This window comes from Centropristis striata, chromosome 23 (genome assembly GCF_030273125.1).
Source record: "Centropristis striata isolate RG_2023a ecotype Rhode Island chromosome 23, C.striata_1.0, whole genome shotgun sequence".
NCBI classification, from domain to species: domain Eukaryota; kingdom Metazoa; phylum Chordata; class Actinopteri; order Perciformes; family Serranidae; genus Centropristis; species Centropristis striata.
Genome location: NC_081539.1, coordinates 18,916,590 through 18,988,678, shown reverse-complemented (window position 1 = coordinate 18,988,678; position 72,089 = coordinate 18,916,590). Strand labels below are relative to the sequence as shown.

General features: G+C 39.7%; 2 protein-coding genes across 2 annotated transcripts; one reads left to right on the top strand and one right to left on the bottom strand.

Moving 5' to 3' along the window:
• Positions 1-24,740: 24,740 nt before the first annotated feature.
• fbxo15 (F-box protein 15) lies at positions 24,741-35,236 on the bottom strand. The gene is made up of 9 exons (XM_059327088.1): positions 34,862-35,236; positions 32,821-32,925; positions 31,246-31,485; positions 28,983-29,186; positions 28,758-28,887; positions 28,566-28,648; positions 26,754-26,899; positions 25,760-25,884; positions 24,741-25,097 (listed from the first exon to the last, which is right to left on the bottom strand). The coding sequence occupies exons 1-9, from the start codon at positions 34,960-34,962 to the stop codon at positions 24,831-24,833; spliced, it is 1,401 nt and encodes a 466-aa protein (XP_059183071.1). The 5' UTR covers positions 34,963-35,236; the 3' UTR covers positions 24,741-24,830.
• Positions 35,237-39,689: 4,453 nt separating this feature from the next.
• Positions 39,690-42,842, top strand: cbln2b (cerebellin 2b precursor). The gene is made up of 4 exons (XM_059326999.1): positions 39,690-40,016; positions 40,413-40,955; positions 41,574-41,693; positions 41,785-42,842. The coding sequence occupies exons 2-4, from the start codon at positions 40,668-40,670 to the stop codon at positions 41,980-41,982; spliced, it is 606 nt and encodes a 201-aa protein (XP_059182982.1). The 5' UTR covers positions 39,690-40,016; positions 40,413-40,667; the 3' UTR covers positions 41,983-42,842.
• Positions 42,843-72,089: the final 29,247 nt, after the last annotated feature.

Below are 72,089 nucleotides of genomic sequence, written 5' to 3'. Positions count from 1 at the left end.
TAACTCCTGTGTTAATTCCCTAAGATCTCCTCAGTTTTACTTTAACATATACAGTATGTCCAAAATTATCTTTGATGCCACAGTCTCTGTGTGGCAGAAATTATTTTCCTTTCTTCGTGTTGGTCTGACTAGCTCAGAGTGACAGCACTGCATGTTGTAAGATTGACTCCCTCATTCTTAGAGGCAATAAGCGATACCAGGGGTCCACATGCCCAGATACCCGCCTAAGGCATTGGGGCCTGGCTCACACTGCACCAGACCCCAATGCCTAACCGTGTGTTTGCATCACTGTGTGGGGCAGGAGCTGCACTGACTGCAACAAAACCGCCCTTCAGCGCATAGTGAACACAGCTGGAAGGATCATTTGTGCCCCCCTCCCCTCCCTGCAAGACATATACACCACCCACCTCACCCGCAAAGCAACCACAATTGTGAGCGATGCAAGCCACCCCGTACACAATCTGTTCAGCCTCCTGCCCTTTGGGAGAAGGTATAGGAGCCTCCGTGCACGCACCACCAGACTCACCAACAGCTTCATCCACCAGGCTGTTAGGATGCTAAACTCTCTCCCCGCTCTACCCCCGGCTCCATCTACCAGGCTGTCAGGAAGCTTAAAAAAAAAAAAAAAAAAAAAAAACTGCCCCCCCCATACTGACTGTCTTTGCACACCATGCCATTTGCACACTATGACATGTGCACACTATGACATGTGCACACTTATGTAAAAAAAAATGCTGCTAATATTGACTGTCTTGCACTATTACAACTTAAAAACTTGTATATAACTTTGCTGCTACTTCTACACTGTGACCTCCGATTCTCTTCTCTTTCTCTCTCTTCCTGTCTTGTGTTCACCGTAGGATGGTAGGAATAATTTTCAATTCCTTTGACAATAAACAGGGTTCGTACACTTTAGCAGTGGTCAAATTCAAGCAGTTTTCAAGGACTTTCAAGGTCAATTGTCAAGCTTTTCCAGTGTCTTACACCTGTTGTAAATTGCATGTTTTAGATGAGTACTTACATACTAAAAAGGGGAGATTTCACTTAACCACACCAACAGCGATGGTATTACACTTTTAGGAGGAACGGTCTTCATTTGAACATGTGATTATCTATAGTCTATAGATGGATATAGTCAGATTGCAAGAGAAATACAGTAAGAATTTCACGCATTTACGAGCACTTTATGCAAAATCCAAGCACTTTTTAAACCTAGAAAATACAACATTTAAATTCAAACTTCAAACACCCGTACGAACCCTGAATAAAGCTGACTATGTGGGCCCACCACTCACAAAGTTCGAAGTACGTTGCTGTCCCACACGAAGGAGTTTAAGTATCTCAAGGTCTTGTTCACAAGTACAATGCAGCGTGAGATGGAAAGGTGGTTTGGTGCGACATCAGCAGTGATGCAGGCACTGAATGGGGCCATCATGGTGAAGAAGGAGCTCTCTTTTTACTGGTCAACCCCTCATCAATGGTCATGACCATTGACTGAAAAATGTGATCGCAGATGCAAACAGCTGAAATGAGGTACCTCAAAATAGGGTGAGGAGCTCAGATATACAAAAGGAGCTCGGAGTAGAGCTGCTGTCCTTCACATCGAAAGAAGCCAGATTAGGTATGTAAAATCAAAATTACTTTATTTGTCCCTGAGGGGAAAATTCAGCTAGTCTGTTAGCTCTTGAATAATGAGTGAAGAATCTTTTGAAACTCTCTGTCCTGCAACGGAGGGAGAGGAGCCGTCCACTGCTGTTTTTTTGGTCCAAAAAGTGTTGTGTTGCGTATGATCTTGGTATTTCAAGATGGCCTCAAACATCTTGACAGTGCATCTGTCCACCACCTCCTCCAGTGTGTCCAACCTGGCTCCAACCACAGAACCAGCTCTTTAGACCAGTCTGTCCAACCGCCTTGCATCTCTGTGGGTGATGCTGCCTCCCCAGCAGACTGCAGCATAAAACAACACACTACCACCACAGAGTGATAAAACATCTGCAGCATCGCACTACAGATCTCCAGAGATCTGAGCTTCCTTAAGAAAAAGAGGCAGCTCTTTGTAGAGAGCGTCTGTGTTTAGGGACCCGTCCAACTTATTATCCAGGTATACACCTAGATACTTTGGGGACCAGGCAGATGAGTGGATAGTTAGTGTCTTCTGTAGTTTGGGTTAGTTAGTGGTAATATGCTATACATGTTTTGTCTCTCTCTCTTTCAGTCTGAAATCTGATGAAAGCCAATTTGAAACTTCGAAACAATACCTCTGACAACTATTGCAGCAGTCGTCTAGTGTTAACATGCAAGTCATATAGACAAATAGTATGTCACCTATTCTCAAAGCCGGTTTCTTTTGTCTTTGTGCCATTTTCCTTAGAGTTATTATGACATGCATCCATCATTGGAGGCAAAACAAATGCACTGGACTGATGCTCTTCAAGAAGGTTAAAACTCTTTATCATATAATCCTGCTCTGTGGGCCCTCACAGGGAGAGTAATAGCCTCCCTTTCAGCACAGCCTATTCATAATACTCCCCGAACAGGAAAAAAATAGACTTCCACTAAATCTTGTTAATAACTTAACTTTGGGGGAAAGCTGAGGCACTATGTGATCTACATTTTAAAGTGAAATATTTCTATTGATATTATTCCAACAACAGGTTAAAATAATGTACCTTTGTAGAATCAGCAGATAAGAGAAGAAGCATCTGTAAGGTGTCATGTAAAATGACAAAGTGTGCTTTTGCAATATCAGAGGCTGTTTGTCAAGTCTGTGCCATCATTTACTGAGAGCTGAGAAGCTGACGGAAGAGAACAAATGATGAAGCATCAAAGAGGAAAGTGGGGTGCCAAGAGATGATTTAAGCCCAAAATATATTGTCTAAACAAGGTCTTGCTGTTGAAAGCTGCATCTTTTGGCTACATATGTAATACACTCAAAAAAGGTCAACAACTGTATTTGAATTATGGCCAGTGATAAAGCACAGGAGTATAACTCTTGTGTTAATTCCCTAAGATCTCCTCAGTTTTATTGGCTATAATTTAGAGACAAAATAATTTGGAAAGTTGCCCATTTAGTCTGTCTGCTGTCTTCCACAGCATAAACTTTGCAGGTCTTTTATTTTGAAATAATCTCTGCTTGACATTGTGCCATCCGTTTAGTTAAGCAGCTGTTAAGTTTCTCATGTTTCAGCCACCTGTTCACAATACTGTGGACTGTAGCACTGTTGGGATGTGATTCATTTTTCTGGATGTTTGAGCGTTACATTTGTCCTCATCAACAATGCTGCCATCTCATGCATCCTTAGTTGGCACTCTGTTCACAGTATCATCAAACACCTGGCTTTTGCACTCAGAAAACCCTCAGCTGTAAATTCAATTGTTCAGCTATCTCTGTCACCACTTCCCTGTGCCAGGATCAAATATATTTAGCATCACGCTTAAAAAGATTTCCTAAGGTTTGTGGTTGATTTTGTGCGACATTTGTGGTTACCAAGTGCAGTTTAAAGTGTTCCTTGAAAAGCTACTAGATAGAAATAGAACAAGAGGAACACTGGAACACACAACTTTACTGGGTAGCTAAAAACACTCATATGGTTTTAAAAAAAAGAAGACAATTAAAATCTGTTTTCAAGCTGCACATGATGCAAGTAGTTTTCCACACAACAGCAGGGAACAGTAAGTTTGCTTACCTTGATGAGGAGTTGGAGGAGTGCAGTTTCATGAAACTCTTTATTTAACAGCTCACAGTGACTTCTCCTTTTATTCCATGACTCCCTACAATGTTTACTGATACTGATCTGATGTGGGGAAAAAGCAAAAATTGCCATGTATTGTAAACATAATTTTAATGACAGCAGTCTGCACTAACCTCATTAGTGGAAAGTTAGGAAAACATTATATTTCCTGTGACTGCTTCACAATAAAAGCCTCCCCTTGTTTTGGCAATTTGGCACTTTTAATGTGAAGCAGCATTAGCAGCAGCTATTAGCAATTAGCTATTAGGAGAGAAAACACTGAGGACGATATAAATTGGATATTAATACAAACAGGAAGATTGGATCACATGCACAAATATAATTTTCTATGAATACTTTAGAAGGCAGTTTGAACCCATCCCAGCATGGGAATGGCGGACCCCGCTACCAACAATAACAATGTAGAGAGGTGATTACTTACTGTAAATTAATTTAGTATTATTTAATATGTATTATTGATTAAAAATCGGATTTTATTGCACAGAAACCCTAAGGGTTATAACTTTAGTATAATTTAACATGATAATTGTCAGAGATTCTCAGAAAACAACTAAATATTTCATAAAAAATAAGGCTAATAAAAAATACTACCAGATAATGAAATAAAAAATATTTATTTTAAAACAATCTTGTTTTTTAAAATAAAATAGTATTTATTTCTTAAAATAGTATTTGGGCGTAATATCTAAACAAAAATTAGCTTGTTGTATGACCAATATGGGTGATTTCCTTGTGGTTTTCTCTCTCATTGTGTTTCCGTGTTACCCTCCTTTGTAATCCCTCACCTCCTTCCCTGCATGTTTTTCGGTCCAAGGACATTGTATTACACCAAGCCTGTCAACTTCCTAAATTCCAATTATGGTTTCGACCTCTGCTCTAAGCGTGTTGTGAGGAGTCCTTGACAGGCCCAACACAATCAACCATGGAGTCATTATCGTATATCAAACACATTGCAGCATTAAGACAGTGTCAGTGCCTGGGGTGAAACCTTCATTTTATGAATGGTCGCCTTGACATGTGTCACATTATTGTGGATACAAATTTAGTCATATCTACCAAATGAATAGGTGTTTGCAAATGGGTTGTAATAGAATAATGGGACGACAATAAGGAAAACATAACCGGGTTATGTGTTCTTATAATGAAATTTGCCGTGCAAATGATGCTCACATGACATAAATGAATGATCCAATTTCCCAGAAATGTGCACACTAAAAAAACACTGCTATGAATGCCTTCAGCAGTCAATGGGCCATGACATCTTCATATTTCTATATTATAGTTAGTAACCTGTAAAATTGAGTTGTGAATGGAGGCTGCATGGAGGGTTTACTGAGTTCTGAATGGACGTCATTACATGGGCGTTTCCTTCTTATTTCCTTTACACCTCTGGTCATTCATCTCACAGTCGAGCTTTTATAGGTAAGTTGTTACTGTCAGCCTATTCAGTTTAGTGTTTTCAATAGTCACTGCATTCAGACCTTGAAAAGCTGTGCAAGTGTTGCGTGATGTGTAAATGAATCTAGAGTGAATGAAATATCACCATGATGTATTTTCAAACTGATATTTTAGTCAAAATGACATCATGCTTTGAGCAAGGTTAAGTTTCAGCATGTGATGAGTGTTTGGGATGCCAAGGGTGCTCTGGTAGTGTGTGTGACAGGAGGAGCTGGCCTGTCGGATGCAGAGCTTGATTTATGCTTGATGCATCTATGAGGGGGGTGAGTGTTCGCACCATGGATGTATAAAGAAAAATGGATATAGAATTGGAGGCTGGGCCCCGTTCATTCCAATGAAAGTTGTTGCGTGGCACATCAAGCCAAAATAGTTTGACTTCTGTGTATAAAATAACCCAGATATTCCACATTTGTGAGACCATAAAGACAAGCTCACTAGCATTTCCTTTAAGGCCCTCACGTAAATGGAGGCGGGAAAATAACTGGATTGGACTATTAGTGAGGTTTATAACTTTGAGGACATTTTAATCCAAATAAAGATGAAATTGTTGCACCTAAAAACAAACTATCTGCTTATTTACAGACGTCTCTTTCACAATGTAAGTGTAGGTTCAGATGTGAATTCCACAAAAAAAATATTTTCGTCCATTATATTTTGTTTTAATTAGTGGATGTGTGCGGGGTCTGTCTGCGCAATGACGTAAGATGTGACTTATGTGTGCGTGCCGGTCAACTCTGTCTTCTGTTTGACAGGAGGTAAGCGCGAAACTACTGTTCTCTTCCATTAAAAGCTCATATAAACATCATATACGGTTGAAATAATGTCAGATTAACATATATAATGGATGATGATGTCATGGATGTTGTCTGTTAGTTTCGCCGTAGTCTGTATAGTTTATGTTGAGTTTTTTTGTGTGTAATTAAATGTGCTAGCATTGCTTAGCTCTGTTACTAACGACATCCATTTTGCTTCCATCAGAGCTGAGAGAACACACCACGCTACTTATCACACTGTATGCTGTTTGTATGGCCTCATATTTGAGTCAAAAGTCGCGCGAGCGATAACACATCTTATTTCATGTCATGTGCGCAGATCTCAACTGCCGCGCGCACTTGTTTGATCTTCGCCCACATATAGGCGTGAGTGAGTAAAAAACAACAGCAGAATGCACAACACTCTCTCTCTCCCCCGTGCTCGCTCGTGGTGGAGCTCTGCTCGCTGGAACCAAGGACTTTTGACACATTGGGGGCGGAGACCAAGGCTGACCCCGGGCCTCTTATGATTGGTCATTTTCCAGCCCTCCACGTGGGTGCCTTTTCAGTTTTCTGCTGACAGCTCAGTGGTAGCGGCGGCATCATGTTAACAACAACAACTTGTTGGTTGTTTCATGACGATCACAACCACAACTCTTTGCGCGCGTGCAGATGTGTTATCGCCTGCGCGAATTTTGACTCAAATATTACGCCATACGTTTGTTTTGTTTCTTGTGCCACTGCAGTAAAGTGCCGTGTGTGGAAATCCTGGGTCTCCTAATTCCTCATTTATTGAACACAATGAAGAGAATATACAGACCAGTTACATAAGTCTATGGGTAAGGTCTCTAATGGTAAGTCTTTTTGGGTCCCATAGCATCAGAAGTTGTAATTGCACTGTTTGGCCACTATGTCAAATTGGCTTCAAACCCTAGTCCTGGAGTCTTGTTACCTACAGCTGAAGTGGCAACCTTCATGGGGGCCCGGTGCGGCAGGATTTTTCACCTGTACGTGCACATACAACATTTTCAAACTACGCAAACATGCATGGGCGGAGAAAATGGAAACCTACTGGCTGTATATGTAAGCTTTCAATACACTGCCCCTTACAGTTTTGGAGAATATCGTCTTGCCGCGAGGACAAATCTGCACGGAATATAAAAGATAGAAACGTTTCCTCCACATGATTCCACACCAGCTCATGTCTGTGTGGGAAGCATAACTGAGGTTTAGTCAGACATTGTTAATGCCAAGCCATGAATACAAGCAGCCTAGGTCTTTATATATACCTTCTGATTACATTTTGATATAAAAAGCTTTAACTTAGAAGAAAAAAAATTATAAAACCTGGCCTTGATACCACCTATATTACCATTAATATGCATCAGAGTTTGCCGTTTGTTGATGTTGAGCTCGAAAAAATAAATCACATCCTGATGCATTACACCTTGACACCATGTACCTAATTTTTTCAAGGACAGAACAAGTTGAAGAAGTAAAAACTATATTTACAAACTTGGTAAATATAAGTCACTCACACAAAGACACAAGCACTCCCTGACATACCGTATAAGCACATACCCATGTGACTACAGATTGTATCTTACTTCTTTTTACCGTTTACTTGACACTGCTTCTGTTGTTGAAGAGTTTCTTGATAAGCCTTAAAGTAACACACATGAACAAACGGAATATTAAATAACAAGGCAATACAGTAGAATAAACCCATTTCACAGATTACCCTCCATTTTTCAGCCATTGTACTGTGTGGCACATACAAGCCATGACCATGTGTATGTAGCTCATTATATCATTGTGCATATTCTATTGAGGTTACGCTCCGCTCCTGAGTTTACTTCAGTCTAGAGTCAACAGCATGAAAAATTAAAGAGCCATCAGGTGGCATTCGGTTTGTTGCTGTGTCTGGTGTGCTCCTGAGAAAATCACCAGGAAGGAACACAAGCAGTTTTTGCCAACTTGGCCTCAGGATGGATGATTTAGTAGACTCTCCTCTCTCAGTCATTATCTCCAATACCAAATCTCATAAAAAATGCTGTAAGTGTCATGGAGGGATGCATCCTGACAATCGTCTCCAGGGCTTCATAAAAACCTGCAAACACTCCCCGTCTTACACTTCCAATAACCGTATGAGGCACAACAAGTCCTTAGGGCAACAGGTTAGAGGAGTACAAATGCGTGTGCAATTTGTAGAGTGTTGAGCATGTTGTTGAGTGTTTACAAAATCTTATGCAAGCAAGCTGGACAGGTATGTATACTGTGATTATCCCAGGCTTTGGGAAGTGCCCTCGGCAGCGACAGTACTCCATTGATTTCTGTAATCACTTTGAGGTAATTATGCAGGAATACGCTGAATGAGCTCCTCCGGGGACAGTGTAGAATGCTTTCTGTAGTGCGACTGTGTGATCGCAGCTCCCCAGTGACACACGCCATGCTCTGCAGCAACCCTCTGCCACAGAAAAGCTCCGACTCGACACATTAAATATGGGCATTGAGGGATGGATCTTAATGCAACAGAGCAGCATCAAATACAGAGGGACCCGCATACATTACTGCACGCTTTAAAGTTTACTTTGTGCTTGTCTAGCTAACCCTCTTCTTTTAAGTCAGGGGAATGACTTCAATACAGATAGTACAAATTCAGCCTGGGGTTTGGTGGGGTGCTGTCAGGATCCAATTACATTGACAACTTTTATTTTAATGATCCCAGAACGCAGAAATTAAATAAGGAGGGAAAGCATCATGGAAAATGTTGTCAAGCTTTTGTGGAGGAGGTGAAGCTCATGAATACAGTTGGCATCCATCTAAGAAAGGCAAAGGCACAAAAATACAACAAGCCAATTACTATTAAGCTGATTCACTACTTTATTACATTATGACATTTGCTAAATCTTTCCTTCTAAGCAACAATTGTCCAATTATAGCTTAGCTACATAAGCTAGGCACAGTATGTTTCTACACATGTTGAAGTGGTGTGCACAGAAATACTCTCCATTTAAAACACAAGAGCAAAAGTCTAACGACCTTAAACGTGTGTTTGCTGTGCAACTATTTGCATGTTCATCTAAGCTGCCTACGACAGTCACCCAAGTGCTACCTCCAAGGGTAAGGAGTTTGTCAGGTTATGGGATACGTTAAAATAGCACATGAGCAACGCATCCACTATGTAGTAATTTCTCCATTGTTTGGATGCCTTCAGTTAACAGGAACATCAGTGGCTCTGCCCTATTCTTTGAGGGTTTATACCGGCAACCCCAGGATCATTACCAGAGTTAGACTAACATTTACGCAACTCATTCTAAAAGCCTTCCTGTATTAAAGCCAGAGATACACTTGCTTCCGAGTAAGTTTTAATGTGTGCATGACTCATGGCTGCTTGCCGTATCCTGTTTGCATTTGGAGACATTGTGCATTTGTTCAGAAGTTATGTTTTCCCCATGATGCAATACGTACATGAACAGTAGAGGCAGTGTAGGGGCAGTACTTGTCACACCTAAAATAAACCTGAGAGGACAGTGATCGGTCCAAACTGCAGTGGTTTGGACACAACTCATTACTTAAAGCCTAACAAGATGAATTTAAATGTGATCTTGTGATAATTCCGAGAATCCAGCTGCCATGCAAGGTAAAAGTTAGTGGGTCGTTCTCAAAGTCACCGCAAGACAGCATTTTCACCCACTTTGTAGACCTAAAGTTAGCTTAATTAGCTAACTAGGTTCAGCTAGTAAAAACTGTCAGTAACTGTATTTTAGCTACAAAGTTGCAGGTTGGCAGAAGCGTGCTTTGTCTGCTTACTCTAATAGACCTACCATTTTTAATTACTATGAATTTTCCAGAGGAAAATTTGCCACTGCCATGACCGTTAGCTGGAAATTTGTCACATATGCCACTGTAAGTCATACTTAGGAAAAAAATGTTTGAAAACTCTGCCTTCAGATGATTTTTTTTTATGTTTCCAGATGATTTTAAAATGAGAACCCTGGTAAATACTCACATATGCACATGATAGCTATACACATTAAAATAGGTCAAAAGTAGTGTGGTAACTCTAAAGCAAAAATCTAAATCCTGAAAAACCACTGAAAGATACAGACAGGAAATTATAGAATAAATGATGGAAAGTAATGGTAGCAGGACTTACCAGAAGATAAATTACAGAGGAACATGCACATGGTGTTGTATAGTAATAAAAATGTAAATAATAACCATGATATGATAATAATAGTAATAGATATGTGCTGACAGGGCTTGACAGAGCATCTCAGGCGTATGTGACGAACGGTTTCCGCTCAGTAAGCAGAGGTGATTTTTGAGATGAGGACTGAGGCTGTTCCCCTCAAGCTGTCACAGGAAGCTGGCAGCATCAGTTCCACTGACACATCTGAAATTGGCTTTGGTCTACCTGTGTGTATACACCGGGATCCACATCGACCTTTTCCTGCACTGATCAGCGAGAAGAAAGGGCAAAGTAGTAAAGGACAAACGGGGAGATGAGTTGTGGTGGGAAAACAACATGCTTTGTCACGGTGGTTCACGATAACTTTTAGTTGTGTGTCATGCGTATAAAGCGTACATTAATGTCGTAAATAAGATGAACAGAGGGAAGCATAATCCACATGCAACTTGTTATTATAGTTGCTTTGTTTATTCTTATATATATATATATATATATATATATATATATTATAATCTCCTATCTGCATCTTTCATGTGCTTCTTTCAAAAAAATCCCCATGTAACTCATTTGCATAGGCCGTGAGCCTTTCCTGAATATCTTAGTCATACTTAAGCTCCCTCCGTTTATCATGCTCCCAACACTGTCTTTTCCTTTTGTTCAAAACACTTAGATTAAAGATTTACACCTACACTGTTCAAAATGCCAAGGACAAAGCTCACTAGTTAAATTCCAAACAATAAATCAGATGCCATGATTTAGCACACGCGTGCCGTCGTCCTCGACAGGGCTTACGTGTTTGTACTTCTTAAATCAAAAGGCTTTCTAGTCGCTAATGTGATTTTCCCTGCATTTGTGTGTTGGCTGTAGCTCTAACGTGACTCTCTCAGATAGGGGAATCATTGTAAATTCCCGAGGGTGTGTTTGGACGACTGTTGTTCTTAAGAGGCTCTAAATAACGTAAAGCCCCCTGAGCTGTGCTTATGCCATGCCTGCCTATGTGCTGATATTGTAAGTGATGCAATCCTCGTAAAGTAAGTGGACTTGCCACTCAAAATTATGGTGATGTTACAGTACATCTGCTCATGAAAGTTTAATGTGTAAACTGCTTTAAGGCATGTTGGTGTTGTGCTATGCATACGGCTATTGCGAGACTAGTGTGTATGTTGCAAAGAAAAGCTTTGGGAAAAACTGACAAGGTGTGTTTGATGCAGGTTTTCCATCTGGAAGGAGGCGATAGCTTCACCCCGGTCTGTTTATAGGAAGGACCTCCGAACGTTTCAAACATATGTTGCTGAGCTTTGGTGGACAGGGTGTCCTTAGGGACCGTTTCACTTCATAGATTTTAGGATCTGGGGCTAATCGCATGCAGGTTTTTATGGATTTTGGATTGTGTTCAGAACTATTTTGCTTTATTTACATGCTGATCCAGTCCATCAACTGCATGGCTGAACCACATTCAGGTGGTTCACTCAGGACAGGAAACAAATTATACAAATAAATGTTATCTGTTAGAGGAGCCTGCGGTTCACCAGGTTAAAAAAACCTATTTGCCTTGGTGGAGGTTTGTGCAAGAAAACTAAGTGCACTGTGCACTTCATTACATTGGTCCAAAAGCGCAGATAAAGCTGACAGCATCAAGCAGCAACTTCCTGATCTGAAAAGTGAAGCAAATTGAAAGTGCCTTAAATCGGCGTTCTTTCAAATGGCCAGCAGGAGGCGACTCCACTGGTTGCAAAAAAATGTATTGAAGTCTATGAGAAAATTACGCTGTTTCTCACTCAATTATTACACCAGTAAACATTTTCTTTCCTAATGAGTTTATAATCGCTAGCATAATGTTCATTTTGTAAATTATGGTCCCATTTAGTAAAATAGTCAATAAATTAGGGTATGCTTTAGGGTTTGGCTAACTTGTGATTGATGGGTTGCTACTATGGTGGTTTTTTATGGTGGTTCATCAAATTAACTGTAACATTTTCATCCAAAAATGTTTAATTCAGTGTCTGGTTGTTCTAAAAGACACTCAAAGGCTGTTTACTTTGAATAACTTTGAATTACTAAGATAGCTAGCTAGCACTAGCATTAGCAAATAACTTAGCATCCACCCCCTCGGCTTTACCCTCTCGTTCAAATATGGTCACTTCTGGTTCCAAAAAAATTAAATAATCTGGAATACCTTCAAATTGTCTTTTTGCATCGTTCAACGTTACTACTGTAGTCAAATCTAACAATTATATTTAATGCAGAAGCCAATGGAAACCATCCATGGCTACACAGTGAGAGAACATTAGCCAAGTACAACTGATAGCAGGACAGACATAAATTCTGAGATATAAAATATAGTTCATATTAGCAGAAACTTAAGACTGAAGAACCTTGAAAGAGATACTGCGTGTGCACTGCTGAAGTGGCACAGGTCACACAAGGTACCCTGCGGTGTTGCTGGAACAACTGAAATGGACTTGGGGCACCCACAGAAAGAAATGCACTGTTGGCAAAAGCTCTGTGACGTTGATGAATGTTGTCCTCCGAGTGTTAGGTAATATTCTCTGATGAGATGCAGCGTGTGCTCCGGCCCACAAGGTTGTGAGTACAGCACAAAAGTGATGACGTGAGGGTGTGGGAGCCAGTACAGCAAGGCCACGGGACGAAGGTGGAGGAGTCACGAGAGCAATGATAGAAAAGATTTATGCCATCACACCTGGACATGAAATACAGCCACCTAGAGTGGTTCTTATTCCTTGGGCAGATCCATTTGGATGTTTCTCCTCTAATGAACTTCATGCTCCGCCCATTGGAACATATTTTGGATGAGTAAACAAAAGAATACATACAGTATACAAGCGCACTATTATTGTGGTACATTTCCTCACACTTACAATGACATTATCTAACTACACACTATAAGATAAACTCTACTTATGCTCTACAGCGTTGCATTCCCCTATGAATTCTTACAGCAGTGTTTCTGTCTTAATTCCTTGTTCTGCTTTCTTGTGCAAGCAAAATCTGACAAATCCATTGTGTAAGGTGTTATGGACTGATTAATTGGTAATAAATTAACCAGTGTTATTTCCCAAATCTGCATTTTGCCACACAGAATGTCAAAACAACAGCCCGCCTCTTCAATTGATGTCTGCTAGAAAGAATATTTAGATAATATTAGATTAGAATATTTGGCTGATGTCTTAATGAAAGCATATTATTTTGACATTTATTTGCAAATAACAATGAGTACAATCATTGTGAATCATTATTGTCTTGCTCTGGACTAAAGTTGCCAAAGCAGTTTTGCCAAAGACAGGGCTGCTGTTTGAACGGTCATATAAAGCACTTGTTCAATATTAGGGTGGTTTTATTGAGCGTAGCCAGCAAATCACTCAAAGCAGGCTTTGAGGGAAAACAACAAAACCGATTATCAAGCAAACTTCTATAGACCTAGAAAAATGTATTGTCTGCATATCTGCCAGAAGAGTTGGGTTATGACCTGTACAATCCCCAAAAATGAATAACTATTGGATTAAGGCGGATGATTATTTTCTATGTAGTATTTTATGAAGAAAATGCACAGTGGAAATACTATAAATACAAAAACACCAGACCAGATATAGAAATCTCTCTTGCCATGGCTGTTCTCTTTAAGATAGTAAAGGGTGAGAGATTCACGAGGCGCTTCAGTGCCTTCTTGTGGCCAGACTTTATTTCTTCCTTTCTCTGCTCACTAGTGTATCACTTCCAGTCCAAAGCCACAAGCCAATGGCAATTACAGATCTGAAGAAATGTAAAACACTGCTAGAGTGTATTTTTTAAAGGAAATTATTTCTTTTTTTTGCTGGAGTGAACATGATTTACTCTATGATTAAAGACAAAGCCTCTCGTTAATGCAAAGTCTCCACACAGCTTTGTGAGCTATAGGGGATGTTTAAAGCAAACATGAAAAATGATCCCTACCATTCTCAGCAATCACTATTAAGCCGTGCTTCCTCTGTGTCATATTTTTCCCCCTACAATTGCTTTCACGTGAGCATAAGAGAAAATTACCTCTCCGGTTCCAGACAAGGAAAGACCATTCATCTTACTAATACCAGAGGTGAGTGATCACAAAGTGTGGAGACTCCAGCGGAAAAGTTGGGACCTAATAGTATCAATCTTCATCATGCCTGCAAATGGAGATCTCTCATCACACACGGCACAAAGTGAGAGAGACAAACGGAAAGCTCTCACCTCGACTGCTAACTGCACTCATTAGTCAGACGCGTTGGTCATTATTTAACACAGCACATCGTGGATTGTTGCTGCAGGAAAATAACATTCATCAATCCTGTGACGCATTCACTTGTGGGTTGGGTGAGTGAGTAAAGAAATTTCATTTGATTAAGATGACGGCTTAATGAAGCGAGGTGTACCATCCTTGACCTTTTACATTCATGGCACATTGGTGGAGTGTGTGTTAGGACTGTATTAATCTGGTCCCCATGTAAGATGCTACAGCTACTCACTGCTGACTTTGCTTCCTCACATGTTCATCCTTCTGTTCACATAAATCTACAGCCATGATAGTTGCTCTGTGAGGCTGTATCTTGGCAATGTGGTGCTTTGAGCTTAAGGCTAATGTTAATGTAAAGCATGCTAACATAGATACAACAATGTGATGTTGAGTCCATACGTGTACTATAGTTCAACATACCTAGGTGAATAAACTAGGTAAATAAAATCTTTTTATATGCACAGAGCTGTAATTACCACATCACTTCCTGGGCTCTACCTGCATTTGCCATATAGATAAGATATATTAGGCCTACCAAAGTGAAATCTTATACCTTCACCTAAGCTTTATTGATATTACAGAGCTGCCACAGTTGCTGTCCCCATTGAGGGCTGGGCGATATATCGATATTAAAAATATATCGATATATTTTTAAATATGATATGGAATTAGACCATGTCACATATATCAATATAGTCCCCCCCCCCCCCCCCCCCCTTCTTTATATATAAATGCTGCCCTTACTAGGGTTTGTCATATTTAGTTCTTTTGTAATGCTTGTTATTGTTTTCTCATATAAATATATTTATTTCAGAAAAAGATTGGCCTATTATGTTTCATAGGCTATTTTTATTTTTATTTTTTATTTATTTAAATGTGCACTTTATGGAGCCTTGATTTAAAAAAAAAAGATGCTCCTGTTATACAGTATTTATGTTCACTTACTACTTGTGAGATGTCATATTATGCTTTGACTTTGACTGAACATTTGCTCTCACTTTGCGATAAAAATATTGGGATATATATATCTATATTCAGCCTAAATATATCGGGATATGAATTTTGGTCCATATCGCCCAGCCCTATAGCATTGTCTTGTTACAGACTTTGACATTGATACCTTGTCATAGCGTCCAGTGTTTGCATACTGTTATAGTTCACCAGAAATAGTATAGTAGCAAATCAAAGACAATTGATTTCAAACCAAGGTTTTGAACATACTAAAAAAATCTGACATACTGTTTTAGTCTACTAAATAGCATGTTAGTAGGGAACATTGGCTCAAGCCATGGTGTTTACCAGGTTAAAAATTTTAGTTTAGCACAAAATTCAAAGTATGACTGAGGACATAAATATCATTAGGCTTGAAGGTATTTGGTCATAAACCAAACCTAATTAAAATCTTGAATCTTGAATCCTGAAGCCGACAGTAATAAACAAATAGTGAAGGTCCAAATGTCATGCCCATTCAGCCAACAGCTTAGATATTTCACCCAAAATCACAAGGTTTGCAGCTCCATCCCCCGGGAACTATGAATGTCTGTAGAAAATTTTACCACCAAAGCTGTGAGGTTTTAACATGTAGGCACCAAGGATACCTGCAATGAATTTAATTGGAATCCATCTAATAGTTGTTGACATACTTCACTTAACTAAAAATGTCAAACTGATAGGGGCACAGAGGACCAAAGTCAGTATGCTTTATCCTCTAAGGACCATGAACAGTACAGCACTGCATGGCAATCCATCCCATTGCTGAGATTCTTCCTATTTGGACCAAAGTGGTGGATCAATTGATCATTGCCGCCTCACTATCATAGCTAAAAAGCAACTGCACATCTTTCTCCTCAACAGCACTTTATTCCCTGGGATGTTTTTGTAAGAGAACAGCAGATGTGCTTCACATTTTCCCCTCCACAAAAAAAGGTCAGCGTTCTTGTGCAACAGCCAATGGCCAGTGAGGTCAGAAACAGTCAGTCAAGGGTCATTGCCATAGTAACAGCAGAGGTGAATCTCATCAATTTAATATGCTTCATAAAACCACATCCTGGCAGCAACATAAAACATGAGGACAGATGCTGAGAGAGTCAGTAAAAAAAAAAAAAAACAGTAGTCCTAAAAGAAAATAAGCATATAATGGTACCATGCGAGACAATGGAGATTTTATACTGTATAAAGAACAAAGATTAAAGCCTAAAGCCTGCGGAATACTGTAGTTAAATTGAATCAAAATATTATGACTCAGCGACATTCGGATGATTTGGCAGGTTTCCGAGGAAAGGCCCAAGTATCAGTGTGGCAGACTGCCCACACATCCGTCTTAATTTGCTTTTGCGACAGGTGCAAGTATGTGGAAATGTTATCCCAGTTACAGTGACTGCCATCATCTTTAATGGATGTCACACACAGGTGGCCTCACAACAGAGATGTGATTAAAAGGCAATCATACCCTACCAAAAGCAGACTCTGTTGAATGAGTGTGTAATTGTAAAAGTAGTGGCAGCAACTTTAATGTCCATATGGGTCAATCTGGATAGCGGTATGCAAAGAAGACAGTGAGCATACCGTCTGTGTGTGTGTGTGTGTTTATATGTATTTTTGAATGTGGTTTTCCAATGTGACAATGATGCTTCTCTGCTTTCCCAAACATAACTGCAGCCACACAGATCTTCAGCTGTGACCTCTTATGAGCCCAAACAGTCTCTGTTTAATTTTTCATGTCGGACGGAGCTGAAAGCTGGCAATGAAGAACTCAATGTGGCACTTCACAGTAACAAGACAGACACAAGCGATGACTAATGGTCTTCTGGGAGTCTTCCAGTGTCAAAAGTCTAAACAACACACAACTATGACAAAGATATAACCAACCACTGGGTTCATACATAAATGAAGAATCACAACACTATATCTGCCATCAAAACACACAACTGTAGATGTTTGTATCCCTGAGAACATCAGTGTGCCAGTTTGCACATAATAAGGAAGGCTTTCTTTGTGTCTCAAAATCCTGCCTGTGTTTCTCTCTTTTTGCCCCCCCCCCCCCCCCCCCCTCTCCCTCGCTCTCTCTCTCTCTCTCTCTCTCTGTCTATCCCTCTTAATGGTGGTTCAGATCAATAGAGTTAGCCTCAGGCACAGACCTTTGCACTAAAACCAATTGTTCCAGGAACTTTGTACAAGCAAAGCCTGGGCTGTTTTCTGTGAAGCAAGCCTGATTTTTGCATCCCAGCCACAAAATGCGCAGGATTTGACATTTGCTTTAGTTAAAAAGAAAACATGTTTATTCTGCTTAATGCCACAGTGTTGTCATGGATCCAGGGTATCTACAATCAACAGCAAGCTACAGTAGTGAGATAGCAGGTAGATAAATGAAAAAGGTTTGAATTTTGGGGAAATGTTTTGCCTCAGCTTTGTGGTGAGAGTTAGATGAGTTATTACATCACGGTGAAATACATTTTATATGTATTTTATTGGATGTCATACACAGAATTCACTACAACAGCTGTACTTTATTATCCTGTATTATCCTGTAACATTGAAAATCCAAGCCCACGGAAATCTTAAGAGTAAAATGAAATATTTCAAAACCCAGTTAAAATATTCCTATATAATTAAACTTGTTCAACAACAAAATAAATGTAAAATAGCTGTTTCTGTTCCTATGTGTACTGTAAGACCACAAGTCTGTTTAATTGGTGCAAATACTGACTTTTACAGACATATCTCATGTTAACTGGTGAGTTAAAGAGGATATGATTTTGTTACATTTAGACAGATCTTTCCCTTGTTGCCAGTTTTATGCTAAGCTAACCAGCTGCTTGCTCCTGCTTCAGTTTTAACTCACTCACTTCTCATCGAACTCTCAGCAAGAAAGCAAATAAGAGTTTTTCCCAAACAGTTCCTTTCAAAGTTGGCTCAGAAAATAGAGCTTGGTTAGATAACCAGACAAGCCTTTTTGAACCCAGAGTCTACTGCTGCAGGATCAGAGAGCAGTTTGGGCTGTACCTGCCTACCAAACATCTGCTCCGGGACCAGGCAGCCACAGGATGTTATTGTGAGGGTAATACAAACTAGTGATGCGTGTGAAATTGTTGAAAGTGCTTCTACAGTATACCGCATAATGTGCTGACTCATGCTACCCCTTTCATTCTCTGGCACACACGCTGTGTAACCGGTGTTAGGAAGTGAGAGAGAAATAGAGGCAAGTAATTTAGTTTTGACACAAAGAACGGTCCCCATCTAGTTATCCAAAATTATAGATAATGTAAAGAGGAGTTAGGGACATGGAGACCTGCAGCAGACACTGTTCAAGACTGGATGCCAGGGATTGGAATCCAATTGCTTTTAAATAAATGTGCTATGATGTGGCAAATCAGAGGGTCAATTCACTTTTAATTTTAGCAATTTAGCTGGTGTATTTCCTTTTATAGGCCAGTGGTCTGTTGCACCACAGAGGCATAAGGTTCATCTTAGCACTAACCACACCACAATGGCATTTTCACTTTGTGTAATCAGCAGTGTTTAATATTGAGTTGTCAAATTACATATAAACAGAATGAAAACAGTCCGGCTGAAAACCTTAAACAAGGCCATCTTACCTGCTGCACATTAGGGCTTTCATATTCACCACATTATAATCCTCTCAGAAAATAAAGTACTTGTCTTGTTTTTCCACTGTGTTTATTGTTTGAATGTAACATTATTTTGTATGCTACAACCAAAACAAGCATCTCTTGCCAAATTGCCTTTGAACACTTTGCTATGTAAAAGCAAAGAGGCTAACAGCTAAAGAGAACTAAGATTAATAACCAAACAACAACAAAAAGGTATATAAACTATAACAAATCACTATGACTGAGTGACTATATAATCTGATCAGTCTACTGATCAGTCTACTAACTCACATCCCATCCTTCACAACGATGCACTATGACAACTGCTATTTTACAGAGGACCTTCTAAGGCCTAGGTGTAAGATTTTAGCTATAACTTTATCCATGTAAATCTTGGAACAATTTCAGCAGGTGCAATCCTGTTTAATTTAATAGTCGCTTTACGACCACTCAAAGCGCTTTACACTACAGACTGCGCTTATTCACCCATTCACACACACATTCATACTGGTGGCAGAGGCTACATTAAACGGTGCCACCTGCCACCATTGGGAATTCATTCACACACCGATGAACGCAGCATCGGGAGCAGTTTGGGGTTCAGTATCTTGCTCAAGGATACTTTGACATGTAGGCTGCCATGGTCAGGGATCGAACAACAAATCATCCCATCAGTATGTGACCACTCTACCAATGGAGCCACAACCGCCCCGGCCAGTAGTACATTATTATAAATTACAATACATCAGTTGAATACAGTACAGATATAAAGATATCTAATGCTTAAAATGTTTTTTGTGAATATATATACTCTCAGAATTTGATGCATTCCAATTTAATTTACATTTTACACAGCATCCCAGTGTTTTTGGTTTTGGGGTTGTATTATTGGATTTTTATTACTGATGCATTACCATGTTGACAGCATTTTAATATTGTAGCTGGTCAAGGTGGAACTGCTTTATATATTCTTGGGTGGTCACTAAACACTTGTTGATTGTAGGTTTTGCATATAAAACCTGAATGTTTAAGTAACTAAAGCTGTCAGTAAGTAAAGCCCAAGTAAGTTGTTGTACTTCATTGAAGTGGCTGTATAAGCAATTGAAAGTATGTCGACTGTCCAAAAATCAGCTAGAGTGGGGACAGAGCTAACAGTGGAACCAGCTGATGGTCCTCATGCTTCTGCAACAATGCTGTGGGTCGAGAAGGTGTTATTAGTGATAACTGCTATAAGAGCAGTGCATAATGGTGTCAAGTGGGACTCAAACAGAGCCTCACGTGTGCTAACATTCACACACAGCCGGATCGGCTACCACAAAAATGTGTTGTTTGAAGCTCAGATTAATACACACACGAAGGGAGTGTGACATTCTCCGATCAGGACACCATTACTTTGATATGTCTTTATTTCAAAAACAGTTGTTTACTGCAATACTATTGTTCTGAATGTTGTGTACAGCCCCTTTAATTGGATAACACCACTAGGTTAAAGGTTATCATCACTACCTGGACTTCATGAATAAGCAGAAATATTATGTTTGTTCTACTGTATATCACTGCAGACAGAGGCAACGCTGGCCCAGCAGCAGGGATGGCACCCAGTCACATTGCTCATTGAGCTCTTGGAGCCACAGGACGAGCTGCAGCTTTGATATAAATGGATTTCTCCACGCCCGTCTGGCCGTGATGCACCATTTAAAGGGGAGAATGAACCGGGGATCTTACTGGGCATCATGAGCCTATTATAATACTGTCACCCCTCAAAGCTTTCCCCTGCAGTTCCACTTCCCTACCGGGATCAAAAGAGTAGAAGAAGTAAAGAGGGCAGATCAGGCAGAGGCAGGTTACTGCTGGTCAGTGGTGCTGTAGCAGGGTTCACTTCCAGCAATGTAAATGCCTGACCATCTGTTAGTTTGTGGCATCAACAAAACACAGTTTGCTAGATTATGCAGTTTATAATGTGTGTGTTTTTTGGCATAGGTGTTTTGGGCTGTTGTGGTTGATGTTTTTCAGATCATTACAAGCATAATTAACTTCTTTGGCCTAAAGAAGTCACCCAACGGGCTGTTAAACGTGGAATGTTAGGGGTTAGGAATTGTGAAGCATTTGCTCTCATTAGTGTGGAGCAAGACTATCATTATCTCCCAGTCTTTTGGGAAATGTAAATTGAGCTCTTATATGTATATATTTTTTAAAACAATCAGTTTATACGGTTGTTGTACATTTACAAAAAAGCATGTATGTTGATTGTGTGTACACAAACACACACATAATCAAGCACCCTGGTGAATTTCATTAGTTGACCAATGAGAGAGCTAAATAAGGACTGTGTCATTGGTTTCTGAGGCTGAATAGTTTGCGGACCCAGCTGGTCACTCACAAGGGAGAGAATTAAAGGCTAAAAATGGAAGCAATTTTCTTCCAAGATTAGCCTGTGAGGAAACTAAGAAAGATGAGTTTAATGAAGCTTTATGTCACTAAATTTACCCATTCAGTGGTTTGGCTGTGGGTTCTTCCTTAATCGTTATTTGGTGTTGAAGTCTTGTCAAGTTTTGATTAACATACAGGCTTGCAATTATTTTTCCTGCAGGAAAAGAAAACGTGAGAAAGAAAAAAAAAAAAAAGAGTATAACACATTTCCTGCACGGTGCACAGGAGAGACATTAATACGGTGCTGATAAGAAAACATCGCTCCCCGTCATTTTTGTATAAGTTTCCCTACAATTGCTTTTGGACCGAGTGAAAGGATGAAGATTATGCAAACCTCTGTGCTGTTTAAGGATTCTCCCATAGTTTACCAAAGAGAGCCATCTACTGGACAACTACCTTTATTAAATGATATTAAAATGGATGTAGATTTTCATGCTTTTATAAACTGATTTTTGTATTTCCAATTATAAATCTTCAAAGAAAAATCACTATTACGCCACTTCCTGCAACACCAGAGACAGAGCATACAGTACTTTCAGTCAAGGCTCCATGGTCCTTGCCCCCCGAATCCATAGTCTTTGTTTAGCCATTACTCAGACTCAAACGTTTGGATAAGTGGCTTTATGTTCTTGCAAGTCCATTAACCGGCCCACAATACCCTTGGCTCCTGGTTTTTGTAATAAAATGAAGAATGAAGGATTGGCAGTTTGCAACAGCTGATGTGACAGCAAACAGTGGTGTGAAGGTCACTCTGATGGAAATGCTTTATAACACACTTGTAACCTGAAATTCATACATAGAAAACGTCAGTCAGTTCCAGTAATGGACAATTTCATGTAATTTGTCAGTGCGATAAGTGTTCAAGTGAGCAATCCAATGTAGTGCTGCATGATTTTCATCTATACAGCCATTCAACAGCCCTGACATGGATGGACTTAGAGAGCATAAGGCCTGTAAAATGCCAAAGATTTGACAACACATGGGGCCTTATGATTCAGACAGTGTCTCTCTCGCCATCAGTTTTTTTTTTTGGTCTCAATTCAATTGTGAAGCTTGTGACAAAAAAACAATTCATCACACATACTGTTGCCCCTCTTTTTCCCTCTGGCTCATTTCCTCAAACGATTTTGGATCTAGTGCCAATGCAGTTGGTGATGTGTTTGGAAAAATAAGCATCTTTTCAAGGTGATGATGACCCTGACAGAGAAAAGGAAGGGAAGCCTCTGAAATCCTATTACCCAGAGATATTTTATTGCCATCAGCAGTGCTGGCCCATCGGCAGCACAGCAACTGTTTCCAACAATTGCTCCCACACTAATTCTATCGCTGTTGCCAGACTTGCCCAGGGTGTGGACATTAAACTCAATTTTCATCTAAAAGTGATTGCATAATGGCTGACAATGCAATTGAGTTAATGTGGGTGCTCAGGTATAAACGGCAAGATATGAGGAAACAAAACTTGATTTGCATAATTCATACAAAGGATATGTCTATACGTGTAAAGCATGATCTAACTTAGCAATTTTGCAAAAAATTAGGATAGTGAAGAGTTGACAGTGTTAATTAAAAATCTTTAGAAATCTAAGTACGTCTCAGGGTTGTGGACACACTGGTCTTGGCAAAAGTGAATATATGTATGTATAACAAAGGAAAATTAAAGTCTAAAAGGAATGATTAATAATTATTATACCAATTGGATACTTTAAATTAAAAGTGATCTGCTAAGTGATGAACACAGCTAGGGAGTATGACAAAAATACTAAAAGAGTCTCCTCAAGGTGGCCAAATTTAAGGAAGCATCCATGCCAGAACTTACTCCTACAACCATCCTTCCTCCTGTCATGCACACAAGGTTCCTATATAGAAAGTGACTTAATGTAAATTGACCATTAGATTCTGTGCCCTGGTAAAATATCTTCTTCCTGTGCATGTAAAAATGATTTTTGTCACTTAGTGTCAGAGTGGAGTGATGTAATACAGTATACAGCTCGGAAAAATGACTGCAATGACCTGGATCACCTCTAAGCTCAGGTTTCCATTTAAATATAGAGTAGAAAATAGATATAGCATTGTACTTGGGTCTACTCAGTAGTCACCATGATAAAAATCCACATTTGCATGAGTATGCTTCTTACATGAAACCCAAAAGAGTGTGCCTTCTTCAGATGTAATACATTAACTACAGTTCATTAAAAAAATATACATAGGCATCAAATATCTTGTATGTGTGAACATATTTGGCCAATAAAGCTGATTTCAAGTCCAATAAATAATGTATTTAATTTAAATGAGGCATTTCAAAAATAGCTAACTTACTTATATAAATAATTATGATGTAATTACACATAATTTTCCTTCATGACAAAAAAAGAATTAGTTAATAATTCATGTTTAAAATCTGTAATTTTCAAGAGATAACTTATGGGATCATTATTGTATTACGTATAGCAGGAGGACACAATTGTAAATTGAAAAAGTTACTGGTAAGGTAGGCACATTAATTACATGTGTTTTAATGCATATTTAATTACTTTTAAGTATTTTGTATTTGTTCTTTTGCTAGACAGAAAAAAAATGCAAATTATACGAAATACTCTGTTGCAATGGTACTGATTTGTCTTTTGCACTCATTCACTTGGTTGTTTGTCAACTTGCCGATCTTAGAAAAGTACTTACTTCACTGCAGTTATGTTTATCGCTGTTAAAAAAGGCATCTGCTAAATGACTTATTGTCATCTGAAAGAACTCGTGCATCGCTGTGGCCTTACAGTTACGTTCCTCCCAACTACAACATATCCTGATTGACCACTCCAAATCTATGAATGTGGGAAATTAGCAGAACTCATCTTTTCAATGCAGGGGGGGTTAAGGTCAGACCCATATTGAGTCTATGAAATGTAATAAATAAAATGTGAATATCAGTTTGCATATAATGTTGTTTTTTGTATTTTCTTTGTATTTAACTTGTAACAAGATACATTTCGTTGCATTTGTGCCCATCTCTCTTTCTCAAACTTCAAAGCATTTCATAAATCCATTTAAAAATAGATTAATTTATTCAGTATTTAAAAACAAAACAATGAAATAAAAGTATAGATCACTGTAGCAAATAGTTTCCTGAATCGCAACATTTTCTGTACAAGATATTGATATAATCGTATCAATTAGACTTGTTATTTTTATTAACCCCTAAAAGTATTAAATTGTTCTGGTGGCATACTCTTCTGTTGATGTTCCAGATGTGCTAATATAATGTTATATCACTGTATCAGCCTATCATATACAGATATATGTTTAATAAAAAAAATTTCAAGCAAAGTCATAGTATCCAAGTGTAATGATAAGAAACCTTATAATACTGCAGGTTCAGTAATCTCGACTAAAATGCTTGTTGACTTTAGCCACAGTCACATAAACAACTAAACCGATGAGGACAAACTGCTTCTGGTCCTTCATCCATACAAGTTTCATCTTCATCTGCCCATCTGAGTCCTGGTAGTGGATCAGGAAGTGCTCACCGTCATAGTCATAGGAGATGGACGTCTTCTCCAGCTCCATGGAAACAGGAGAGCTGACACACCAGAAAGGTTTCTTGAACTCGTCCAGTAAGGTCAGACTCATGATGCAGCAATTCTGGTAAAAAGTTGATGAATAAAAAATGTCATGACCTCTTTTTTGTGTGGATTGCAATTGTTGTCTTGAAAGATTTTCTTCATGATTTATGACAAAACATGAGATAACAACTGTATTCTTCTTGGTTTGGAGAGAAGTTAGAGTGACTCTTAAATTAACTTTTGGTAATGCTTTATAATAAGGTCCTTAATAACCATTAATTAACAAGTAATAAGGCATTGTTCTCGCTTTAGATCCGGTAGTTGCAAAAAGCATAGTTAACTTATAGTTAACTTATAATAGATGAGCAATAAAGTATATTTTAATATCAACAAGCAAACAAAATAAGATTAATAAAGGCATAGCAAAGACATAATGGGTGGGTCATGGGTGTTTGTAATGCCATTATTAACACTTATATAAGCTTATAAACACACAATAATGTTAATAAGCATCTTGTAAGGACTTACAAGGGCCTTATTACTTGTTAATTAATGGTTATTACAAGGACCTTAATATAAAGCGTTACCAAACTTTTTGATACGACTGTGAATATCACAATATAACTAGCATGTGGTCTCTGTTTCCTTTATAAGCACTTCAGCGACGTACTTAAAATGTCTTGGGCTTACTATAGAGTGAAAACAGTGTGCAAGTAGCAGCACATGTTGTAGTGTACGTACCTCTACTGTGCCCTGCAGGGCCTCACACCTCCAGGGAAGGGTGATTCTACCTGACAAGGGTGTGTGCTGAGACAAGATTGTCCTGTTAATGGCAGTCAGCTGGATCAGGCCATCACAGATCTGAGCTGGTTAAAGACAACAACACACATCAAGCAGGTCTTTATACTATAATAAGTAGCATTTTAGTGCTGGGTCACTTGATTAGTTAAAGATAAAAGCATCAACGTAAGAAAGTAATTCTGCATAAAAACATGGTAATCATATGAGATCATTAAAAACATTGGGCTGTTACCTGAATTTCAATCTATGAGCAATATAAACATCTTCAAATACAAATATTTTTTTAGTGAACATACAAAGTTAATTGAATTAATTTATAATTTAAGAAAACATTTTAAAAAATGCCAAAAGCAGGGTCTTCAGACCGTGATAAGAAATCAAGTGTGCAATAAATAATATTTTAAATAAAAAGCAATAAGAAAAATAATAAACATTTTTATTAGATTGTTGAAATGATTTAGAATAATAAAGATTTTAAGATAAATAAAATAAGTAATAATAAACACTTAAGTGTATATTAGCCTGGGTTGTAGGTTGGTTGTGCAATTTGTATACTGTATCTATATATTAACATGTAAAGGGCACCTACGTCAGAGTTATAAGGCAAACTAAACAATAAAACCTTGTACGGTACATGCTGAAGTGCAAATATGCAAATTTGCAGGTCGGTGCGAAGGATTCACAGAGGACAATGTTTTAGACAAGGCCGACGACATGGAGTTCACTATCCTGATGGTCTGAGTTTTTATGTGTTGGACTTAAGGCTACGAAGGCATTAGAATGCTAAATATATAGTACGGGGAAAAAAAAAAAAATAAGATTTTTAAAAAGTTCCCGTACACGTGAAATATCCCTACACTAATTACAAAGACTGGAATTAAAAAGACCCACAATAGATAGTGTGACTTAGTGAATATGAGTATAAATGAATTACTTCTCCGGCAGAAGAGCTGTGAGAAGCTTCCGGACATGATTTCGCATACAGTGCTGTGAAGAACAATGTGTAGTTGGTAACCATGGAGACCATATTCAGGGTCTATGTCATCAGAGGGGGGTTTGATCAATGGCTCCACGTCGGGGCTGGAGGAAGAAAAAAAAAAAGGTAAATGAAAAGTGAGAGAAGAGAACATTAAGAAAAAGGTATTTCATTAAGAAGACATTTCTGAGGTTTATTACTTCTGTTCAGTGGACTGTAATCATGATGTGCTGAAACATTGTGTTCTCACATGAAACCAGGAGAGGGAGCTATGTTCACACTATGCTGAAGTCCTAGACTAACAATAAGTGGAGCCGTTTCAAAAGTGCCATGAGGTCCTGCAGATACTTGTCCCTCTTCTGGGATGATCAGTGATGCACTTTCAAGACTACACAGCCACTCCGGCACTAAATATCACATAACTTGGATTACTTATATTTTCAGATACACAGAAAATAAATTGTGAATATGCTTGGACCAGTGTTTCCTAACATTTAAGACTCATGACCCCATAAAATACACAGGAGAATAAAGAGCATGAGACCAGTGAAGTATTACAGTGGTTACTTTATGTCTGTTACTTATTCAGTCTCTTCAAACTCGGTACTGACTCATTTTGTTCTAGTTCTGGTTGGACAGAATTTGTGGCTGACTTGACAAAGAGTCATAGCATCACACTGGAAAAGAGGGAAAAAATGACTGCGTCGCCCCAGGTGTCATGTTTTCCATCACTGCTGATCAGAGTTGAATAAATACTGTGACTACTGCAAAAGTAATTTGTTCCAAGAATGAATGCAGACTGTCATTTTTTCCACTAAGACAAAAGTTAGTGGGTGTTGGTGTGTGTTTTGTCAAGTAGAAAAATCAAAGCATAGACTTTTCTATTGTGTTCTTCAAGGTCTTGGTGCCTTAATGTGGTATTTGGTGAGAATTTTGACTATTTTTTTGGTTAAATTTAGTAACAGATCTGTTCAACAAATGGCATCCACACAAGAAATGAGCATAATTGAGCATGGAAATGGCCATCATATACTTCCATCAGAATGTTCTAAGCCCTTAATTTTACAATGTATTTTCATTTAACTTTTTGTTAAATAATATATTTTTTATTCATGATTTATGACTAGAACAACTTGACACACAGTGTTTGAGCTGAATCTCAAATCAATCTTCAGGTTCATATGATGTTCACCACTTCTATGTTGCAACTTCTGTTGACCTTTTATGTACCCCTGAGCATCACGTCCCCACACCCCACACCACTGTTCCCACCACAAAGGCAGCAGAACGGTAAGGGGTTAACCCGTCATTTTTTTCTGGGGTTCTTTGAGTGGTCCTGAACACCGTTTTGGCAACCAGTGATGTAGTCCATTGGCTTTTAATCATTCGATGATTTAATTCAAACTGAAGCATTTTATCCAATTAATTACCCTCTCTCTGTTGTAAGCTCTGCTAAATGAGTGGATTTAACTGCTTGCAATTAACACCATAACACTGTGTTGTGTCCTCATAGCAAATGATGAAAAAAAACTAGATGTCAGTGTCCCCGAGACATGACAAGAAGAATTTTCTATATATAAAAAGGTAGTTCAGTCACATTATCAGCTGTCATAGTGCCATACAGGTGCCAGTGTTGCTCACACTTCATATCTCAGCCTGCTCCGCATCACAGATGGGCCACCTCAGGAGCATCAAATTAACTGATGGTGACACACTGCACGCTGTGTAAGTATGTGAATAAAAAAAGGTGCCGGTTCAAGTGCGGCCTACCAAAGAGAAGATCCCTGAATGCTTCTTTCCAGCAGCCTGTGGAAGTGGAGGGTGAACATGACAAAGGCAACAGAACACTGGTCCTGCAAAGAGAGCAATCAATGAAATTCCTTGTAAATTCAGTCAGTTTACAGCTACTAAAAACTAATGAATAATAATTAAAAATGCCAAAGCTGCCTGCGAAATAATTACCCTCCAGATGCCGATGATGACACCAGGCTGCAGCCGCTTCAGTACAACCAGTGTGTCCTGGCCAACGACCTGCGCGCTTTCAGTTAGAGCCTGCACCTCTACCGTCGCCATGAGGGACCTCCAGCCAGGTCTGACAGATCAAGCAGCAACAACAGTAAGTTTCACTGAGAGAAAAGAGGAAACAGAGACATAGAGAAAGAGAAAAGAGTAGAGATGCTGTCTTACTTCTTCAGGCTGGGGCAGTTGAGGGCTATCCTCCTGACACCGTGGAGTTGAAGGGTGGAAATCTGCTGGTAGTTGGGCATGCAGCCTCCTCCACTCCAGCACAGAGTCACAGAAGTCTCACAGAACTGGGACCAGCTTGGCTCATATGTGCTCTCACGCCTCGACTTATCAGAGACTGTCAGCTCCCAGGTGATGTGCAAGTTTCTAGAATAAGATAACACAATACAGGATTACACTCTAGCCATAAAAGATATGACAGATATTTGGCAATGAAAGCATGTACAGTATACAGTGGGAGAAACCTCAAATAACTCACTTAATTACTTAATAGCCACATACAAAAATCAATCTTGAAACATTTGTTCGAAGTTAACACATCGAAAATACAACAGCAATTCCAAGAAAGTTGGGACATGGTAGAAAAAGCTGTATAATCAAATGAAAATTGTACAAAGAAAATATATTTAATGTTCATCAATCTGTGTTTACTGACCAGGGTTTTCCCAATGTCCTTACATAATCATGTTAGTTGATTTTAGGCCTTGTCCGTTACAAGAGATGTTTCTGGATTCTCTGAATCTTATGATTAGTTATTCTTAAACTGTTTGATTATTCGAGTGTTGAACCTTATCCTTGCTTGTGAACAAAATTAGCCTTTTGAAGCTGCCCCTTTCATGCCCAATCATGATACTATCAGTTAACAATTTACCTGTTTACCTGTGGAATACTCAAAACAAGTGAACACAACACAACTTTCTCAGTCTTTTGTTGCTCCTGTACCAACTGTTTTGGAACATGTTGAGAGCTTCAATTACAGTGTATATGTGTAATAAACAATAAAGTTGATCACTTTGAACATTAAATAGATTGTATTTTTACAGTTTTCAATTGAATATATGAAGAACAGGATAAACACAGGACCACACTTTCATTAACGTCAGTGCCCAAGTCTTTTGAAATAAGGGTTGTAATTGGGCGATGTTGACTCTTGCTCTTTAAATCAGGCAAACTGAGTTTAATGGCTATAACGTTTCTTTTGACAACAGTGAGGAGTAGCGTGACTCCAGTTAAGCTGTTCTTGTTAATGAAATGATATGCAACGAATGAAATGAAACCGCAGCTGTTGTGATAAATCTCTTGATCCAATTCTGTCTAAACTGTGATTCAGGGCTGCCCCTACTGTGATGCAGCCGGTGTCTCGCTGAGGCACCATCCAATATCAATTAAGTGTAGGAACAAAGCTAAAAACTGGAGCAGCCCAGGAGGCCCCGGATGACCCAGGGGATTTTGCTCTGCATTGTCTGTGTGTGTGATGTCTTGTGAAATGATTATTACCAAGGTAAATCGCATGCTCCTCAGTGTCTCTAACAGACAAACCCCCCACAGGGAATTGTCTGAGTTGGTGGGAGGAGGGAGGAAGGGGAAGGTGTGCGTGGATGAATGTGTGGGTGTGTGTGTGTGTTGTGGATGAGGAGTTGGGGGGCTAAGTAATTTATTTCAACAATTCAGACAGCCTCTGCAAGGAACACAATTATTTCTACTTCCCCTCTGTACCACAGCGACTGCCACAGAACTCAAAATTGAGTGCTGCACAGGCTCTAATCAGAGGTTATAAAAACACAGCAGAAACCGCGGTGGAGGCGATGAGGGAGCTTTCCCCTGCGTGCTGGCATCCCCCTGAGCAGACATCTCGCTCAGACAGAGACCTCTTTTCTCACCTTTAATAAGAAAGTGTCATTAAGTGCGATATGAAAAACAAGCCACGCTTTGTCTTTGATAGCCAGCGGCTTGAACTGTCCTCTAGTTTCTACCCTTGAACTTTTCTCGACAGTGCGGGTGGATCGCCAAACTTTTACTATTTGCTAACCACAAACAGGGCAGGGGTTCCCATGATACCTCGCAGAGCTGCTTCCGATTGTAAAACAGCCAGACATACCAAAGAGGTGGAAGATTTCAGCACGGTGTATAATGTATGATCAACACAGCCCCTTTTAGATGAGATACAGGAAAGCAGCAAACTGTAAACTGACAGAAAGATTCCTATAGAAATAATGACACCTTTTTCCCACCTCAGTAGCTAAGGGGTTTAAATACTTGAAAATACATGGAAAACACTCAATTAGCTTGACAAACAAAAAACACTTTCCAGGCTACTTAAGTGTCTGGTAACTTAAATCAAGTGCCAGGTACATTTAACACCTCAGGTTCTTCATCCAAGTGGCTTTCAAAAGCAGTTTTTGCCTCTCTGCGTCTGTTACAGTACCTGAGGACCCGCTCCGTTTGGCTGGGAAGCCCGGTGTGACAGCTGATGAGTCCTAGATGTCTTTTCCACTTGTTCATGTCACATGCGGCTACAGTCTTGAAGTGCAGCCACTTCCAGTAGCCCGCAGCCTGGTCCTTCACTTCCACTGTGGCCATCTTTAGCAGCAGCTCGTCCTGGCACTTAGGTTTCCGCTTTTTATTCTTGCCAAATTTTGCCATGTATATCTTGTTCCACAGAGCACTGTATTGATGGTACAGAAAGGTGAGAGGTTTCTGAGTGACAATGACTCAAAAAAGGTTAACAGACAAATTATAAAATTATATTTAATATGTCTGTTCTGCTAATTTGTTACACGCCTGCCATTTGATGACGACTTTTTGCATACATGTATGTTTAACAACCACAGAGCATCAGAAAAGTGGAAGTTTTCTAACACTCAGTCTGTCTTTTAGCACTACTTTCAGTGTACATTACACTGTTTTCCATCGGGGTGAATTATTTTGTTTGTGAAGACTGCACAAATTACAACCTGTCAGAACACAGAGTAGATCCTTCGACATAAGTTCCGGTGATATGTATCATTACTCATGCCAGTTTTAGACAATCACTTTTACCTCTGATGATGACCAAAATGTGATAAACTTCAGGTGTCACTAATACCTACTGTAATTCCACTCCTCCTTATGAGATGTCCAGATTTTATTTTTGAGGCGGACATGAAAACTTCCTTACAAGTCTAGATGTCTCATTTTCTGACAGGGCAATTCATGTGGGACACCAACCTAAAATGTAGTATATAAAGCTGGGGTAGGCACTTGTGGAAAACCAAAAACATCAGGAATTACTTTGCAAACTTGTGGACCTGAATTAGCCACAGCCATGAGCCTCAGTTATAGGGTTGCTTTGCAGAGTAGTTGGTTGTAGCTGGAGTAGCAACTTTTTCTGCAGGTCCGCTTCATCTGAAGGGATGTGCACATGCATCTGCATTTGTAGAACAGCCAATAAGAACGCTCTCTCCCTGCATGACCTGTGATTGGCGAAAGTCTCATGTCACAGGCAAGATTTTCTAAAGCCTGAAAATGGGGCCAAGAGGAGGTGCAGAAATCTAGTTTTCATTTAGACCACTTGAATTACAACATGTTGAAAGGTTATTATGGATCAACAAGAGCTGCCATGTTGCAAAATGTTCTAATCAAGTCATGTCTGCCTAGATTGAATCTTAAAAACTTTAAATCAAAGAAGTGGACTAATCTGGCGATGCTGTCGGTTGAAAGTATTTTTTAACTTATTACCTGCAAACTAGACTTCAAAAACACTACACAACACTACAGTCAAGGGAAACTTGTTTGTATACAATATTTGAAACAGATTTAGATTATGTCATCAGAGCTGAAAGGATTAATAATCAACTACAATTAGAACTAATTCATCATTTAAGTCATGTTTTTGTAGTCATACATGAGAGTTAACTGAATGTCTTTGGGGTTTTAATTGTTGGTTAAAGTGGATTGATTCCACACTCATGTAGTACATGTACTTTGTGTGTTGCATTCACAAGACTTGGCTGATTCTTACTTATCATTGGCAAGCTGATAGAAGAGCTTGTTGACGTGGCTGAGGCTGAAAAGAGCAGAGGCATCCAGGTATGACAGAATCTTAATCAGGATCTCAGATGGCAGTCTACGGAAAAAGGTAATTAGACATCACTACAAGGAAGTGACACCAGTGTTTTCTTGCCACCTGTTGTTCATCATGCAGTTCTTTAGAGGCAACAGAGTATGAGACAAATGCGCTCTCGACAGGCTACTTGGCAATCTTATCATACACTTCTGGCAACAGAAAGAAATGACCCATGTCGGTGTTCTCATTTAGTAGATTTGGTATAAAACAAACGCAACATTACACCCTTCTCAAGCAGCAGGTACTGATGAATTAAATTGTGAGGGAGATCGAATCTCAAATCTCAAGTTGGAGTAATTAAAAAAAGCTGGCAAAAAAAGGATGTGAAAAGATGTTCTCCATATTTGTTATTGAGAATTATTGATCAGGTCAGTGTGGTTACCCCTGTCCTGGTTAATGATACAAAAGCCTTCCAATGCAACCTCTTGAGTAAGTAATATATTCATGTTCACACCTGCCTAGTCAATTACTGACATTACTGCATGTCAAACAACAAACAGCTTCAGAAATTAGACACAAAATGAATAAATCATACATGGTGTCTATTCAAGCTTCAAAATTCTAAATAATCCAAGTAATTAACCTCTCATTGACATGTTGAGCTGTCAACATATACAGAGAGTTGGTTTGAATCATTTTTGGCATTTCTAGTACGAAGTGCGATAAGGATAAGGGCAGCTAGTAAAGTTGATGATGTGCAACAAAAGTCTGAGCCTACACGATATTGTAGCTTTAGTCTTCACTTAATTTTAGACTTGAAGTGAAGTGTCAAAGTTCTGACCCAGGCCATCTATGTGTTCACTCATCTTAGGGACACAAAATTGCTCGGAAAGACTTTTATCCTGTCTACAAGGCTTCATAATATCCACATCAATTGACAAAGGGAACAACAGGAAATTAATCAGCAACAATTTCAAGAATTTACTTATAGTTTCACTCAATTATAAGGAGAAAATATTAAACATTATCTGGTTTCAGCTTTCCAAATGTAAGGATTTATCCCTAACCTCATGCCATAGAAAATAAGATATCTCTTGGTTGTGCTGGTTGGACAGAACAAGCAATCTGAACATTTCACCTCTGGATTAGGAAACCTGTGACATTTTTTTCACTAATTGACTATAAAACTAATGCTGCAGCTCAAATCTAAACTGCATAGTCCAGCAAAATGTCACCTTTATTTTTAAAAAGGAGACCTTAAATAGCTCAAATTCAGGTTTTTAGACATGGTTTCAAATTATATGCATAGTTCCAGTGCACATGGTAGAACAATAGCCTTCCAAAACATATACATTAATCTGCTTAATTGCATTACACCCTTGTTTGACAAATAAGAGTTTCCTGAGAAAGATACAGTTTAAGTAATGTAAGCAATTATGCTGACTTGCTAGCACAACTACATGTATTTGATCATAAAATCTTAAAAAAAAAAATACTTCTTGCAATTAATGTTGGTCTGCTTTTCTTGCAGTAAAAAAAAATCACAGTATGTGGTTATTTTTGATTTGCTTCAAACCTTTTTTATTCCTATGTATACTGTTATACATGCATTTGAGCATGACATATGTTAAGTTACTCCACTGTAAATATATTAAAACTGCAGTTTCATCATATCTGGTTAAGTGCATGGCCCTATATGTGGCCCTGTAGTAGTGTCGATGAAAAATTGTGGCCCCCTCCAGCATTTAAGTTGCCCATCCCTGGTCTACATTCAGTGGGAAAAGATTCAGATCGTTTAATTTGATTAAAGTGAAGTGTCTTTCACCGGTATTGATCTTTTTGCTGTGCTTTTATTGTGTTTTGCTACAAACACGCTCTATAAATCCTATTACTTACAGGGCAATAAAGCCTTGACTTGCTACAGTTTCTGAACACTACCAGGCTGAAGTGTTGACTGTCACGCAGCTGAAAATATGAGCATGTTCTGATAGATTACCTTTCCATAAAGTTCACAGTGGACGCTGGAGATGATTTGTCAGCCCTTTTGGACGTCCTCACTGCCCGCACTCTGGAAGTAACTGCTTTCGGTGCCGCCATTTGTTTCACTGGTCTTGACCCCTGTGAGTCAGATACTGATAATTTATATTTGCTAGGAAGTTGAGGCCAGGTAGCGTCAAGAGCCACGTTTGTTTAACAGCGTTTTTGCATACAGGCCGCGGAGTCAACCTCAGGATACAAAATAGACAACAGCCAATATGCAAACTCCAATGATTAGCTGAATAAATAGCGTCTGCTTTCCCTTTTTGTAGCCATATCAAAGAAAAACTGTGCTAACGTTACGTTTCTGAACTGTCCGCGTCTGGTAGCCATGGTGACGTCCGGTCAAGTTCTTTCCACGTGTAGAAACAAACTTCCGGTTGGAAGTTGCTTTACTTGCCTTCAAAATAAAAGCTGGCATATTATTAATTCAAACCATTAACTGTACAGTTGTAGAATAGAGCCATACTATTCAGTAACCCTCCACCTACTTTCATGGCATGGATCCACCCATTCTCACCTGACTTCACTCACTCCTAATCAATGCTCTACTCTATATGTACCGCCAATTTCCTTTGTTCTGGCTGGCAGCAACACGAAGCAGCATGTGAGGGCCCTCTGTCCCTGTGATTCAGATACAAACCTATGGTTGTGCGTGATAAAAAAACCCATAACCGTCAAGCCTCACCATCTCCTATTGCTCTAAATGTGTGCATAGTGACAATAAATGTCTCAAAGAGAAACATCAGTTGTCCCTCCTACATTCTTATCGATGTACCATGATGATGCTCGACCTCCGGTGAACCAATCCTAGAGATAGATTAACGTACAGTATGTGTGTAGTGTGTTTTTTAAATCAATTTCAATATTATTTAATTCAAATAATGTTGGTCATGGATTTCCTTGATTTTCATCCAATAAAAAAGGTCTGATTTCTGCAGGGCTGCTGTGGTTTGAAGTTGTTGAGAAAAATAAAGTGGAGACTCACAAGAGACAGATTAAAAACAAATTGGTCCAAATCGAATCAGGAGAAGCCAAGATACCTCGAGTTTTAGTTTCTACTCTGCATCAATCTCCTGAAGCAGTGGAGCCTACATTTTCCTTGATGCAGCTTGATTGTCCTTCATTACGCTTGTAAACACCGACACCTTTAAACCTCCTCACCCCCAGTTTGAATGCAGGCTTTGTGTTTTTAATCTGAAGGCTCAAAACTGAAGTTGAGTAAAGTCTGATGATGTTTCTTAGACTTAACAAAATTCCTCCAGAGCCATAGAAGACATTATACAACAGTTTTATCATGCTGGGGGTTAACCCAATGGATCTTTAACCTTTAACTACAGCTAGGTTAAACTGAACTTACATTTAGGTGCATATTATAATGACGAAACCACACATGCATGCAACACAGCACAATGTGTAACCTACTTATTAGGAATATACAAATGCATTAGAGGAGAATTCATATCATCACCTTAATATTAATACTAACAATATAACAATAAAAAAATACAGTATTTGTTTGTATTGTCCCTATCACATAAAAAATTAATAATTATACTTTTTTGGTAGCCCTCAAGTAGTAATTGTCAAATGTTTAAAGATATCTTAGGTGTCAGATGTCCATCACATACCGGTAATTAAAAACATAAAAATATTAATATTGAAAGTGACTTAAACAATGTCATATTCATGCTGTTGCAACACAGTGTAACAAATCTGAAATATTCCGCAAAAGAGATTAAAGTTTTGTTCATATACAAGTTTAAAAATAATCAAATATATCAGTTTCAAATCATATTAAAATAGATTGTTGATATAGGTAAATATATGTACACACACATTTTGATTGCCTGTAGACTAAACACTAATTCAATTCTAACCCCTAAAATATGACGGTTTATCTTAAGGAAACCTTCTTCTTGTCCACAGTTGAACCCGATTTTGTTCACTACAAATTTGATTTCACACATACACAGAGAAATACACACACACACACAAAGTAATACCAGTTACTTTAAGCTCTAGCAGGCACAGTACAGTCTGCTGTAACCTTTCTCTGGGTTGGCAAAATAACTCCTCATCAGGGTGTTAGCTCGGCAGTAGCAGGGGAGTAACAGGCAAGATTGATGTTATTTGTCTCCTCACACATGCTAAGATAGAGGTCACATCTTACTGATGTAAGACAAGAGACGTAACAAAATTCACTCAGAGGGAGAGGAAGAGAGGGAGAGAGAGAGAGAGAGCTCTCAAATGAACTTGTTTGAGAGCCTGACCTCATTTCAGACATGAAGATACAGATTCATTTATAGCTGCACATAAACAGATGGACAGGCAAACAGATGGATGGACAGATATTTGTTATAAAATGGATATTATACACTTCATGTAGCATATGGTGGTGTGAGCATGCAGGGTGCACTCCATGCAATGTGATTTTATGATGCTTTATGCAGAATATTTGTAATTGTAAATATTCCGTATAGGACAAGTTCTTTAGTCGTATGTGAAGGTTTTGTTGCGACAGTGAGATGACTAATCTTATGCAAAACCAATTTAAAGCCATGTGAGGAATTATACTAATATAAATACTGTGACCTGTACAGAAAAAGACAAAAATAAACCACACTGAAGTCTTTTTCCGTGCAAAAACAGATGGTTCGCTTTAAGACCCATCACATAATCGACCTCCCCGTTCCTGGAAGCCAGTAGGCTCTGCTAGCTGTCAGGGAAAATAACCATAACACTGTTGTCAGTCTAGCCGATCAGCTTGCCTGATGGAAGTGAAGTCCCTTTTAGGGCAACGGCAGCCCCTGGTACGGCTACGCCATGTAGGCCACATCCCTTTCCTTTGCATGTCCCCCCGTACTTGACATTTGATGTTTTCTGTAGCTATGTGTCCTTCTGAAGGCCTCGGGTCAGTTGTGGCTCTTGGATACCTGATGTCACTCTTCCGCATGGTTTGTCAGTCAGCTCTGACAGTGCAATGTTTGTCAAATGGGGCTGAGAAAGAGGGGGGGAATCACCATGATTAAAATAGTGTGTTTTCTGTGTACTGCAAGTCGTGGATCGCTAAATAAAAATGCTGCATTTATGGAAACCTCATATTCTGTATTTGTATAAAATCGTTTCAATGCTTATTCATTTAGACATTCGGTATCTTTAAGTAAAAGATTTGGTTTAGTCCTCCCCGCCTATCTGTTTGCTCGCATGCATTCAAAATACAGCTTTGATGACTTCTGTTGAATGAAACTTAGACTTTTCCTCCCACTATTTACTCAAGCTAATGAAGTTGAAGACAGTCTATACTTCTCTTGCAGGTGTGAGTGCCATGCATAATGTAACCAGTTAGCATATCTTTACGTAGGAAAATGACAGCTCATTAAAGGTCTAACGTGAGGGTTCACCACTTATGAAGCCCGCTCTCAGGCTCTTCAGAGGTGTGGAGCACTGATAGGGACTCTCTACACGGCTCTTCAAAGGATGATGACATGTCAGGAATTGAAAAGAAAGGCCAAGGGTGGTACAGAGAGGCTCAGGACATTCTCTGTGAAGTGGGCATTTTCTGAAGAGTCACCCGCTTTCAACTTGGTTACGGGGTGTTTGTTAAATGTGATGTGCATGTGAAATTATTCACTGGTATGCATGGGCGGATAATGACACAATGAGCCTCTGGTCACAGACATGCAATAGGTCCCACCACCTCTCCTACATAGGAGCAACACAGACTTTATATTTAATTAGCCTCTTTTTGCTGTTGATTTGAGTCTACGCATGTGAGTAATGTTTTTGTGGTTTTGGGTGTCTTTGTATGTTGTTTTGTGTCACACTGTAGTCACTTTGTGTCTGTTGTAGTCATTTTGTCTTTTTAGTCATTAGTCATCTCCAGTGGTATTACATGTCTTTGTGGTCTTTTTATGTCTCAGTAGTCATTGCTCATCTCTCTGGTTCTGCATCTCTTTGTGATTGCTTTGCATCATTTTGAAATTATCTTTTGTATTTTTTTTCTGTCTTTGTTTGTATAGTTCCTTTTTGTAGTTGTTTTGTGTGTATTTCTGGTTGTTTTGCCCCGTTTCATAGTCCTGAGTCTCTTTGCAGCTCTTTTGCATCACTTTGTAGTCGTTTTGATCTTTATATCGTCATTTTGTGTCTCTTTATAGTGGTTTTGTGTCTCTGTAGCCATTACTCATCTCTCTGGTTTTGCATTTCTTTATGGTTGCTTTGCATCATTTTGGAATTGTCTTTTTGTAGTTTATTTTCTGTCTATGTTTGTTTTGCCTCACTTTTGAAGTTGTTTTGTGTCTCTTTGTGCTCCGTTTCATAGTCCTTGTGAGTCTCTATGCAGCTATTTTGCATAACTTTGTAGTTGTTCTGATCTCTATATCGTGTTTTTGTGTCTTTCTGTAGCTGTTTGTGGTTGTTTTGGAGCCATTTTTACATTTCTTTGTGGTCAATTTGTGTCTCTTCCTGGTTGGTATGTGTCTCTTTGAATGACATTTTGTTGCTGAAGGCCAGGCTGGTGGTTCTATCCTCCATCCATGGTGGTATGCCAGTGCACACCAAGCAACAAAACATGGCAGCCACACACACACGTCTGTTATTTTAATCACTGACATGATTTGATTTCTCTGATCGGCACTCTGCAGAAGTTAAATCCGCCACTGGATGGCGCACAAGTATCTTTATTGGACTCATGAAAACGCTTGCTTAAGTCTCAAATTAGCAACATATACATGCATGCTGAATGTACCATGCAACAGCAAGGTTATCCACTGCAACCGCCTTCATTTCGGATTAATCAGGGAGAGACATGAGAAACCCACAGCATATAAATGACAGGCATTGAGAGCTGGTGATCTCTGCTGTCCCAAGGGGCCCCTGCAGCTCGCAACATTGAACTGATTAATATGTAAACAAACCTATTAGTCCACGCATGTGCTCTTAATTGCGGGATACTTCTGAGGAGTCTTGTTGCAGTGGCTACACACAAAGAATGGGCGTGAGTTGTCCCTCGAAAGGGAGCCCAGAGACTCTTGCTTTTTTAGCTCCAGCGATCTGAGCGCTCAGTTCACAGTCTGCGAGAGACAGAGAGCATACCAGCGGGATGGATTGCACAGGTAGGTCGTGATTTACCTTTTCTCCACAGAAATTGCCTGCAAAGTACTTATTTTACCAGAATTGTCAGCTAGAATAAGAGGAAAAGATAGCTAACATTATTTTCTATGGTTATTATAATTTGTTAGAAAGTGTTGTGGCGCACAGTTATGGAAAACAATACGCAGTAGCACAAATAGTTGATTTGATCAAAAGCAGACGAAAAGAGAATGTGTATTAGATAAACAATGCAATCTTTAGATTTAGGAATGTACTGACAGCGACTGTCTTTCATTTTTACGCGCAATAGTCAATTTACGCACACAGAATTTACCTATGTTTAATGACCAAACTGTATGCAATTATTTCCCTACTATTGTCTGATGTGAATATTCTCATTTTGTCTTTTAAATCATCAGGATTTACAACAACACTTGTCTGACTACTCTTCCAAAATCAACTAAGACGCACAGGAGGGAGGGGAGTCACAGCCAGAGAGTCTGAGTGCGTCTGTGTGTCAGATGGTGTTTGAGAGAGTGAGGGAGCATCACAGATAGAGGAAGAGAGAGAGAGGGGAAGAGAAGGGAGTAAGTCTGGACCAGGTGATCGAGTACTAACAAACCTCCAAGGGGCTGCCGGGTTGTATCAGTGTGCACGGGATCAGCGATCCGACCATGGTGCCCGCGCGCTGCCCGGGACCCTGTGCCGTACTGGCACTGGTCCTCCTCTTGGGATGCGGCGTGGCTTTCTGCCTCGGCCAGAACGACACGGAGCCCATCGTGCTGGAAGGGAAGTGTCTTGTGGTGTGCGACTCGAACCCTTCTTCGGACGGAGCGGTCACCTCATCACTTGGCATATCCGTCCGCTCCGCTGGGGCAAAGGTGGCTTTTTCCGCCGTGCGTGGAACCAACCATGAGCCGTCAGAGATGAGCAACACGTCTATGACCATCTACTTTGACCAGGTCAGATGTTCACTGAATTCATCACTAACACACTCTTGCAAAAGTCGAATATTAATCAGAAATGGGCCAATATCTTAGCTCCATTACCATTCCCTCTTTTCTCTCTCTCTCTCTCTACAACATACATGTCATGTATTTGCCGTGGGCGAGCAGAACTTGTTTAAGGTCATGTTTTATCGATTTCCCACCACTGCTCACGCTCTGTGTGATCTGAGCCCAATGCTGTTTTCTCTTGAAAATAGTTCATTTAATCCTGTGCGTAATTCTGAGATGCGCTGCCAGAACGAGTCATCCATGCAGGATCATTGATCACATATGCGTCTTAGGCCTCGGCCGACTTGACACGAGCATTGTGCTGCATTTGCTCGGATGTTTCACTAACTTGTCACGGCTGAGGTCTTTGGACAGCGGCCTGTTATACGCAACACATTTGGGAACCATGCGAAACTGCGACTAACACATTTGGCACAGCAGAACCTGAGTATCACTGATACGCCCCTCTGTACTCACTATGCGTGGCAAAGACAAGTAATATGTTACCACAAAAGCAGCTGTTATGTTAAATGAAGCGTGCAGATGGAAAAATAAAGTCTCTTTTTGCGCCCTTCTTGGTCACAGGTTTTAGTGAACATCGGCAACCATTTCGATCTGAAAGCAAGTGTTTTCCAGGCTCCAAGGAGGGGGATTTATAGTTTCAGCTTTCACGTGGTGAAGGTTTACAACAGACAAACCATACAGGTGAGCAATTATGAAACAGTTGGTGTGCATTTAATAGATTCAGAGCACAAAGAGAGCTGAGCATGAGACTTAACTCTCCCCTCTCCTGCAGGTGAACCTGATGCAGAATGATTATCCGGTTATATCAGCATTCGCCGGTGACCAGGACGTAACGAGAGAGGCGGCCAGTAACGGAGTACTGCTGATGGTTGAACGGGAGGACCGCATCTCTCTGAAGCTGGAACGGGGCACCTTAATGGGCGGATGGAAATACTCCACCTTCTCAGGCTTTCTAGTCTTTCCTCTATAATCTAACCTGCGATGCTCCACGTCGCACGGGACTCTGCTTAGGTTGAGGAACAAAAAGAAAAAAAGAAAAAAGAAAAAAAAACACGCCATTTATTTTCAACTTAAATAACTGTCAGCCAAGGAAGCCGACGAATATCTGTATACCTACACTCGTCCACTATCTAGTCAAATATGAACGTTTCCTTGGAGTTTCATATATTCAAATCCATCAGTCAACTTTTACGCAATCTGGATGATTAAACGTATTGATCGGCCAGTGTGCTTGTCGGGAATGTGGATTTTTTTCTTGCTTGGAAAACAAACTTTTGCCGACAGACAAACGGGTGTACCTTGGCAAAAAAATGGACAAGGGAGAAGACGATGAGTGGAAGAACTGACATCCTGGACAGGCCGAGTGTGTTATGCTCTATTTTATGTTTGTATAGCCTTAAAGAATATATGGTTTCCGTCCAAGTGAAGTATATGGAATTATGGACAACCAGAGAAGAAGTGCTTTCACGCCCAAGGCATTTTTTTGCACGAATGGAAGTTTTTACTTTATGTTTTGTGCTGTCAATGGTGTTGCGTTTGGATGCTGAACATATTGAAAATAAGCCAAATGTAGGCCGCCGACGAGTTTATTAAAAAGAGAAAAAAGGCGACATATTTCAGCCACCGGAGACGACTTAGAGCCCTTTTATTAAAGAATAATTATATAATTTATAAAGTACATATTCACATTATTGTGTGTTCTACATTTCGGAATCTGCGTAGCTTTGACTGATTTAATGTTCAGTGACGTTGCTCACCAAATGTACATTGTGGAAATAATAGAAGAATCCCTATATGTCCCGCTTAATAAAAGATATTGTATTGTATAGGCTAAGCGCATTTATCACTTTTTATTCACATGACTTTGCATTTAAAGGAAACATGGTGAAGAAGGGATCTGTATTAGATTAGTGAGAGTTTTATAAGTTGCAGTAGACCAAACTAAAGGCCTCAGGAGGAAACAGAGCAACTCGCTTTAGTCGCTGTCCAAGGTGCTGAAACACACTGCTGGACTCCTCATTCACAAAGTCTCGCAGCAGCACTTGTTACACGTGAAGAAATAAATCTAACTACTTTTTTCCACAAGAAAAACGAGTCAGGTTGCAAATATTTTCAACAATAACAATGCTGGAACGGATATACGGCATATCAAGTTCCAGCACAATGCACTGGTTCGTCTTTACGCAGCGCATGACGGATAGAAACAACACAAAAACACCTTTTCCCAAAGGCTTAAACCAACCCCAAATTTAAAAAAAAACATGCGTTTGGATGGGGAATCACATATGTTTGAAGGTGGTATAACAACACGAGGCAAAAATGATCTTAAGTGTAGTTTAATAAGCGAAAACACTGCCCACCCTAGGGGAAATTTAGCTTTTTAAAATCACAGAATTGGATGCCATCTTGTCTAAAAATCAATGTTTTTGGAGGATTTCGCCCACACACAGTCACACCTACACACACAGACACACAGACACACACCTTCACTTACACCGACACACACACACACACACACACACACACACACACACACACACACACACACACACACACACAGACAGACACACACAGACACACACACACACCCTCCTCCTCCCTCCCTCCGCCCACTCCCATCTAACTAAATTCAAGGCCACCTCTGAATGAATCTGAATCAAAGCAAAGAATTAACGTGTGCCAGAATCCTTTAATGAATGATTTGATAAAAACAAAAATACTATCCGGGAATCAGACAATTCATCAGGCAGCTGAACAATTTGCCAACAAAAAACATATTTAACTGCCTTATTTTAATATCCTAACACAAGTTGCAGAAGATTATTATAATTAGAAGTCTAAAAGAACATTCTATGGGAAACATTCGCCAAATGTAAAAATAAAATTGAATAACTATTAGGGACATTTGCTGGTTTTAATGATGCATGGTGATGAGTGAAAACCTTTATCCTTTATTAATTTCCCCTGTTAAAACTGTACCAGTCGCAGAGAAGTTTGGCGCGCGTGGAGTGAGAAAAAGTAAAAGCACTGCAGCAAGTCAGTGTCAGAAAGTGTTTTAAACCATGATGGAAGTTGCAGTTAAGTTGTATATAATTCTCTCTGTATGTGTCAAAGGTCAAGCCATGTTGCTTAAGCTCAGATTGGAAAATTCAGATAAGCATTTGACCTTTTTTAGTGCTGTGGAGGCGACCTGTATGGAAGCTGGGCTTTGGTTTCCTTATTGAAATATCTGTAGGAGGAGATTTGGAAAGAAGGAAACTAAAGAATAGTCACTGGTGAATACAAAACATCTTAATTACTTTGAGACCAAAGAGGATACACTGCAGAAATCTTGAAGATTAGTTCAACAACAATGTGTTTTCTTTTCTCAATCAAACAGCTAAACAATTAGATTGTAAAGCTTTAAAAAAATGTTTTTTTTAGTCTTTTTTTAAATTAACAAGATTCTTAACCCTCTGATTGGTCGAACATCAGGAAATCCCAACAGGAAGTCAGTCTGTGGAGGACATTTGTATTTAAAACAAAGCCAGCATGACATTGGCAGAATACTTAGTTTATGAGTAATGAAGAAAATCTGCCAGAAGAGTTAAGAGCCTTATTGCAACACTTTATGCTAATCCTCAGCTTGTTGAAACACATGCAACCATAGCACTGTGTCAAGCACGAACACAAGAAAACATAGATGTGATTGTTTGTCCGTGTGAATGGAATCCAACAGCTGCTGAGCCAGGAAAACATAAAGATTTGATATACATGTGAGCATCTGGAATCTTGAATTGCCTGCTTGCTTTTTCTGGTTCGTTGCTTTTCTCTTTTCTTTTTTTTTTTCTTTTAACGTATATACCTTCATCTTGTGTGCAACAGAAACACAACAGCTGAGAACAAAGAGGAAGACCTGCTGATAGCCCTGCTGATGCCAGCATTAGGACTGCACAAAGCAGCAGAAAGTGCCAACAAATCAGACTGATTTGGAGAGTGTGTTGAATTGGCCTATAAAGTGCTAATTGTGCCCGTGCTGGAATTGAAAAGTCTGTTTCCAAATGTTCTCCTTAGGTGATTAAGATAGCCATCAAACAGGTATTTGATGCACACAGCGAAAGAGAAATGGAAACAAAAACACTTTGGTTATTGCCTACTATCAATTAAAGCTACATTTGGAAAAATATACCTTCCATAGATGGGAATAATGTTGCGATCTTTATGTTTTCTCTAGAAATACTTTTTGTGAGGCACATTGCATAGAAAATGTTGTATAAAACACACCATAATTCTTCCAGTTTATTAAGCCTAACTGCTATTTTTTCTTTGTAGCTGTAAATATAGAGTCGCCCACGTTTTCAGCTAGCTGGAGTATAAAATTTATCCACCCAAAAGTAAAATCAGTCTTCAAATATGGGGCCATTTTTTATGGCAGCACAGATGGCGTTTTACTGTGCTTTGTAGGCCACATGCAGATAATCACAAAACTTGGAGACGTTGTTAAAGAGCCTTGAACTCATTTGGCCTTTTGTTGCTTTTCAGAGCATTATTATTTGGTCCTCCGTGGTCTCTTTAAAGATATTGTCCTCGTGACAGGACCGGTCCTTTAATTTGTGTGGCTCTAGGACACAGCACATGCAGTAAAGATCAGAGGCCGGCTGCACCGTGGGGCCCTAACAGCAGGAGGGTGCAGCACCGCTCTATGCATTGAGAACTAAATTATGTAATAGACTCATCAGATGCATGTCATCTTTGGTTCCAGACTCTCATAGAAGAATGTCAGTTATTCATTAATGGGGTTGTTTTAGTGTGTAAACACCCACGCAGGCTCAAGCACGCATTTACACTTAGAGCCATTATGTAGACACACGCACACACACACACACACATCACAGTGAGTGTAATTCCGCCTCATTCAGCCTCAAACAAAGTGGCTCATATTTGGAAACATCTAAACATATCTTCAATCCGCTGCAGAAAAAAACAAACATTAAAACCATTTTAGCAATAAGAAATTTCTTGTTGGTGTTGATTTGAAAGCTGTCCTCTGAAGATCAAGGCAGCTTTGACATTCATTTCAGCTCCTCTTGTGGTCTCTAAACATTTAATTACATTGCCTTTGCATATCTTCAGTGGGTGATTTGTTCAGTTTTAACAAGGATGATAGTTGGCAGGTAAAGTGTCATCTTTTCTCTGTTTTTTTAACACATTAAGAAAAATGAATTTATCATTTGTGCAAACAAGATAAATGCCACCCTTCTCTCCCTCCGTGCATCAAAACACCGCCGCAATTCATTTATTTGATAATGAGAGCCTTTTATTTCAGCATCAAGCAAGAGCAAGGTTTCATTTGTACTGTTTCCCCCCAAATAGTTATTCATAATCTTGCATCTTGTTGCACAAACCCATGTGAAAACATGTCTTTTCTTGATCCACCCTTACATAATGCACAATTTGTGGCACAAGCCAGTTGCTTTGCAAACTGATAATTTGGATTTTCATGTTAAATCACATTTTATACATCACATGAAGTCTCGGATCAAGCACAAAATAGGATAAACCACATTATTTAAAAAAAAGAAAGAAATCAAAAATTTAAAACTGCATTTTTTATTCTATTTTTCCATTATGTAGGTAGCATAAATAAATTGGTGCTTTCACCTTGAAACATCTCCCCACTTGTTTGAAGAGTTCAATCTTCACAGATTCTGTTGAAAACACACACGGAGGATAAACTTGACCTCAACTACAGACGTTTCTTTTCTATAGCAGCGAGAAGTTGGCTCCGTCAGACCCAACATTTACTTTTTCATTCAGAGACCTGAGGTCAAGAAAACATGTTGATACTGCTGGCACACTGCGAGACCTTTAAGAAATAGTTTCTTGATCCATCTTGAAATCCCCAACCTGTAGTTTAAGAGCAGAAGAGTTGAGCACTTTGCTTTAACTCGCTTCCTATCAGAGAAGCAACAATTACCAAGCCATTCTGTGCATTTTGCTGGCTGGTCTGTTCGACTAATGAAACCAAGTTTGATGATTTGTGTTTGGATATTTCCTCAATTTCTATACCTCTTTCTTCTTTTCACTGCCTGGACGTGCTTTGTATCTTCCTCAAGACACACACTGCCAAAGGAGAGAGACCCTAACAAGGTTTTCAACCTTTCCTTTTGATTGCAGATGAGCTAAATACATTGGTATGCATGAGGGGGGGAAAAAAGCCTCAGAAAAGGTGTCTTTTGCCATAGACTCATTTTCTCCCAGCCCTTGTCCCTGTTATGGCTGAAATTGCCTTAAGTGTGATTGTGTGTGTGAAGAAGCCTTTCACAGCATTATTTTTATTCAAGCTGTTCCCAGGCAAACCTACAGGCGGTTCCCTTTTGGGTCTGAAATGACGCTTAGGGGCCCGCTCAATCTAATATCTAATGTGGCTTCGAGTTAAAAGGAAATGCATACTGAATGTCAGGATTTATCGCCACTTTTAATGGTCCAGACCTCTTTATATCATCTTTAAAACCTTTTTTTATTCCATAGGCCTCCTTCCAAATGAGCCCTGCTAATTTCACGGGCCATGGTTATGGTGGCATTTTGTCGGCAAAGCATGGAGACATAGCCTGCATGGGACATAAAACCACTTGTGCCCTCTTCTGCCAGACACTTTAGCACGTAATATTTTTATTCTTAATTACAAGACTATCTTTATCAGATTGCATTACATAGGTAATAATACATCCTTTGAGTCAGATTCCACCTTACTTTGGTATTACAGTTGACGTAGTGCTGTGACCTAGCTAATTTGCACTTGAATAGAAAGACACTGATGCAAACGGAGAATACACTGAGAGGATAACATGTGGCAGTGGCTTGTTAATAATGCATTTGTTTGCCAAACAAATAAATAGACGCATAACACAGACAAACATCAGTCACAGAACCGCCTCTGTGAACAGGCCCATCCCTGAAGAAAAGCGGGGGGGAGAGGAAAAAGACAGAGAAAGTCTGTTTATTCCTTCTGCCACAGCCTGCAATATCCATACTGCTGAAACACGCAATTCCCCAAAGAAAATACAACCTCGTCCAAGCCCACCCCTCAGCAGCAACCCCCCCTCCCTGCCACACACAGACAGTAAGCAATACGGAGCCAGGCAACCCAGGCTCATATGAAGAACTCCTTGATGTGATGGTTCCAATACATCATCTGTCTACACATTAGATTCAGGCACAGCAAGCCTGAGAGAAAGCATCCCGGACCCCGGCATCTATAACCAGTTTAACTACATTCATTAGAATGGGAAAAACTGTGCCTCAGCACAACTAGCCGAGGTAGATGACAAAACACACACTGAGTTGTTGATCCTTTGGATCAGGGACACACGCGGGGAAATATACACACTTGTGTGACAAACATGCGCGCACACACATTCACCACAGCTGCAATAAGAGTATTTTTACAGGTGTAGGTGTGGATTCTGGGTATGGTGATTTTATAGATCATTTGGAAGGGGATATAACACTGGGTTTAATAAGGTTACATTCTTTGCCACCGTTACTGGAAATAGACTATCACCAGCCACAGCCAAGAAACCAGTACATGTTATATTGCTAATGGAAACCAATACATAACTCAATATTTGAGGTATTTCATCCACACGATGTTTTCTGAGCAGATGGGACCAGAGAGACCACAGACCAGGTGTCACATGTAAGTGCCTATTTTTTCCCCTTATATGCACAGATCTTTATAATGACAGTAAAAAGAATGTGCTTTTTGCAAATGTATTTTACAAAAGATAGTATAAAACGGGTAGGAAAATACACATTTCACCATTTTGCCAGTCTAGAAATGATAATGGAATTGAATCAGGTTTTTTTAATAGATTGCATTTACCACAGCTCTGTGATGTCATGTGGAGTACCTACAACTACATGTAACTTGTTATTCTGCCCCGTTGTTTCACACTAACAGAGACAAGAGCTGTTTACTTACAACTCTGTATTGCTTTATAGATAGACCAGCTCTCTAGATTGCACACTATGACCAACACGAAAGTCAAACCTTTTAATATGACAAAAGGTGTAGTTATAAGTATCTACAGAACTGGATTCACCAGTAAAAACAATTTTTTAGATAGTTGGTTATTTGTGTCACATTCCTACATGAGAACAAGGTGAACTGAAAACTTTGCATCACATAGTTAAACAAAAGAAGATGGCATTAATGTATGCTAATTTCTTATTCCCATGACACTGGAGGTGTTTATCACAAGCCAGATTTAGGTCAGTCTATCAAAAAGAACACAGAACAATATATTTGGCATAAAATATGTTTAAAGTTTGCCCAACATGTACAAAACCCATAGGCTAAAATCTGTACACAGTATGTGCTAGATATTCATTGTCATACAAAGAAAAGAAAAGAAAAGAAAAGAAAAGAAAAGGACTGTATTACAGTATGCATACTCTGTGTTTTCACTAAAACTTGCTTAGAATAAGTATGTTGTATGCATTTGTCTGTAACCAAAAGCAGGTGTTTATTTACAGATATGCAGAACAGACCAGCTATACAATCTAACCTATTTTTGCACCCAGTGGAGTCGCCCCCTGCTGGTCATTAATAAAAATGCAGTTTAAAGTCACTTCTGTATTTGCTTCACTTTTCAGATCCTGAGGCTATGTCTACTTCTTTTATACAGTCAATAATCTGCCTTTTCCACAATCATTATAGTGTGATATGAAAATAAATTTGAATTAAAATACTTGTTGAAAAAACAGTTTTAATCACTGCTTATTTATGATGATAACAAAGCAGTGCAGTTTTATTTCTTCCAATTAAAAAATCTATTTTATTTGATGATCATTTACCAATTGCTGCATTAATATCTAACAATAAATTAGAGAATGCTTGGAGAAGGAGGAAGAAATTAAGCATTGCATTCACATCACTAGAATGAATTACACCCTCATCCTCAATAGCAAATATATCATATGTAGTGTAAATCAAACAGAGGCTAGAATATAAAGTTTTTATGAAGAAAGATGTCAGCTTTAGATTGTTTTGTCACCAGGGATGACCTAACTGCACAAAGTTTGAACACCGTTTTGCTGTTTGAGCATTGTTATGTGGGGGGAAAAAACAAGCAGGCTGCACTGTCTTGCAGAATTATTGTTCAGCAGCTAACAAGATAGTCAGCTAGCGATGAAATACAGGTGCTGCTCAAAAGTCCTTCCACATGGCCTGTCATCATTCACTTTAACACACCTGTACTGAACATATAGTAGACTTTGACCAGGAATGGAGCTGAAACAAGATGTCCTCCTACACAGAGCATCTTAGCATGTGGACAACCTCAAGCATCATTATTTCTCTATTTAATAAGCTGTTGTCCTGGACTCCTGGATGATGCTGCCTTTTAATAGTGACGCATACACCACCTCGAACTGCTGCTGGAGAATTGTTTTTGGACACACTGACAGTCACAACTACATGTGGCATTTTACACAATAAGTTATAAAACATTAGGGATTTTAACATTGCAGATGTGGCAACCTGGAAGTGTGATTGTGTCCTGGAACTCATTAAAATATACAAGTGCTTTTGTCATGTAGAGACCCATTTATTTGCAGATTTCCAGTCGTGACACACAGAGCAGCACACTATACTCAAAGGTATTGTAAGAGGCAGGAGAAATAGGAAGGATTTAAGGAGCCCCTGCATTTCTCAATAAAATGTTTTATAGGAAAAATATACATTTCAGGAGGGTAAGTGTCATATCTTTTCACGGGACTTGGAATTCATGTCATTATTCTTTGCCTATGAACCTTTTAAGAATTCCGATATTGACAAATTGCACGTTGCTGCAGGTCAGATCAATGTCTCCATGGGAAAGGAAATAAAAGCTGGAGCATGTCAAGCTCATCTTATCATAAACATATGGGTGGAGAGGCTTGGTGGAGGAATTGAATTGAGATCCGTGTTCATCTGAGTTTCTCCACAGCCTCAGGCATCACGGGGGACCTTGAGGAATGCTACAGGCATGTTTAAGGGCAAAAAAAAAAAAGAGAGAAAGAAGCCTTTAGATAGGCTGGAGAGTTGAGGTCGGTCTGCGATAAGTCCACTGCAGCGAGGATGGAAATTCATCTGACTGTCAATAATCACCTTCATTTTCCCCCCACCTGACATAGGAAGCCCAAGGAGGGAATATGAAGGGAAAGGAAGGTCGTTTTTTACAGTAACCCAGAGAGCTCAATGTGCTGCAGCTAAAAAATATGCATGCAAATAGGAAAAACGGCAGGAAATTAAGAAAACATCTTTATGAGTTTGCCAAAGCGTAATGAAATGTGGTGCGAATATAAACAATATAACCAGATATAGAAACTGCCAAATTGCGACAGTACAACCAATTATATAAAAGCATTACAAATCCAACCATACAATCATATGAAAAAGCCTTGAACACTCAACAAAACAACAAAATATAGAAACATGCTAGCCATTTCAGACAATATAACCAAATATAGAAATGCACTTCAAGTCACCAATTAAACCTAAGTGCATGTTTTTGGACTGTGAGGGGAAGCTGGAGTACCCGGTGAGAACCCACGTTGACACGGGGAGAACATGCAAACTCCATACAGGAGAACCGCAGGCGGGAAGCAAACCAGCGTCCCTCCAGCTGTGAGGCGAGAGTGCTAACCACTACACCACCATGTAGCCAAGGAGGAAATAGAAACAATGTAAAGCGGGTGCGTGGTTCAAACAAACACAACTGTTGCCCAGGAGACTGGTAATCATGTACCATGTGAAAATGAAAGTTAATAACATTATTTGAAGAACTGTGACTTAACTGTGTGTCACCTTTTTTACGTCACCAACATAACTACTACTACATACTTCACTGTCAACTTTCCAGCATTTCCAAGCATTTATTTGGCTTTTTTAACCATCTTTTATAACGCCCGACCATGTCGTGTTTTGCCCCAACCATAGGGAAGTAGTTCTGTTGCCAAAGCCTAATAAATCTATTCCCATTTCACAATATTAACAATGTGTTTGAAACTGAGACTTTTATGTTTAACATATGAGGCTATGTTGATCTCCTGCATCCAGTAAGGGAGCTATGTTTGGAAATGCTCCAGTGGGTTATATTTAAGTGTAGGAATAAATTATGATAAGGTTGTATGGTTTGGAGGACTTGTTGCTTTGCTTGCTTTTTATGCAAGGTTTCTTACATATTTAGTGTTAAGACATGAGACTGGTATTGGTCTTTTCATCCATCTCTCTCTGCAAGAAGGTGAATAAGTTGGTTTCCCCTAAAATGTGAACTATTCCTTTAATTTATAAACTTATGGAGTTAAAATCTGAGTGGTGATTTTGCATGTTCTCACCGACTTTGCTTCATCAGAGTGCTTCTTTTTCTTAATGCAAGAAATTAAAAATCATATTTTTGGTTATGTGAACAGACTTCATCACAACATCTAATGCAGTCCTCTCTTGGCCTGCGAATGAGCTCGTGTGTTTACTCTGTGTGCTCTATGGCTGACAGAAAGAGCCTCTTGTTGGAGGCTCGAGCGTGCGTTGGCTCAGATAACATGTTTAAAGGATGCGTTAGAGCCAATCCACTTTGGGGAGAACCTTGTGCCGGATCAATGCTGGCATGCTGATGAGCTTTGCTCAGGTGTTGCCAGAGGCACCATGATAATGGGCAGAGCATGCAGAATCATTCCAGGAGCACTGATGGCTCAGGAGGAGGAGGAATTAATGAAATACACACTCTCACACAAGCACAAAGGCTCACCATCGGTAACGCAGCGACATCATAGTCAAAGGTGAGAGGTCAGAGACACTTTCTCTGTCCAGGAAATTAAAAACAGCCATCACAACTGACCCTGAGAGTGCAACTCCAGAGAAGCTGAATCCTCCACATAAAGCGGCTCTCTACAAAGCCTACAATCCCATGCTGAATTCCATCATTTTGAATACTTTAATATTCAGTATATTGAATAAAAACTTAATTCAGAATTATTTAAAACCATTTAGAATTACATGACAGCAGTGCTTAGGAGATCCATTTTGTTCTGATGCTAGTGTCTGGTTTGTGTTGAGATTTGCCCAATCAGAGTCTCTCCCCATCCACTCTGCCCCAGTTCTCGAATAGTCCCCATCTGGTTTGACAATCTGTTTTGATGGAAATCAGTTGTTTTTTTCCCCCTCTCTCATCTCCACTCTCTGCTCTTGCGGTTTTTACTTGAAGTTTCCCTGCGATCACGGCTCAGACGCTTCAGATGAAACTTGGGCATGATCACAGCCTCTCCTGCGTTGCCACCAGTGCCTCACAGTGCTTGCCTTCCCTGGGGGAATAAGGCCTCGTACAATAGGATCTCTTAAATTTCACCTAAAATGGGACTCGTAGATTATTGGGATGGAAATTTAAGTGTTGGGTCTCCGTGCCACTGTAAAAAGAGGCTTTTTCACCATCTGTTAATCTTTAAAATCTGGATTTTTTTTTCACAAGCTGTTTCATCCTATTCATCTTACAAGACCATTAGTCGGGCTAATGGTTTTGTAGATCTTTATAGGAGCTGCATGATGTGTCGTTTCATTCATTTTTAACTATTTTTCTCTGAAAATAGATAAAAGATGGACTTCTTTGTTCTCATAAATAGTTGTCTGATTGACAAGTTGGCTCCTGAAGAAGAGGGACAATTTAAAGCTCGCCTTATTTGATGAATTGAACCATGAATTAAAAACACAGGATGATCTCATTGTGCATTTTAATCAGTGAAGCTAAAAATGCAGTGAGTTATTCAATTTGATTACTTTTTTTCTGGATATAATACTAAATTAACACAGTTTTTGGCACATGGACTTATATTTTCTAACCTTATATTCCATCAGTGATACATTTCAGCTGGCAGGAAAGTTTTATCAGTTCTGCATACCTTTGGATGTCAGTGTTGAAAGAGTAAACACAGTTAAGAGAGTCAGCAAGAAAACAAGAGAGGGGAGTCGACTCCCCCTCATCGCCCCTCCCTCGTCTATCTCTATGGAATAACTGTGACTACCATCACAAACTCTGTCTCTGTCAACAACTGCCAATGCATCTTCAGACGGTAAATCGTGATCAACGTAGAGAGACTCTACCCAGGCAGAGAGGCGAGGAAGCAGAAGAAACGGCGTCTTTTTTTTTTTCTTTGCAGAGGCATTGTGAATATTCTTTTGTGTCCTGCCTTCCTACTCCTGCCTTTTATATTGCAAAGTTTTGGAGTGTTTTTAAATGCAAAGGTGGTGTGCTTTTTCTACTCCCCAAGTGCATTCCCATCCCAAAACACTTTCTGTAACTGTGTCTCCCCCTCATCTCCCCCCGTCTCTCTTTCACCCTATACTTCTTGATTTTCCATCTCCCACAGGTTAACCAGATGATACCACAGCCTCTACGTTCTTTTCTTCCCTCCTTCCCATCTCTGCACATATAATTTTTTAGCTTCTGACTTTACTTCAAAGAGGTTTTAAGGCAAGTGGTTCTACCTTTCCTGTCTTTCATCTGAATGTGCATGTGGAGGATACAGCCCAGCTGCTCAAGACTGAGCTTCTGCACAACTGAAACAGCAAAACGACTCGCAAAATTTACAGCTGTCGAACCCACGGATATACAGGACATATGCACATGTATGCAAAGACATCCGGAAGCATATTTCTGGCATTCACTGCCACTGCTTTTATCCATCTTAAGAAAAAAAGGAAAACCAGCTTCCCTTTAGTCACTTGTAGTCTTCTTTAAGCCTCGTGTGCTCAGGAACAGAGGGATGAGGGGTGATAACACACCACACATGAACCTTAAAATATGTCCTACATCAAAAGATCCGCCTGTTCTGCGTTGAACCCCTTAGATTCTTAGAACACAGTCAAAACTGTTCAGTTAGCGGTGGGCAGAATGGAATAAAAAGAGCTCTTGATCCATGTTCGGCAGTGTGGGCTGGATTTAATCCTTACCACAGACTATACAAGAATCCTGTTATATTCACATATTCCTTCAAAATAGCAGGGATTTTTTTGGGGTGGTGCTACAACCCGTCCCACCCCCTTTCTTCCCCACTCTGCTTCCTCCTTCCTGGGCTGTCCCAGGTGTGTGTTATGTGATTTAACCATTAAAAAAGAAGCACAGAGGAAGAAAGGGAGTCCTTGTGGCCACTCCCTGCACCCTCAGGCTGCTCCTCTTTCATCGCGGATTGTACTTCCTTTGCTCCACAATGTGTGTGATGCTATTCTTTACTTCTCTGCTGTATGGGCTGTTTCTGTTCAACTAACAACAGGCCCCCCGGTGAATCAAATCAGGAGATTATAAGAACATTCAAACAGACCAAATTGGCTTCCAGGAGAGCTTAAATCAATCTAAAGTTAAAATTGCAGAGAAAGAAGCCTTTGGGATATTTAGGGAAAGGAGGAAGATCCAGACAGGGAGGAGGGTGGCGGTGGCGGTGGTTGTAGTGGTGGAGGGTTTGTGTGTGTGAGAGTAAACCCAGGCTGTTTTGGGTAATACGAGCGTGAAATGCCACAGCATCAATTACTGAATGATTGAGGGCAATTCAACGGTGTGTGCTGCCATTCAGCAGGAGAGAGGAGGATATAATGGATAAACAGTGATTATGCCAAGTCCAGATTGAGAATGTTCATATTTACAGTGTGACACTGGGACAACAACAGCTGTATTACTGCCTGTCATTTATGCAATATGTATTTCATTGCAGCATGTCTCCAATTACCTAATTCTTATAAGGAGCACAATACAGAGAATCCAGGCTGCTGAAGCAGATAAATTGTAGACTTTTTCAGGACGCCTGTTCTCATTTGTTGCATTCTGTGTAAATCAATGAGTAAGATGTTGACTTATTTCCTCTGAATGGCAAAGTAATTGACCTGTGTGCCACGTTTCTCATGGTTTAATAGGGGCTCTGTCATAGAAATTGTGCTTTAAACCTGTCACATTTCTGCTTGAAATTCTGAAAAGGGACAGCTTTCATCTGCCAGGAGGCAAACCTGTACCATCCCACCTCTGTCTCCCTCTGTTTCTGTCTTTCCCTCTCTCCCTCCCTGTCTAAACCAGCAGCCCCTGCTTAGTTAAGCTTGCTAAGTGATAGGCCATGGCATGGGCTTCTTCGTTCAAAAGACAGGCGCATCATTAGGGAGCTGAAGAGTGCAGTTCCTGCCCCCAGGGGAGGGATGACAGTCCGTCACCGCCCTGGGGCTTACCTTACTTTGGACTATGAAAATCAAAGATGGTGCTGTGAAATTTGAATAGAATAGGATGAAATACTCGCATAGCTTTCTTCTTTTTCCAGTATTAATTCGGCTGTTGGAGGAGAGGTAGAAAGGCTCACACCATTTTGAAGCAACGTGATTAATCATTAAGTGAAGGCCGGGCCATAGTCAAAGAAGGTTTTTAAGGTCGGTGAGAGTAAATAAAATGACAGAGGAAAAAGTGTCGGATATAATGACTGTACTATAGTTGGCCAAATGTGGCTACGGAGGAGTAAACATATTGATAATTCACAAGACCTTAAAGACAACTGACATACTTTAATATTCCATTTGTCAGACAGGAAATGAACAAACTGTTTTGATTCTGTCCTCTGAGGATTGCTTTGAGTTAGCACGGTTCAGCATCTCTGTGGTAACCTTGTTCTGTCAGTGCCATAGTTTTGCTCACGCTTCTGCAAGGTACAGTACTGATCTGCTGCTATTCATGCCAAACAAAGACTCCCATTTTGACTGAACTGCAGCACCACAGAGAGCACAAGTTTGGATCACATGCCTCGGATCACTTTGGTATTGTATGGCTCCCTTCACTCCAATTACTCAAAGCACTTACTGGAGAGGCTCATACATATGCAAATGTCTGGGATATGAGAATGTAAGTGCATGGATTGGTAACACTTTGCAATAAAGGTACATAAAGTCCCGAGCAGTAAGGAGCTTAGCAAATGATACAACATATGGGTGTTAATAACAATGTATATATGAATATTCTTTTTTAATTTCTGCAGTCGCTGCTCAGTGATATTTATAAACTAATGCTGCATTTACAGTCAGAACTCAAGCTTGTCAGTTTGATGAGAAGATTAGCCATTTAATGTGAGCAGACACATAAATGGTGAAGTAATATTCAAGCCAATATGTCCTCATATGTAAAATGACAGTATGTTGTTTGCCAATTCATCTCAAAATAACATGACAGTCCTAACGTTGGAAACAGAACTACCACCAGGCACAAAAAGTACTTGATTAAGTTTAGGATACACTATTATGATGTTGTTACGTCACATTACATGATGGTGTGTATTAAGGTTTTATGTAATGGGGTTACGATCTGGAGTTTCTGGATACTGAAGTCATTTCATCAGGTTGGGAAAGAGGGCATATGCTATTTTTAATTTGCGTTACCTTTTTGGGGAAAAATTCCATTTGTTTCTTCTATATACATCGTATTGTAAGTTTTCATATCGTGTAAATACACCTTTCTCAAAGCATTCTTATTTGTCAATATTTCTCCATCCAAGTTTTTTTTTCAGAACACGTTTTTTTTGACGGGGGTTTGATTAGGACAAATTCAACCATTTCAAAAAGTAATGGTGTTGGAGAAATTCTTTGGAAGAATGTTAAAATATCAGACACATAACAGTTCACATATCATTATAAAAGTATTAACCACGCACAGTCATTTTTTGGGAGAGGATGGCCTACTTGAAGCAAATAGTATCTTTATATAATGCACCACTTCAGGCAAAAAAATATTAACTGTAATCTGAATGGAATAAATAAAATTTTAAGTCCTTGTTTATAACGCTTATAACACACTTGCCTTCCCAGCTCCTGTTGAACAAACTCAGCTGCATAAAGCCAGGTGGTTGCAGGATGTTTTTACTGTGAACAAATCCCATAAAAGTCCAAAATCAACAATGAATTGATCCTCCTAACGTGTGCAACAGTACCTGTGAAGCATAAGCCTGAAATTGTTATCAGAAACTATTAAATACAAATCTGTTGCACTGGCTGATTTGGTCCTTCATTATAAATGAACAGAGGTCTGTAGTTATTTTCAGCGAGCCCCGCAAACACCACCAATCTGCTTTAGGTACCAGATCTGCTCAAGATTCTCAGGGTTCTAGATCCTGGATACACTTATTTGTGGGCTTCATCATTTGTCAGATAACATTAGCTTACAAGCTAACTAATCTAATTTATGCAATATTGTCCTTTACAAAATCAATTGCTCAACGATTTCAAATTAAATTACATAAGCTTTGTGCAATGAGTTCTGTTTGTTTCATTATTTGGAATGAATTTGTCTTGCCATGGTCAATTTATCTGTTTTTCTGGGTACAATTAAAAGAGGGTAAGCTGAATTTGTAAGTTTGCTTTTCAGTTAAGAACCATAAGCTTGCAATAAGCAATATGATTCATTTTCACAGTGTGTTAACCTAACAGGATATTGTATTATAATTTATCTAATTTTCAATTACGGAGAATTTCTACACAGAAATAGAACACTATTTGATAATGGTGTATATCACAATCTTATTATCATCTCCACAAATCCTGAGAGCAGGAAGGAAGTTATTCAAAGGTGTCAAAAGTTACCTGGTGAAAGGTCAGTCACAGTTTGAATAAAGGCCAGGATCTCAACAACATTATACGTTGACGCGATGAGACGGAATACCTCATCTTAAAAAAAACATTTATATTTATAGAAAGATGTTTTAGATGTAAATGTTGGTATTGACATTTCTTCTTATAATAGTCCCAGGTTGCAGCAAGGCAAACAAAAAGATTTGCCAGTTTTAACAACATTCAAGGCATTTAACACTTTCGGATAACATCATTTGATAATACTGCATTGGTAGCACAGCATGACTGTAACACCCACCTTATACATTCACACACTGATACTACAAGGTAAGGCTAAATTACCTGAACAGCCATGCACATTTATTATCATTAATGTGCACATTGCTAGTCCAATAGAGGGTCAATCACCTTTGAATTATTCCACCTGTGAGCTGACCAATGTTCAGCCTCATCTTTGAGTGGAAGCAGAGTTCCAGAGGGACACCTCCAAAATAAATGCATATTTTTGCAATAAATAGATAAAACCACGACATGAGTATCCTGATTGAAATGATCTACTATATAATAATGAATTGGAGTTATTCAGGTACTACCTTTTAGTTGTTAAAGTAATTCACTTCTGATTTGTTACTGACATTGATAACAGGAAATTATGCAACCATTCATTCTCTTTCAAAATATCACATAGCTAGACTCTATACAGACTCCAGCATATGTATACATTACTGCACACATACCAATAGTCAACTGCAGACAGTACAGATGCACACATGGTAATTTAACAAGGTGTGCAATGGTATGCAGACAGCAGGCATGTGGATAAGAAGGTGACCATCCTGCATCTCTGTTTCTTGATTTAAAACATTATTCAGTGGAACGGTGGGGATTAAAGGACCCCCCACAGTGCGATCCATTTTGGCTCCAGAACAGAAATGTGCTATCTGGGCGGTGCTCTGCCTGCCTATACACACGGGAGTCTTTGTCAATGCTAATTGGCCAACCTACCGACTAGCGAAGTGGAACACAGCTTCCCAAACACATCACGCCTTGTTTGTTATTGAGTGGATCCAAATGGTAGCATGCCTGAAGCACTGGGGAAGCCACGAGCAACCGCAGGATCTGATAGGGGAGTTTAACCTGTAATTTTGTTCCTACATGCGGTACACTGGCCAGGGGAAGTCGTCACTTCACTTATTGGAGATTGTAGAGAGAGCAAGCTCCAATCGGCTCGTCCTCTCTGCTGCTAATAGCCAAATATCAATTCGCTGACACTCAATTCATCTCAATTTAATGTATGTTGTTTCCATGGAGAACCTGTTAGCACATTAGCCGCATGCTCATTCTAACTGCCACAAACCACAGTGAGAAATAGATTCATCTCAACTATTCTGTGGCACCCAGTGTAACTGTCGGAAGCTGCTCGTTGGTGGTAAGATAGCAAATGCCCCCATTTAATGTGTAGTGATTCTTTCTGTGGCATTTTGCCTCCTCCTGTTGTCTCGCCTCTCTTATTAACATGCACTTAAATTCCCTTTGTTCTCTCAAGTGCTCATTAAAGAATTCAGTGCCTTCTGATGTCTATAGTTTTACATAATTAGAACCCAAGAGGGTTCCACATGTGCACTAAAGTTCTCCATTTGTTTTACTCTGCATTAGAGGAGCAATTTGTTTAATTTCTCTGGAGTTTAACCTTGCTGACTGTGATGGAAAAGCACCTGCAAATCTTGCATTCAGTCAGATCACTGGTGAGAAAACATGGCTTGGGAGTGTTTTCATGCTTGTAGTGCTTGTGGGATATTATATATTCGCAGCAGATGTATACATTATGCTTTACAATATGAAAGAGTCATGGCATTGTCTTAAAAGCATTACAGAATAGATCATAGTTTATATCTACAGCAAATACATAATTCTGATACTGTTCATTACAAACAGTTAAGAGTTATATCTGTTTTTAATAAGATGATGTTGTTGTTATTATGCTGCTACCTATCTTCATATGGTGGGGTGTGAGGAGAAACATTAAAGCACAATTACTGTATGTTTGAGATATGTTGAGTGGTTTGTTGGTTTGCATGTTGTCTAATTTCACTTCTTCAGAACACAATCGTTGTCACCTGAGATCTCCAAAATGTTGACAGAATACTTTTACATTTAATGGCAAGTATGGTTAATGCACTTATTTGCTTTCTTGCAGAGTTAGATGAGAAGATCCAAACCACTCCAGTGTCTGTATGACGTACATGGAGCTACTGCCAGCAGCTAGTTAGCTTAGCTTTGCACAAACATTGAAAACAGCCAAGCCTAGCTTTGGCAAAAAGTAACAAATCTGCACCTGCACATATAAAGCCCACTCACAAACACGTTACATTGATTAATCTATAAAAAGACTGAAATGGAAAAAATTACACACACCAAAAAAAAAAGAACTACATACATTGTGACAGGCCCTGTTCATTCCTATGAAAGCTACTCTGTGGAGCATGAAGCCAAAAAAACTTTGACTTCTGCGTAAATACCCAGCTCTTCTATGGCTCTAGATCAAGCATACTCTGATTCGCTCTGATGACTTGAATGGGAATAAAAATTATGTAATCTTTCTTAACTTTCAAAAGGCTATTGGACTCATAATCATATTCTAATAGCAAGCCCTTTTGCAGGTTTTGTGACGTTACAAAAAAATGAATCCACTGATTGACAGCATCTCTTTCCCAATGTAAGTCTATGGGAAAAAGTCTCTTTGAGCCCAAAAGCATCATATGACAGACCCGGAAATTGCAATTCCAATGTTGGGCTGGTTGCCTTGTTACTTCGTCCTTTACAACGTCCTGGTCACAAAATAGTACAGTACACAACCCCCTGGGCTGGTAGGCAGATTTCTTATATTTCTTATACCACCCTCATTCCAAAAAAGTTGGGATGTTGTCTAAAACATAAATACATATTTGACAGAAACATGTATTTTCAAACTGATAAACTTATGTTCTCATAAGTATACACTCTGAACTTTTACATGCATTTTACGCAGCATCCCAACTCTTTTGGAATCTGGGCCGTACATATTCACTCCACGGTGTAATCTTCCACTATATAACTGGGTATAAAATGGCCTCCATCATGTCTGTCACCACAGACCCCCCGAGTCATTGTACGTCCAGCTGCCAGGCCTTTTGAGGGGAACTGGGAACTCGGCAGAGATGTCCCCGAGGAGCCTTTCATTTCCTAAGCCAATATTGCAGACTTTATTCTTTTTCCTAAGCCAGGAGACGAAAAGTGTCGTTTGTTTTCCATCCCTTTCTCCTCTCCTCATGATCCTGCTACAGGAATGAAAGAAAAACATTTGGCAATGTTTGCCATCCAACCACTGGTGCCAACACGAGGGACAAGGACAGAGAATTTATTCAAAGCCATGCCCCCCTCAGCATCTTGTCTTTTTTTTGTCATGATTTTTCTACCAAAGATCCAAAATGCATAAGCCCTTTGAGCCCTTTCCTTGTCTTACAGCTGTACAAGGCTAAGGGTGAGAGCAATACGTGTGTGTGTGTGTGTGTGTGTGTGTGTGTGTGTGTGTGTGTGTGTGTGTGTGTGTGTGTATTTATGTGTGGTTTGACTGTAGTTTGTTTATGTCTGGGGGTCTGGAGTACGGAGAAAGTGAGGTGGGGAGGGCTTGATGTGGTGTTCCAAAGTGAGTGGCCCGCCGAGGAAAACAATAAAGCACGAATGACAGGAACAGATGGCCCTCTTTATTGTCCCCTGAAATGCAAACACTGAATATCTTTGCTTGGTGGGTGGCATTATTATATATTTATTTTCTCCCTCCTGTCCTTCTCCCTGCTAATAGCACTGGTGGCTGGCACCCACCCACATTTAAGACTAAAAGGCCTGATAAAGGGTTGGAGCCAGATGCTTATTATTGGTTGCTTAAGATTTAATGGGCAGTGACACAGAAAAAAAATGACAAGGGTGGCACAACTGTCCAAGCAGTTGGATAAGAGAGCACTACGGTTACAGCTTCCATATGAAGATGATGTCCTAAAAGCAGTTCAACATCCATCCTTATGTGCTACTTAGTGCACTATATTTACCCTCTGAAAAATAACAGTGATTCTGTCCAAAGACTTCATTCACCACTCACCCTAGAGTGTTTGTTGTGTAGGGAGTGTAAATGCAGGAAAGATTTCGGACAACATATGTCATCTCTGCAATTTATCCAAGCAAACCCAGGCTTCAGAAAAATATTTCATCTGATGTGTTTGAGGCTGCTACAGTGTAATCAAAGGTATTATGGAACTTTGAATGGTATGCTAACCTAGCATATGGCAGACACAAAAATCTGCTACGCTTTATGCTAAAAGGAGGTGTCTGATTAAATGAAAAACAACACTGCATGAGTCATTGTCAGGCATCAAATCTGAAAACCTATATTTCCACACAGGAGATTTAAAAAAATATCTTTCATGGTCAAAAATCTTTACCTTTTGACTGATGAATTACCAAACGGGCCCTGAGAACCTAGCGGGGCCTATGCCAAGGCCTCTGTTATATGCTAGCAATTACTAAAAAAATATATTTAACTGGTCCTCCAACCCATTCAACTACATGGGCTCTTTGTCAAATGACAGATAAGGTCATTTTGGGGGGAATACAGTCTCTTTTTGATTGCCCAGCATTTTCAGTCCAATGCTGTATCCTAGAAATGATGTTCATATACAGTAATTGGTTTACCAAATTGCATTCTGGAGGTAAACTTGCCTTGATTACAGTTTGCTCAGAGGTAATGTTTTCTGAAATTAATATACAACCCTGTTTCCAAAAAAGTTAGCCACTATGAAAAACTTTATATTACAAAAGATATTTAAAACTACGGTCAAATAGTCTTTTTGCTTAAGAAGGTTGAAAATGACATAAGTAGCCATAATAACAGCTGGTTGAATTCTCTAAATGCAAAGGAAAGTACTTTATTGCTTCCTTTGTCGTCTCCTGTAGCACAGGGTAAGATGCACTTTGAGTCCATCGTTGGAAAAAAAAAATTTCAAGTCAAGTGCAAGTGCAGTTGAATTCTCTTGGTTGCCTTTTTGTAAGTCCTTACGAATTCTACTTCATATCTCTCCATGATCTCTGACTGCAGTCCAAGATCTCTCACCTTCACCAAATATTGGAAGTGCCGAAACATAAGCTTAAAGTTTTAATAATGCTCGAGTTGCTATGAGAAGATTTATAGTTTCAAAAGTTTGGCCAAAAAAAAGAGGAAATATTTAATAAGTGAGCATTCTCCTGATATGTTCAGGATGGTACAGCTTGTCAGATACCTTAGTGTCTCCAAAATTACAAAAAACTGACAAAATTGCCTTTAAATTCAGTTAAAGATGTCAAAACAATCAGGTGATTTTTACACCATTCACAGCGCTCTATATGCAATCTACGAAGGGGGGAGGGTTGATCTGTCAGGCATCTGTGCCCAGCAGCCTGCGATGTCATTATTTTCCCATGGTTAATCATGCCTTTACTGGCTTCCACTGGCTGTCTGCTTACAACTGGAACTGCCAATATTACCAGAAGTTACATTTCCACTGACAGAGTTCATCCCTTTCTCTATTATGCACAATGTATAGCATAGCTGTCTCTAAATGATACTTTGATGAAAATAATTACAGTCAGCTTTAATTTGGATTAGGGAGATTACTAGTTTAAGCTCTTCATTACTGCAAAGATACCTTCCATTTCACTGTGCTAGTCTGAACGAAGGCTCCTCAAACTCTGATGATTTTCAATGAAGTTAAAAAAATGACAAATACTTAGCCGAGGCTCTGCCCTCACACTGCTAAATCATTACCTCATTTGTCTCCCTTACTCCTCCTTACCCCTTACTCATTCCTCTTCCTCCTCTTCAACTTCTGCTTCACACGACAACCCTGCTCCCTCTCACTTTGTGTTTTCTCTCTCCTCCTCCTCTTATCTTCATCCAGTTCTCCCCCTCTTATCTTGCATGCTCTCTCGTCGCCCATACCTCTCCTCCTTCCTCCCCATCCTCTGACACCATCCCCTTGCTCTCTCTCTCTCCAAGACCATAATACAGCAGCGGTGGCCGCCCCGGTTTTTTGCTGGGTTCATCGCTCCTCTCCCTGATAATTCCCCTGTATTAACTGGCTGGAGTTATTACCCGTTATATGAGATGTCTATGTTGAGAGCGCTTTATGAGATCCTGGTCCCCGTGGATAAGATGATGGAGTTGGTGAGTGCTGTCATCCCCCAGCCGTATAATGGCATCAGTTGGGAAATACACAATGCCATGGATTATTGATAGAGCCATATCTGCACTTCTGCTGACAAATTCCTGGCCTGGGTTGAAGGGGCACATAATCCTGAAGAATATCTCTGCTAATATGGCCGCCTCCATGCAGTAACACCTCTGCTCTCTTTGGGGTACTTTGGTTTCTCTCCTCCCCTGTGACAAATGATCAAGCATTCCCAGTGATTCAAATGAGAGGGTGAAGATTTATCCCAACAATAGGCTCTCCCACACCGTCTCACACAGAAATAAGTCTCCCCCGATTGAATGGACTGTCTTGCTGCTGCCGCGACTCCCAACACAAAAAATATGACTGTATTTTACGACGGGAGAGCGCAATCGAACGAGGAGGACACAGGAGTTTAAAGACATGTCGTGAAAACAGCTCTTAAGCTCTCACAAGTAATTTTCAACATACGGTAAGTACCGGGAAGGTGATACAACAATATAGCAAAGAATCCTCCTCTCATTAGCAGTTCACCACCCGTCAAAACAAGTAGCTAAGAAAGAAGGTAAACAATCCTGCACTCCCTATAAATAGAGAGCAGTAATTCTCCTGGCTCTCATTACATGCCTCCTCCCTCTCTATTCCTCAATCTGTCTGATACGCTGTGGTGGGACTTGGGCTCAACAGCGTTTAGTCGGCGTGAAGACCACAGGCTGCATTCTCAGTTATGGCCTTGATTTTTGATCCCAGATGCGAGGATTACTCTCAGACGTGTGGGGAAAGGCGAGAGACAATAACTGATCAAAAGCAAGCGGTTAACGAAGCTACCCAGAGACGCCACGGGCCCAATGAAAGAGGCCTCCTCGGATTGGTGTTCGAACGTATCAGAGGCTGTGGTGTTTACTCTCATCCTCCGATACCTCCGCACCAAACCAGTCGCAACATATTTGCGCATTTGTTTGAGAAATTGTATGCAAATGACCGAACAAGCATCTTGTTGTGAATTGCTCTTCATTGCTCATCTCGAGACTCAAGCCTCAGTAGCCATGTTGCTTTTCAGAGGAATATGAAATTACTATCACATTGAGGGAAATCAAAGTCTTGTTCTGCTGCAGTCCTCTGGGCAGCATTGTGCAGTATTGCTTTGGAAACGGGCCTAATTGGTATGTGTGGGCCAAACTCACCCCACTGCCTGAAACTAGCTGGCTTCATGTTCACAACAATTGGATTTGGAATAGCTGCCCTAGATTGTTTGTGTTTTGCAGTTAGTGTGTGTGTGTGTGTGTGTATAACATCAAGAGTGCAAAGCTAATCCCAGTCTCTCCTCTGTCTATCATATTAGAATGCATGACTCTTGTAATTGCTTGATGCCTATTGTAGCCAATAGCAGCAACCATGTATTTTTAAAAGTGGTGGGTGGCTGTGGTCTCCTAAAGAAAATGGAGGGATTTGAGCTCAACAATTAGTGGCAGCTTCCATCTGACAGAGCGTATTTCTGCTTTTTAGCTCAGTCTATGGCCTGGCAGTGCACCAGAAAGCAAAGAAAAAAGGAACATTATGTCACCTATAATTTGCTTTCCCACAGTCACAATGTCAAACAGACACATGACAGCTTAGTGATTCATCTAGTCCATGCACCATGTCTGCCTCCTGAACGATGATTGGCTCTGGCACAGGCCTTGCCTCCACCGTGCGAGCAAAGCGTGCAGCTTCCTCGAGTCAAAACCTGCGATTCGGCTCTTCTTCACTGCTCCAAAGCAAGTATTAACCTAATATCTCATATTGAAATATGGAGGCAGGGAGTTTCGTCTTTGCGTGTGTCCGCATTCTGCGGTCTCAACACAACCGACCTACCGTAAGGGGGGGACATGTTGAGTGAAGGCTCCCCTGCCTGCCTCTCGCCTCTCATCGGAGGCTATAAATGCACAATGTGTTAATAATTTGGGGAGCATATTAACTCTCATTCTGTTGTTCAGCAAAACCCTAAGCACTGCCGGTTAATGTGCACTGAGCTCACCTCCAACATGGAGGTTTGCCGAATTAGCTTGCGCCAGTAAGTTTTTTCCTCCCAAACGCACCATGGTGCAATATAGGGAGAGAGAGAATGTGATTACAAACAGTAAGTTATTGCCTCGGGCACAATTAAAACTTTGCAGACGAGCATTCCTGATTGCAAACTGAATCAGGTATGGTGTTGGTGGGGCATGTTGCTTGTTAATTGGTTAATTACGGAGCAGGAAGGCTTGCTGTACAAGTATTAAGTGGGAAATCTGCTCTACATTTTCTGTCAGTCCCACATGTAAACCAGACACTGGGGCAGCCCCCTCGACTAAAAATAAGCTCATCAGCAATTTGGAGCTGTGTGGGCTGTCTCTCATCATGATGGAAGAGCTTTCACAAATGGGCGCTCGCTGCTCACACACCACAATGCTCGCGTTCAAAACATACAATCTCGGCGAGATGCATTTGTTGCCATAGAAGCGGTGATGCGGTTATATTGGGAGTCAGAGAAAAATGTCTTCATCTGCATAATTAGGCAAAAAATAGTAATAATAGTTGTACACAAGTCTCGTTGGGTTGTTGTTGCAGTAATTTTGATTAAAGTAAGAGGTTTGAAAATGCATCTTGGAAATGATTGGAGGTTATTTTTTGTTATGAAGCTGTTCTCTGCGAGATAAGGAATAAATCTGGTTAACCATGGACTGGCCCAGGGACTGTGAAGTGCACAGCACCAATGACTTAACACCATGACTTGCAGGTGTATTGCTTCACGCCACATGTTTCTGACAAAGTCAGGAAAAAACAGCCCAGGGCGCCGACTCGCCACAAGGACAGCCAGTTTACGCGCGCGCACACACACACACACATATATATAGTATAAGCACACCTCATACCTCTGGAGGAAATGTTGAGATTTCTTAGTCAATGCCCTCAACGCCACAAATCCTACAGGTCTTACTCAGAGCCAGTGTTCACTGTTGCTTGAGTTAATCAGAAGTGTTTTCTGACTGCAACTGCATTTGGCTTTGATTAAAGCAAAGCCACGGGCTAAAAGCTGTCCACATCCCTTTATGAGCATGCTTTTCTGACCTTTCTGTTCAGCGAGTCTTCTTAGGACTGAGGACTTGACACAACATGACATGTTGCCAGGTCAGTAAACATGGTGTTGCTGGAGATGAAACAGCAGCAAGCAGAAAACAAATTGGAGATCTGATGTATGCTTTGATTTCTTTTCATCTAATATGTACAGCAAATGTATCTTTTATCAGATAGCTAATTACTAACATAACTGAAAATCACTGCAAAATGCAGCCATAATCAGATTTCTTGTGTATTTCTATTTGTATCTTTTTTGTTTTGTTGGAAAAGGCTTACATTTCTGACTCATCCTGTAGCTTTTTATTCATGCACCCATTAACAAATTAAGGGAAATATCAGTGTAATTAATCTGTTTTAACCTCATGAAAGCATGTCAAATATGTCAACAGAAGTTGCACCTCAGATTTGTGGAATATTTTAACATTAATAAGTAAGACTATGCTGGTCTGGTACTAATAACATGGCTGGCAGTTATCATAATGTTTGAATTTTGTGTTTCAGCAGGAAATAGACTTGTGTTCTGCATTCATTCATGTCTGGGGGCTGTTAAGTGTTTCCACCATAATTTAACCCTTAGAGGTGTAGGAACCTAGACTTTTCCAAAAAAAAAAAAAAAAAAAAAATGACCCACATTACAAGAAGAGGTAAATAATTATAATAATAATAATAATAATAATAATAATAATAATAAATAGGTAAATAAATAAATGTGAATATGCTCCTCAGAAAAGAAAAAAAGAAAAGAAAAATGCATTTTGTTTACTTGTTCTGTAAAGATGGCAGGATTATTGTACTAGATTTCATTATGTTCCACAGTTGTTAATGCAATTGTCTGCACTGCGGTGTCCCAATAGATGCATACTGATAATGATGACATTAAAAAGAAGAAATTGATCACATATTAACAAAATCACTTAAATAATCCAGCACCTCTTCATAAAGCATTTCTATTTATTCCCATTCTCAAATTGCATCCCTTCAGTCAGCTCATCTGGTTGCCTTTTCACAATCCATTGAGTGTAATTGTTCTTTTTCTGTGCTTTTATACAGTTATAAAGACTCTCTTTCCACCTCCCTACACTCATATTGTGAGCGTAATTCCTTAGCCATAAAAAAGACAAAACGCACAATAAACAGAGTAAAAGAAGAATTTGTTTGGCTGTGATATCCGTGTAGTAAAAAATCTCATCCTGGTCTAATATGCTTTACAAAATGAACACCAGTTTGCTGTAAATTGCCTGCTGTTTCAATACCATTACTGACCTGTAAGTATAATTTTTCCAACATGGCTTCAGAACAACTTGCATCTCCTCTCTAATGCAAAATCCACTTGTCACTGTCTCATTCCAGCTACATTACAAATAAACACACCAGTAATTGCTAGTAAATGATCAAGTTATTTAGTATAACATCTGTTTACATAGCTTTATTTCACATTAATCTGCCTGTAATGTGAGATTAGTGATAAATGTAAGGTTAATGAGGCATGGCAACAGAACATTAGTAGCCAGTAAATGGATAGGTTAGTCTTATTGTTAAATGTTGTGGGAGGATTGCATTGCAGATTTATATTAGGGGGACAAAGATGGATGTGCTGTCTGGTATTCACGTCACTTTGGCACACTTTTTTGTGGGTGTTGGCAGGCAGACAGTAACCAGATTAATACTGTAACCCCTCCAACACCCCCACCTCTCTCTGTCTTCTGCCTCTGTAGATACTGAACACTACATCTGCAATCAACCACATAGAATTAAAGGTTTTGTTTTCCCACTCAAAGCCTCAAGAATCAATCTCCACATTGGAAACCACTTCCTCAGAACATCCTGAGCTTGATGATGTCGTTGCCAACAGGTCTACAGTCTGGCAATGTCACCCACTGGCCCACCAAGTCCAGGTTAGACAGGTATGCCAAGGTGCCCACCACCCACACATTCCTCTCATCTATCGCCAACTCAGCTTGGACGAAGTAAAACTGCTGTTATTTCACTAATACAAGCCTGGAGGTGTCGGTTAGAAAAAAAGGAAAGAAAGTTAAAAGATGCATTCTATAATGAGGGAAGATTCTGGTGGTTGCAATTTTCTTTTGGCAGCGCATACACAGCTTGAATTCATGGTGGAAATCATGGTAAATATTTGCACAATAAACTATTGTTTGGGATAGGTTGAAGTCTGAACAAATATAGTTACTAGGCTCTTACAATAAGGCAAATATGAACAGCGTTTTTGTGTTTGATAATTATAATTTGAATTATTTGTCCTTTCAAAAATAGCAGAATAATTCTCTTCCTTGTTAGAAATGAGAAAAATGACCCCCTTGCTAATAAATAACACATTTTACTAAAGTAAAAAGGCTAAACACAGCCAATCGGGTTTAAAAGGGTGTCACATGAATAAGCATATTATTTGTACAATAAGATGTGACTTCAGTTGGGGGAGTACTGGCTGAGGTCTCCAGCTTTTCTGGATACAAACATTATCCTTTGCATAAATCATAAACCCCGTACAATTACAGTCTTGTACACAGTTTTGTTTTCTGATTCAGTCTCCCCCTCACACACACTCTTAATCACCGTGCTACCACTGCCACAACAACAAAATCTTAAGCTTGAAATCACACAACCCACACAGAGTGCTATCATCAGATAAAAAGCATTGGCTGATGTGAAGTAATTTATTGTGGCACTTGCTCATACTGGCACAGAGGGTTACATCATTGGCAGTATGAACTGGTGCCTTGCAGCTAATATCCTGTAGATTGATAGGATATTTTCTCCATGTCTGTCTCTGCCTTTGCTGTCTTCCCTTAACAATGCCAAGAGGGTATAGACTGTTGAGATTTGTGCACAGAACAAATCATGCTGTTGTTCTAGTATTGTTTGACAAACATCCAGAAACTCGGGGTGGATTGACTCAGACTTGCATATCATTCTGTGGCGTTGTAGACTAAATGGAAAGTGCCAGGGGTGAAGTCGAGGCAGAGGACGCCGTGAATGGGCGAACTGATTTAACAAGCACAGGACAGACAGATGGTGTAGCGAAACAAAAACACAGCAAAAAAAAAAAGAGAGACAACAAAAAAGGTAATAAGAGTGAGAAGGCTCACATCAGAGGAAGAGAATGGCAGAGAATCCCCCTGGTGAAAAGTTGTTGTGCACCACAGTTTTCAGATCTCTTGTCCAGAAAACATCTTCAAATACAACAGGAATAGCAACAAACGACAGTCTCCGAATGTTGGAAGCGTTTATCCTGATCTGTCACTGTAGCAATCGGTTGGAATCAAAGTCAGCGCCTCTGACTGGGGTTAAAAAGTTGTGATTTAAAACAGGAAAAATAGTTCTCTTGATACACAGAACATTTTTAAGAATCCATGATAACAGGATGTCATGAAAACCCAGGGGATACAAGAGGTTCCACAATTAAAAATGAGAGTTATGAAATTGACCAAGTGGGAAAACACAAAATGGGCTTTAATAAAGAATTTAAAAGTGAGCTATGACTAAAGAGGACATTTGTAAGCTTTCTCATATAGGAGCCAGCCTGTCCTCCTAGAGGAAAGAAATGATAACAAACTCATTATTTTCCTTTAATATCATTATAAAGTATATATTGATTGCACAGATGTAATGGCTGTAGAATTCTGACTCCATTGGTTCCAGATAAGTCTCGCTTTCACTGTGCTATTCCGTCTACCACCAGGTACGATCTCCAGGAAAATGAAGGCTCGATTTACAGCATAAAACAGCAAGAGGACAGCACTTGAGTTGCGCCTTTACTTATGAAGGTCATAAAATAGCACAGAGGGTCTGAACCAAGATGCCGACCACATTAAATAGCTTCACTCCTTCCATTTTAACCTTTCACAATGAAAGCCCTGCACATATAAACTGCCTACTAGGAAGCTTCTGCTTAGAGGCAACTCAAGAAAATATCTTATCTTATCTTAAAACTCAACAAAATAGGTGGAAGTAGATATCCCCGGGTAGTGAGAATGGTGGACGTTGAAGCTACCAGAGTGCCTGTGGAAACTCTACGCTGCTAAAGAAAAATAACCATGTTGACGGAGAACACAAAGAAGGCAAAAAGGGAGAGTGATAAAAACCAATCCCTCTACTAAGGTAACGCAAGATCAGAAAGGACCAAAG

Bases quoted from the DNA above. Each gene is read 5' to 3' on its own strand.
- cbln2b (XM_059326999.1), top strand. From the start codon at position 40,668: ATGGTGCCCGCGCGCTGCCCGGGACCCTGTGCCGTACTGGCACTGGTC. The intron at 40,956-41,573 runs GTCAGATGTTCA...TCTTGGTCACAG, and splicing joins TGACCATCTACTTTGACCAG to GTTTTAGTGAACATCGGCAA. The intron at 41,694-41,784 runs GTGAGCAATTAT...CCTCTCCTGCAG, and splicing joins ACAACAGACAAACCATACAG to GTGAACCTGATGCAGAATGA.
- fbxo15 (XM_059327088.1), bottom strand. From the start codon at position 34,962: ATGGCGGCACCGAAAGCAGTTACTTCCAGAGTGCGGGCAGTGAGGACG. The intron at 28,888-28,982 runs GTAAGACAGCAT...TTGATCTGTCAG, and splicing joins AACTGCCCCAGCCTGAAGAA to ACCTGGCTGGAGGTCCCTCA. The intron at 28,649-28,757 runs GTAATTATTTCG...CTCTCTTTGCAG, and splicing joins TCATCATCGGCATCTGGAGG to GACCAGTGTTCTGTTGCCTT.